The following is a 72,089-nucleotide window of genomic DNA, read 5'->3' as shown; positions in this document are numbered from 1 at the left end:
CCTTGAAAAGTTAAATGAAATTAAAGTTGCAAAATTATCAAAGATTGCAACCTTATTTGGCCATAATTATATGAAGGGCGTTTCGGAGGGGTAACTTCGTTAAAACATGGTCTATGCTATGCTTACTGTGGTTAGCTGTCAACACCTCTCTGCAAAAAGGATATGGTTGTGCATGAGAGGTATATTTAGTAGTATAAATGTTTATCTCAAGGTATATTATGGTGATTTGTCTGCAAAAGCTGCATGATATTGTACATATAGATGTTGTATTTTATCCCATTAATTCGATCTTAAGGCTAAGTAAACTCAAAAATCACAGCACTTGTGATTCCACTCGTTTGTAGACTTGTCTAGAATCCATGATACGATAAATCATTTGATTGGAAATGTAAATGTAGTCATGAAATGCACCTGTTTAGTCAAGATTCCCCTGATAAATATTCAAGTGTATTACAAAATTATACATCTATGAATAATATTCTTTCGTGGGGTATGTTTTAAAGAGAAGCAATAATGAATCTCATAAAGTCATTAACATCAGCAGGAGATGACGTGAGATTTGTTATAAATGACTAAAGGGAAAATTAATCAGGAGGGTAACCAACTGTTGTATTTATTCTCATTTGGTCCCTTTCCTTTTTTTTTTGTAGTCCATATATCATCGAACTTATTGTTTGTGTTCACCATAACCCTTTGACCGGCTATCACATGTCAAAAGTCGGTCAAACGGGCTATGGTGAACACAAACAACAAGTTCGATGGTATATTAAGTACAAAAAAAAGGACCAAATGAAAACAAACGCAACAGTTAGTTACCCTCAAGAGTCATTTTTCCTTAAAATTAAATAAACATTAGTAATTTACCGTTATCGAAGAAAAATACTATTATTATGGTTAATAAATAACATATTTTATAAGGTTAATGCTCCATGTTGATATTTTTGATAAGGTTAATGCTCCAGTCAGGCCGAAGGCCCGGAGAATGGTCCAGACAGGCTGAAGGCCCGATGAGGCGGTCCAGACATGTTGAAGGTTTTGTGAGTGTCCAAACATGCTAAAGGCTCTGTATGCATGTTGTTATTTGTATATGTTATCTAGTTGGGTGTTGGTAATTTGGGGGAACTCACTACGCTTCGTGCTTACAGTTTTAGTTTATGGTTTCAGGTACTTCAGTGGATCGTGGCAAGGTGAAGGCATGACCGTATACATCCTTGTGTTTTTAGGACTTATGAATTCTAGGAAACTCTGATAATGTGAATGTTTTGAAAACTATGTTTAAAGAGATTCTGATTTTTAAATAACATTTTGGAAATAACGTTTTTTTGTAAACACTTCTATAGAAAAAGGGTTATTCTGAAAAGTTTAAATGTTATTAAATTTTTGAGATGTTACAAGTTGGTATTAGAACCTTTGTTTAAGTGAATTGGAGGAACACTTGTGTGAATCCAGTCTCAAACTAAGGAAAAAGATTTTCAAATTGATTTTCAAATTGTTTTCAAAATAACTAAGAAGGATGCGATGTGTACGATCATTCGGAGCCAGTAAGTAGACCCCAAATACCATACTATTATTCGATATTGTGATATGTTAGTACACCATGCTAGTGATAGGCTAAGGATCTTCAGGAATTGCATGATTATATGTTACCTTATACCCTAGGGCATTTCTTTTATGAAATTCACATCGTTACTATAGTTTCTTAGTGTATGCATCATGGTTATATATAAATAAGATATTATAGCCCGAGAATGTTTGGTTTGGCCTTATTTACTATTCTTGTTTGATGAAGGGATTAGGGTAGGATCATATATTCGTATGTCTATAGGGTCTAGTGTTATGTATGGCTAGCATACACGAGTGTTGCAGGGTTGGTGGAAGTTTCATGGATGAGTCGTATGGGGTCAGCAAACCAGTCGCGTTATTGGATGAGGTAGCAGTGTTTTCCCTAGTTTGGGCATAGTTCATAGTGGGTTGACACGAGGAAGGATTAGCCACTCTTGAAAGAGCAAGGGCAGGGAGAAGATGCGCGCGAGATGTTGGGAGTTTGAGACCGAGGATTTCATAGGAGAATCTGTCTGATAACATTGCATTTTAGTGTCAGTCGTCTCCTCTGCACGAATGCTACTTGCTTTGTTCTTTGTGGAACTCATGAGTGATCTGAGTTAGCCATTAAGTGAATATGTCAAGTCACATGTGGAAAAGGTTGGATAATCTCATAGTGATGGATTTAACCCTGCTGTGTAGCTCTTGTCTGAGTCCAACTGTTGTAGAGATGAGTCTGTTACTCGAAGGATTATCTGAGCTTTGTCACATGTGATCATGGAATGGCTAATTGACATTATGAGGAGTTCTTCAGCAGTTGATGACAGAGAAGTGTGGAATCCTATGGAGCCCTTTAGTGCAGTTGTTTTGTTGTTGAGCAAGATTCAGGAATATTGTGATTAGGTCGTAGAGGAATCGATTCAAGGAAGATTTCATGGAATCAAAGGGCTGGCCAGGGAAGATAGCATGGTTGGATACCATGGTTCGAGGTAGTGGTTCAGTATATGTTGATCTTTTGGCTTCGGCTGCTCAGGCGAGGATGGGTTTTGTGTTGTTCAGGCCCCTATGGCGATATTGATGTGGGTTGAATGGTTCAGACCTGGATGAGTATGTTGATTGGAAGTCTCGAGGAGTTAGAGGTCGTGCCTCAAGCCTCGATACAAAGGGAGTGGGCAGGTTTTGACCTCCCAAGTTAGGTATGATTCTCATCTTGAGTTATGTTGTTCACGGTGATTGGTGACGGCTGGTGTGCGCATGTGATTTGATGTGGCATGAGTATCTTAGAGATGTGAGCAAGGTTCGTATCCTTGGGAGATGGGAAGGCCTAGTGTCGGATTGTCGTGTGGGTTACATGCAGGGACATATGTTTGGATCGTAAATTGGTAGTTGCATATGCTTTGTAAGTGGTTATTATGGGAAGATCTAAGGTCTTCAGTTGTGTTGCAGGTTCCTCGTGGGTTTCATTTGATGTGTACCTGGAGGTCCATTCTACATGTGATATTCATTTCATGATCAGGTATGGTTGTGCCTTGTTGGGTTATGTTTTGATGTAACCACCAGTGAGTGGTGGTTCAAGTTCTAATTGGGGGAGATTTAGGAATTCTCAAGTTGAGTGTCAGTCCTTGAGGGTCTTGGCAGTTCGTGGTTTTGGATCGTTGTCTTCGGATTAGTTGGGCAGTTGTTGATCGATGGATCTTTTCCAGAAGCAGGTGTGCTCAGTTTCATGGGGGTCTTGATTTCCTATTTTGAGTGTTAGTGTATCCTTTACCATTGGTCGTAGGGGTTCATCGTTCAGCAAGGTTTCGTTGGAAGGTTTAGAAGTGTACCGAGATTTAGTGATTAGGCCAATCAGTCTTCAAGTTCAGTATATTTTATGATTCATTCGGTCTTCAGGTATGTTTACCCTAAATGGTGGAGTGGAAGCCTGTTTCATAGTAGACTCAGTTTTTGGTAGCCTTCAGGATCATCTTGCAGGTTTTCTCGAGCTAGTGGGGTAGTGATGGAATCCATTCAGTCCAGTACGGGGTCTTGTTTTGTCCGATTGTGAGGATGTTTTTTTGTTTTGATTAAAGTGGCATGTTAATTATCTCTGGTATTTCTTTTCTCTTTGGATGAGATTTTGGGTCTCTTAAGTATATGTATGGGGGTGTTGTGTGTGAGCTGGGCAAGACGGATTTAGGGATATTGGTTCGAGTTATGTGCATGGTTCTCTTGGGTTTCATCTTCCGATTCGGATCAGGAGTGCAACTGTTATCCTTTCTGCAGATCGTGTGCTACTTTGTTTTCTAAGGATTGCTTGGGTAGCAACTATGTGGTGCTCGGTGGCGCTGTGAGAGTGTTGCCAAGGTCTGTGTGTTATCAGAAGCATTCTAGTTATAGGTTGTGGGCCTAGTGGTCATAATGGTTCATTTCTTATGCTTGTAGTGTTTTTGAAGTTGACATGCTGATGGAAATCAGACAAGCCACAAATCTGTTGGTTAAGTAAAGGGAGAAGTAAGGGTTGGGTGAAGTATCAGGCACATATCAGAAAGTCTCGATAGGTTGTATGAAATAGTTCCAGTTGTTCGCAAGCGGTTGTTAGAGTTGTGATTCTCAGGTTGGAAATTCCTTATGCGTAAGTAATAAAATCCTTGGTGATTGTATTGAGTAGGTGCCCAGGTGGGAGTATACCGGAGTCGGTAAGGGTTGGATGCATCGTAGAAGTTCATGGTTTGATCATCATTGCTCGTCGAAGTAGTGGTTAGTGTTGGCATAGAAAAGAGTCAATGATTATAGAGATTTTGGTTCATCATATGGTTAGGTTTGATTTAAGTTCGCAGTTAGTGTGTTTCGAGGATCATTCTGCATGGTTCTGGTAGTGCCCCAGTCAGGGACCGGGGGTGGAATCAAATGGATATTCATCAGTATTAGGGAAGGTTCCATAAGTATATATCATGGATAGCTATTTTCGAGCAGGTTTGTAGTGGGAACTTGTGTTAGGAATCACAAATGGGTCTGTGTCAGGTCTGTATTCAGATCAATGTGAGTTAAGAAATCTGTATGTCTAAGATATCAGCTGGAAGGTGTAGTATTTAGCTTATGTGTATGTACTCCGAGATGGTTCTACCATTATGAAAGTTTGGTAAGTGAGGAGATTTCAGGCTCCAGGTATCAGTGTTTTTGGAGTATCAACGATTCAGGCAGTGTTAGCGTTTTGGGCAGTATCAGTGTTTTGGGCAGTGTAAGTGTTTCGAGCAGTATTAGTGGCATGGGATTTCACGTTTGTGTGTAGTATCTGGGTGATTTGGAATTGATAAGTCACTTGCAGTGGGATTAAATAATCTCAAAGTAATTGGTTGGACCCTGATGCGCAGCTCTCGTCTGAGTATAATCGTTGCGGGGATGAATCTTCTACTCGAAGGATTATCTGATCCCTTTGTTGAGAATAAGTGTTCTGTCGCAGTATATGGTCGGTGACTTTGTTTCCTTTTCGAAGAAGTAATGTGATTAGTGGACTGGGAGCATTTTGTTTGGTACAAGACTCTATGAGGTTGGCTTGGTGACAGTTCGGTGGGGGAGGTCTGACAGGGAGTCAGACCATTGAGACTTTAGGTCTCGGATTTCAAGTAAGGTAAGGTTGGATTTTATGCAAAAGATTGAGGATTCATTCTTCATCCTGCTTGAAGACTATTCTAAGAATGGTTTCAGTAGATCTCGATAGACCATGGTATGATCAAAACTGGAAATGTTATGCTTGGTCTGTTATTTGTTGAGAGTTTGCATGGATTTGTTTCAGTGTGGGAGGTCTGTTGGGAAGTCCGATCAGTATAGATTTTCAAGTCTCAGAAAGGTAGAAGTGGTTTGTATAGGCTGAAGGTTGGGATGTTATCCATGATATAAAAGTTTCGGTTTGGGTTTTGGTTACCTTAGGAAGATTATTTTGTGCGCAACATTTTCCATTATTGTCGTCAAGTCGATTGTTTTGATATGAGTGTTATCAAGGAGTGATTTCGAGGACAAAATCTAATTTAAGTGGGGGAGAGTTGTAATACCCGAAATCTAGAAGGTCCTTTATGGAAATAAATTCCTTTTTTGGGACCAACTCGTCAAGCTTATGGCATAAACTTGACGTGTTGGAAGCTTTTGGGGCGTGTGTTTTTAAGGACCAACTTGTCGAGTTAGTGAAGGGGAACTTGACAAGTTTGACGCTGTTTGAGAAACCTTAATTTTTGGGGTGTTGGGCCCTATTTAAAGGCCTTATACCCTTTGGGTGGCCTCCTTATCAGTCTTCTCTGTCCAGAAAAACCTAGTTCATGCATCCTCTCCCATATTTGTATGTGTATGAGCTTGAAGAGTGATTTCTTGGTGCTCTCTTGAAGAAGCTTGAAGTTTGAGGTGGCTTGATCGAAAAGAAGGCTATAAATGTGGAACCTACTCTTTGTTGTAGTCATTTTGAGGTATAAAGTCGACACCTTGCTTATCTATAGCTTAGATCTCTTTCATGGAAGTTTATGTCATATGTGGCTCATTTTCGATATTGTTCATAGGTTGAGTATTTCATGAATTTATCACTTTATATTTGGACGTTTTATGGCCTCATTGCACTTAAAGTTGCAAGCTTTATCAAGTTCTAGGCATCCTTCATGCTTTAGTCACTTATTAAGCCTTCGTTGAGTTTAGAGCTTCATTTAGTCATGCATGAACGTAAAGCTGGCAAATTTACATGGTTTTCCTGCTCAAGAAAGTCAAATCTGTGTTTTGCAACCATTGATTAAGTGCTTACTGTGTTTAGAGGTTGTTTCTGGCGAACTCGGTGAGTTTGTTGGATAAACTTGATGAGTTGGCTCGGTTTTCCCTAACATTTCAGTTTGATAAGGGAACTCGGCGAGTTGGTGAGTAAACTTGACGAGTTGACTTGGCTTTCCCGATCTGTGCAGATTGATGGAAAAACTCGACGAGTTGGGTCAACTTGGACCGTGGACTTTGACTTTCGATTTATGTCTTTGACCAAGTTTGTCCCAATAGGTGTTTGTGATAATCTGATTTGGATTTAAGGAAAATATGGGCTTAGGATAAGACCCATATGGGGTTGGGCACAATTTGGAAAATGTGGTTATTAGTTGGCCTTTGTGGATATTTTGGTTTTGGGCCTCGGTTTTGGTTCATGTTGGGTTAGGGGTAAAATGGTCATTTTACCCCAAGTATGGATCATGGGTTATGGCATGGAACCCAATTTCTAATTAAGTGTGTTGTTGGTATTGATGGCTCGGAAGCCGGCAAGGCAGCAACTAAGTATTTCTTTCAGGGAGCTTTTGCATTAGAGGTGAGTTTTCCTCACTGTACTTATGGGTCAAAGGCACTAAGGCCGACCCTTTGGATTGTTATCCTGGTTTATCATATGCTTGTATGTTGTAGTGATCCGTGAGATCAGTATCCTAGTAAATAGGATGTTGTAGTGATCTGTTAGATCGGTATCGTGGTAGATAGGATGATGTCATGCTTAGTGATCTATTAGATCTACCTATTATCTGTTCTGACTATATGTTTTCTATTAGCATGTGTTAATGTAGTGTGGTTGGGTTGTGTCACACCCCCAAACCAAGGATGGCGGAAACGTCCGGGGGTGGAGGACTTCATGTAGAGTATCACAACAATGAGTATAATGGTGCTCAAAGTAAATACAACCATCACAAATATAATTGAAAAAGTTACATAAACGTATATGTTTACATGATTCACATCAATTACATTATGATACAAAATGAACTGTTTGACGAATTATCGTCCTATCCTCAAAACGTTGTTGATTTCCTGTTTCACTGAATTCCTGAGAATACAAGTAGTTTTGAAAAAGTGTCAACACAAAGGTTGGTAGTTCATAAGAGATTTCGCTAGAGAAGTAAACCGTTTTCCTTGTAAAAGCGTTAGAATATGTATCCAGAAAATCCGATATTTTCTTTAAAATCTGTGTAGTGTAGTCTTATAACCGAAGACCAAAATGTATAAGTAACCTCTCTTACTAATAGAAAATGATATGTGTTTAAATTGACATAAACACGCTTGAATTAAATGAAATTCTCGTAAATTCTTATGTTTGTTAATACTTTATGTATATGTAGTCCTAAATCCCAGGACCGAGAAACAACAAGTATTGGCCATACTTAAAGATATAAATGTGGTTTCAAATGACGTGTAGTCATAATTACCAAAACCGAAAGTGTACAGTAATATCTGTACTTATTGGCATATGATTTTAAATTGACATAAAACCCATTTAGGTTTTATAAAAATCCCGTAAGCTTTATGTATTGTTATATCCCTATGTGAGTCGCTATAATCATACTATGACTGAATGAACCTGCCACGACGTTTCTTAGGCGTCACAAAACTGAAATGACATTTGTCACCCGTAGACCTGCAGGTCCGACTGTAGCTAGCAGCAAGGTGTGGGGTGTCAAACCCAATATAGATCTATACACAACTATCACGTTCTCCCTCCAGGAGACTCTGATTATCACTACCAGGAATTAGATCCCGCACTCGAATGTACGGAAAGAGATTGTCTCACAAGTTAGGTTAACAAGTTTACGTGTAGTGTGCGTGAGTGTAAAACCTTTCTGTATGAATGTACCCTTTTTGTACGAGTGTGTTATGTGATGTATCATAAACTATACCTATTATAGTTTATCCAAAATGTTTGTAATATATAAGAACTCTTTTATGAAAATGCATTAGTGTTATGAATCCATTAAACTATGCTTATTATTATAGCTTAATATACGTGTTCTAAATGAATGAATAATCTTATCATGAATGACTAGGTTTCAATTTATGATGATAAACTAACAAGGAAACAAATTCAATAATTAGAACTTATGGTTATACGCTTTGCTCAACATCATACAAAGTGTTATGAAATTTATATGATGTTAACTAAATTTAACCTTTCTGCGTTGTTTTAGAAAAGTCATAGAAAAATCAAACGAAGCCAAAAACTAAATCTGTAAATTCTGAGAGTTCCCAAAATGTGTCTAGTTTACTCATAATTTTTATCATGATTTTTAATGACCTCCAACTTGGGTGAAAAAGTCCATAATCACAGACTGGTCCGGATTGGTGTTTGAAATGATAGGCAGTTTTGTAAAAATCACCATAAATTGTAGAAACATCGTATGGAGATTTGCAAGTAGTCATTTTAAAGATAAGAACTTGAACTACTTGGACCTTGTACAGTTTTGAAAACAAAAATGTTTAAGTTTCCTAAACAGTCCGTGAATGGAGTTGAACTTTTCTGATGAAGGCTGTTAGAAAAGTTTAGTTATGTTCTTGGTGTTTTAACTTGTATTCCCCCCCCCCCCCCCCTTGAAAACTTGAGAAAACATGAAAATGTAGGGGCATGAACTCACCTTGAGTGATTTCAGAAGATGGATGATGGAGACGAGAAGTGTTCAACTCAAGAACACTTAGGAGGTGATTTAAGATTTGAGGAGCTAACAACAAATATGACGATATTTGTGTAAGAAATCAACGATTTTAGTAGAATGATGGGTAAAAATCATAAGGAGGATGTTAATACTAACCAAAAGTAGAAGAAAAGTTTGGAGTATAGCCTTGAATCTCGTATTTTTAGAGAGAGAAAGCATGAGAGAGTTTGGAGTGTGGTTCTTGGTGGAAAAGTGAGAGAATGAATGAAGTCTGAGGAGAGAGGAGACTTTTCTAGCCTTTGACCAATTGTGAGGTTGTAAAAAGGTGGGAAAAGTTCAATGAAGTAACTAGGTAAGGGCTGATGGTGAATAGTGACATGGAATGGGTATGGGAGTGGTTGCTTGTGTTATAAGATAAAACAAAGTCAATACTCCACCTCAGATATTCACCCACTTGATTTTATTATTTAAATAAGGATTTTCATGAAAATATGATTAAATTATGAATATTTAGGGTTTATTATGTTAAAATACGAGTTTGAGTGAAAATCCCGCTTTAAAATCTCGAGAAACGGGCTCAAAATGTGAAAAATACTGAAAATGGGCCAAAAATGTCAAAAATCCGAAGTTCTGGCAAGAGGTTCGGTCCTCTGGTGCTTGGAAGCGAGAGAAGGAAAGAAGGACCGAGATAGGGAAAAGAACCAAGAGGAGAGAAAGAAGACCGAGAGGAGAAGGGAAGGACCGAGAGGAGAAGGGGACCGAGAGGAGAGAAGGAAGGACCGAGAGGAGAAGCAGGGATCGAGAGTGAGGTTCGGCCCGAGAGACCTCGCCCCATTCCAGTTTCGGCCCGAGAGGCTTCGCCTCTTCCTAGATTCGGTCCGAGAGGCTTCCAGGTCTCGGTTTCGGTCTCGGTTACATAGGGTTTCGGCTGCTCAGGGCTTCGGCTCCTTAGGGTTTCGGCTCCATGAGAGGTTTCGGTTCCATGAGAGGTTTCGGTTCCTTGAGAGGGGTTTCGGCTCCTCAAGTCCGTTTTTCTCATTTTTACCTCGTTTTAAGCCGTTTTTGACCCGGTTAAGGGTCGGGATGGCCCGAAAGACTATAAAAGTTTAAGGAACTTTTGAGAGAGATTTGGGAGAGATTTCACATTCTTGGAGAGATTTCTCATACAAAGAGAGATTTGGGAGAGATTTCACATTCTTGGAGAGATTTCTCATACAAAGAGAGATTTGGGAGAGATTTCACATTCTTGGAGAGATTTCTCATACAAGGAGAGTTTTAGGAGAGATTTCTCATACAAAAAGAGATTTGGGAGAGATTTCACATTCTTGGAGAGATTTCTCATACAAAGAGAGTTTTGGGAGAGATTTCACATTCTTGGAGAGATTTCTCATACAAAGAGAGTTTTGGGAGAGATTTCACATTCTTGGAGAGATTTATCATACAAAGAGAGATTTGGGAGAGATTTCACATTCTTGGAGAGATTTCTCATACAAAGAGAGTTTTGGGAGAGATTTCAAATAGAGAGGGATAGAGTGAAAACGATTGAGAGAGGTTTTGTGTGTGGCATTTGTGAGTGTCCGGCTTCGCCACGCAAAGTCCGTAACCCTGTTAAGCCTTGTTTAAGGATCTTACACACTCTCGATGAGTATGCAACATTGTTTTATCAGTTTGGCTCGCCACGTACCACAGTTTTAGGTTAAGGAGATCTAGAAGTTCACACTTTTTGATTTATGATCTCTCATTAGAATAGTGAGTTGTTTAGTATTTACCTAACATAAAATCTAGTACCCACGTGCAAAATGTGTCGAACGGTTTGACTTGTTGACTTCGGTTGACTTTGACTTGACCAGAAATTGACGGTTGTCACAGGTTGAGACCATACTGCTTTGTGCTTCCAGTCAACAAGCCCTATAATATTTATATCGATATGTTATATGTGTTGGATTTGGTGTCTAAGCCCATAACTATAACTGGTATGTACTTGACCCGATAGTAGCATGGTCCTTTTGGGTTGCCTTCACCAATGCAATTTGATAAGATAGTTTTATGAGAATAAGGTTATTTATGATTTATTAATATATTATAAGTATAATATATTAATATGGTTATTTAATTAGTATTATCCAAGAATTAATTTTGTGGTCAAAAGAGACTAATTAAATATGGAGGGATTGATTATGTAAATCAATGATATTTATAGTATGGGCTAAGAGATCCATGATTATGTAAAAGGGCTAAACCAATAATATAGCCCATGGATAGTCCATGGAGGTTAAACCCATGGATCATAGGAATGTGGAAAGTCATGGATCATTAGGTTTTGCAAATTGCAACCCAAGCACTTGCCACAACTATAAATAGCCCCCTCCATGTACCAAAATCAGTTACACCAACCATAGAGACAAGTATATTATTCTCTTAGAACCTCCTCTTGCATATTGGTGTTTGTGAACCATTAGAGGCATTACACTTGAGGTGCTCAAGTTTCCAAAGGTCAAGAACTCTACCCTACTCAAGAGGTAAGCATCCTAACTATGTTTTGATTATATATAGCTTCAATTGTATGCTAGCTAGAGTGAATGCTTTGGAAAAAGAAAATGCATGTATAATTAGAGAAAAAATAGATCCAAATCATTTAGGGTTGCATGTGCACTTAAGAAGTGTTGAAGTGCTCCAAACCGAACAGTGGTATCAGAGACTAGGATTGTTTTCAATTATACTTGATGCTACTTGTTGTTAAATGCTTTAAAAATCAATTTTTTGGTTGTCTGGAAAGTGGACTCACCGAGTCCAAGCACAAATGCAACCAACTCGCCGAGTTTGTTCTTGCACTCGATGAGTTGGTGCTCCAGAGTGCAGTTTTTCGACTTTTAAGGTTGGAATTGGACTAGGATCATTACCCTAAACTTTTTTTGGACTTATAAACATGTTTTTGATGTAGTAATGATGATGCTTATCCAATTTAGAAGATAATTGTCAAAGTTTCATGTTTTATATTTGTTTATATGATTGTGCTAATTACATGAAATTTGTTTGATATGAATTATCTTGTTAATTTGAGTTTAATCTAGATCATGGACATTATTTGACATGCTTGTTAGTTTATTTGATGATCTTTATGGCCTTTAATATACTCTATAACTTGTCCTCAAGTTATGGAATATGAAAAGTTTTTCTTTTAAAAAGATCATTAAAGTCATAGGTTATGTATTTGAAGAGTCTTTTTCCCATAAATAGTTTTATGAACTTGATAACTTATCCTCAAGTTATGGATTTTCAAGAGTCTTTTCATTAAAGCCTATATTAAACTCATACGTTATGGATTCCAAAAGTTTGTTGAATAATTGAAAATTTGCCCTCAAGTTTTGGAATTTGTAAAGTTTCACATTTAAATACTTTAATTCAAATAAAACCCAAGAGTTTTAAAAGTTAAAATTCTACCCTTATACTATTATAATATTAAAGTTTAATACTTATATATATATATATATATATATATATATATATATATATATAAAAGACAAGCCAGTCTTAGCGTTAGTAGACCTCATTCACGAAGCCAGTCTATAAGGGGGTATAAGGTTACTGACAATAAAATGGCAGTTTAATGGGTCTCCACTCTCACCCACCGCTTCCTTAACTGGTGGAGGGTCGTTAGCTGAACGGATAGGATAGGACATTAATTCTCCCTCATTAAAAGTTTAAGATAAAAAATAAAGTAACTAAACTTTTATTAAATTCCCAATCTTAGTTACTTTAGGAAAATGTGAAAATGGTGGTAACCCATGAAATTGCACTTTGCACCTTGTTAAGTCGTTAGTGGAGCGTGTGTGATTAACCGACACACTAATCTGGGATTGACATTGTGTGGAAAAGGGTAGCTTGATGTTAATCATAGATCAATGGAGCGTGTGTGGTTAACCGACACATTGATTAAGTGATATATAACATTGGGTGTACCAAGCTAATTTGCATGGTTATCCATACCTTGTTTGTGATCCTCGGCATCCCAGTCACAAACTTGGAGGACACACTCAATATTTAAACATGTCATTGATAAGTTCAATGAATCTCAAAGATCTAGGAGTTTCAAACCAAGTAGAACTTAATAATTTATTTCATTTTTCATGGTGGAAATTGGTAAATCGTCATTTACCTACCTTCAAATATTTTACTATTGGATTACGACATCCCTCTTCACAATTGTAGAATATTGTGTTGGTTCCTAGCCTTAATATTTCGGTTTGGGTGTTATATTAAGGACTTAAATCAACAAACTTGAATTTCTCCTTTGTAGATGTATAGTTCAAACAACTATGGTCTTCACGAATCTGTTGGAAAAAGCTTTCCAAATGAAGACAATATTCTGCAATATCATGCTTCACTTCCTCTACCTCCTCCAATCATTCTCCCTAACCCACAAGTTCAAAGACTTGAAAAGTTCAAGGTCACTCAAGCCCTACTTTCAATGAAACATCAAGATGGAAGGTTTGTGTGTACTCACGTCTTGGAGATGAAGTCACATATTAACAGGCTGAGAGTATTGGGTTTCGTTGTCTCGAGGAAGTTGGTTGTTGACTGGGTTCTTTAATCACTTCATGAGTCATATAGTGAGTTCATTAAAGATTACTATATGACAGATCGCGATATGACCCTTATCAATCTTACCTATTTGCTAATTGCGGCTGAATCGGCAATGATTTGGCGTAATGGTAAAGCAAACTTGATTGGAAGATCTACTCCCCAAACTTCCATGGGCACTAACAATGGAAACATTGAAAGTCCAGAAAAGTCTTCTCATCCCAATGGAAAGGGATCGGCCATTGTCAACCCAGTTGACCAAATGGTAAAGAGAAAGGCTAAGTCTGAGATTGTTTCGTGTACCAATTCAAAAGAATCTGTTTGCTTTTATTTACAAGAGAAGGGACATTGGTTGCGAAGCTTCCCAGACTACCTGAAAGATCTAAGAGAAGGTAAAATCAAAAAGTTTGACTCTGATTCAGCTAACCCACTTTCTAACTATATTAAGTTCCTATTTGGAGATTCTTAATACATGATGTGATAGGGTCGCATTTTGATGTTTTGTAGGATCAAAGAAAAGAAATGAAGCTTAAAGGAAGAGCATGTTGAATCTGATCGCGAGGATGGATTACAATCGCATGGTTCGATGATTGGATTTTTAAGCTGCTGCTTAGGAGTTATGATAGATTTCTTAGAATTTTGTAATAGCATGGTTTTCATTTTTGATTGCATTGTAAGGAAAAAGTTTTTCTGTAATTTATAAATAAATAATTTTTTTTATCTTATTCTATATATCCTTGCAATGACATTTATGAAAATTGATGTTTGAGTATTTCTATCATTAGCAATATGGATTTGATTCTTTCGTATGTGGTAGTGTCAAAATTTACCAAATAAGGAAAGATTCTCATCACTTAGGTTTCAGTGCATAGAAATTGGGAATTATGCAACTTGTATTGTGTGATATATGAGAACCTTCATCTTTGGGAAATTAGGACTAATTCGTTATTCACATGTAAATGTGAGTCAAGTGAAGGACTAAGGGATCGAGTACACATTCTAGTGCACTAATAAGATCCACCACAAAGAACGATAAGACTATTCGTCATGATTTACTAAAGTTTAGGAAATATGGTTATTCTTACAAGATTAAGTATAATTCTGAATCATTGGAAAGTTCAATGAATAGCAAGACGAATCTAAAGAATCAAATTTGGCAGAAAGATAAAAGTTTCCCCAATCTGAAAGGATGGGAGAGTACTTGAGTATCGTGTTTTGTGATCATCTTAATGATTATGAAATCCACATCACAATTTATCCTCTATGGACATCTTAGTGCACTCGTATGACTAAGAAGAGGAATCGGGAAATTGTTGAAATGGCCAAATCAATTAAGGTGAATCATACTTCTTTCTGAAACAAGTCTTAGAGTCACACTCCAGGATTGTAACTTGAGTGACATATCTTAAGAAGGTTTATAACACTCATCAAATGAAGAGTAAAATGTTTCTTACTCGTGTACATTTGAAATTGGTAAGTTGTGATGTCTTGGTAAGGACAAAGACCAAATAATACCAATTGAGTGAAGTATTGTTCTTGATAAGAGCCACACTAACCGTTGAATATTCGATTGTCAAGGAATGTTTCTTGACAAAGAGAATCTTATATGTCAAGAGGTCAGTGGGAGTCTTAAAGATCTTGACAAGTTTCAAGAACTAATCAAGAATAAACCTATTGTTAATCACTAACACACGACTTGAGGTTTGTAACCTATCGTGTTGACATATTCTTGTTTCTATGCCCCTTCTAGTTAAAGTTGACTATGCATGTGAGTTCTATGAGTTCTTAATTATTTGAATAGGGTAAAGCACCTTGGTCAGTGAATGTTCATTGATTAGTAAGAGTGATCTGCTGATCAACTAGGAAGACATGGTAGGCCCTTGAGCTGCCAAGAGGCAAGAAATTAAGATTGAGTAAGTTCAATCAATATGAGGTAGATTTTGTCAATAACATTGTCTTGTGATTATGGTTATGACAAATCCACATGGATGGGAACACATACACCATAAGATCTAAGTGTCATAAGGTTTCTCTCAAATTCATGAAAATGATTGTGAGGAAATGCTTTCACTAAGTAGATTTTAAGAGTTAGAAATTGTAATATTTGCATTCTCAAATTTATTTATGATTACGGCATCCCTCTTCATTGTTCGAATTGTGAGAATGGCAAATAAAGTTTGGACATTCAGAACTTATTGTTGTAAGTTCTTAAATAGTTTAGACACACATATGAGCTTTCTAATAAAAGGTGTGCGAGCTAAGATAAAGGCTTATCGAAGCATATCGTAGTAGAAATCTGAACTTTAGTAAGAAAGTCAATAAGTATTGATTTATAGAAGTCCAGCTCATTTCTGAGTACATGTCGAAGCTAGTGAGAGCATAAATGTTATAATTGTCATGATAGTGGTAGCATAATTATTATGTTAAATGTTGCAAGTTAGCAATGTTAATTACAGAAAAACAAGTTTTCATTTCACAAAGTTGCAGGGTTGAAAAGTCATTTTGCTATGATTAAGGGAGAGGAGCTTATACTTCATTTCAAATATAAAATCTTAGATTGAGAATTTTAATCAAATTTAGTCAAAGTGATATATGAATGTTATGTAGAAAAGATTCGACATAAGTTAATTCTATATATGGAAATGTTAATTGCATTCTAAAAATTCGATTATAATTACGACATCCCTCTTCATAGTTCGAATTGTGAGAATATGGCAAATAGAAATATTATAGCAATGACTGGTCAAGTATCACGCCTTTATGTAAGACATTATGAATCGTGTCTCATATGTTTCGGATATAGGATCGATTGCATATGTTATGATATTCACGTTTTCTAATTTTCCAAATGCCTATGGCATTAAGATGGAAAAAGGACTAGAACTAGATATGATTAAAGTGGTTAAAAAACTATCAAGGACAATCTAAGGTTCGCTAAGGATTGGTTGCTTATGAATAGTTGGAAGTATAGTAATGAATGGGCCATATTGATATAATTCTGAATAGATAGGATTCTATTAAGAATGGATAGTCATATGGCAGTTATAGAAAAGTTTCCATAATGGGAGTTGGATATTGAGAAACTTAGAAACTTTATAAAAGAAGGATGTTCAAAGGAATGTACTTTGAATTTGAGAGTTCACTTCCTTGGAATTGTCTTGTAACAATTTCCAGTGGAAAGTTTTGTAATATCGTTGTCAAGTCTCTATGACTTTTTGTACCTAGACATTACAAAAGGAATCTTTTCATAATAGTTTATAACTAACACAATCTAATAATGGCAAGAATTTATCATTATTACGCTTAAAGATTTGGAATTGTGAAATGAGTTTAATTGGAAATGTTATCAAATTGATTAATTTCACAAAGTAAGGACCATAGGTAAACATAGTGTGCAAGCTTGGAGCATGGGATAACTATTGTTTTAATTCAAGTATCAAGTTGATCATTCGAAACATTATACAATGAATAATGAGTAAGCAATATGGTGATTAAATAAAAGGTGTTTTATTTACGTCCACAAGTTTTGGGGCCATATAGGATTAGTATTATTCTTGTGTTTCACTTTGCATGTTTTGACTTCCAGAATAATAGGATTTATTCAAACTATCCATAGTCGTTCAGACTTTGAAAGTAGGTATGCAAGAAGACTGTCATGAGTTGGCTTGTATGATTGTTTAAGGAGTTAGGCATAGCAACAGGTTTGCTACACCATTCATGAGTACTTCTGAAATAAGATTTGAGTATTGGATTCAACACGCACTCACTTGAATCACTTAATGGAATTTATCACGAGTGATCGTGAGACGATAATATCATATAAATATTCAAACCTAGATATATGAGTTGTTGACTATGAATTGGTTGTACATTGATGGTACAAAAACGCATCGGTAACTCGATGTTATAAAACGTGTTGTTGTGTATAATTCAATGAATAGTTAGTACAAGCATATGAGTCGAAGTTTATCTATTCGCTTTTATCCTAAGAGGATTAAAAATGATATCTTGGGCCCCTCATTGAATTTGTTTTGACTTATGTGTCGGGCCCGGTCAGAACTAAAGTGATGTGTTCTATGTCATACAAATCAGAAATCGGGAAACAAATTGTTAGACAATAAGTATAACACTATTCATTGTATTTGTCCATATGATATCTTGGGTACAGAGGAGTATATGATCCCTTATCTAAAGGATGCGTCACTGATTGGGTCATAGTTGACAGTGGCTTTTGGAACCGTACGTTTGCTAAGTCGGATCCTAAAGTACATAGGCAGCTATAGTTATTAGACTTATCCAAGTAGGAGACTGTTGGATTTGGTGTCTAAGCCCATAAATATAATTGGTATGTACTTGACCTGATAGTAGCATGGTCCTTTTGGGTTGCCTTCACCAGTGCCATTTGATAGGATGGTTTTATGAGAATAAGGTTATTTACGATTTACTAATATATTATAAGTATAATATATTAATATGGTTATTTAATTAGTATTGTCCAAGAATTAATTTGGAATTAATTTTGTGTCAAAAGAGACTAATTAAATATGGAGGGATTGATTATGTAAATCAATGATATTTATAGTGTGAGCTAAGAGATCCATGATTATGTAAGTGGGCTAAACCAATAATATAACCCACGGATAGTCCATGGAGGTTAAACCCATGGATCATAGGAATGTGGAAAGTCATGGATCATTAAGGTTTGCAAAGTGCAACCCTAGCACTTGCCACAACTATAAATAGCCCCCTCCATGTACCAAAATCGGTTACACCAACCATAGAGACAAGTAGCTTATTCTCTTAGAACCTCCTCTTGCATATTGGTATTTGTGAACCACTAAAGGCATCACACTTAACGTGCTCAAGTTTCCAAAGGTTAAGAACTCTACCTTACTCAAGAGGTAAGCATCCTAACTATGTTTTGATTATATATAGCTTCAGTTGTATGCTAGCTAGGATGAATGCTTTGGAAAAATAAAATGCATGTATAATTATAGAAAACATAGATCCAAAGCATTTAGGGTTGTATGTGCACTTAGGAAGTGTAATATTGCTCAAAACCCAACAATATGCATGTTTATTTGTTATGTATATGTCGACATGGTTTGTATGTGGGTTGGGTTGTGGAAGACCTGCTTAGTACTGAAGGCCAGCATACCTAGGGCGTCTCGGATAGACTAAAGCAGTAGGGCGTACCAATCAGGCCGAAGGCCCGAAGAAAGGTCCAGATAGACCGAAGGCCCTGTGAGGTGGTCCAGATGTAACATCCCGGAATCGCAAGAGTAGGGTTGAAGGGCTAAAAGTGTAAGTTTCGGAGGGTGACTCGGCGAGTCCATGGATAGACTCGGCGAGTCATGTCGCGACTATGGTAGCGTATCAAGTGGCCTACTCGGCGAGTCCAAAGATGGACTCGGCGAGTAGGTGTTGTATGGAGAAAACCCTAATTTTCGGGATTGAGCCCTATATAAAGAGCATTATGCCCCTCCACAGCCTCCCTTATTCCCCCCTTGAGTCCCAAAAACCCTAAATTCGTGGAGAGTCCCATTGTTGAGCAAATTAGAGCTTGGAGAGGTGTGGGTTGAAGAAATCTTGAAGGAGAAGTGGCTTGGATCAAAGGGCTTTGCTTGGATTCGAGTTTCATTGTTGTTGAGGCATCCTTTGGAGGTAATACTTTCGTTCTTGGGCTGTGTTTTCCTAGTTTCTCATTTTGGGGTTGTGTGGGGAGCTTGGTGGTGTGGCATCTTGATGATTGGAGGATGGATCTGAGGTTGCTACCTCAGATCTGGAGTGGAGAAGATCTTAAGAGCATTAAAGCCCCTGTTGATGTGTTGTTAATGGAGCTATCATGTACCAAACCTTGGTTCTAAGGTGAATAAGGCCTAGATCTCTTTAGATTCACGTAAAGTTTGCCACTTTACGTGATGGATGGATTGTAGGAGGTTGGATCTATGTTTTGGATCAATTGCATGGCCTGAGATGCTTCTGTATGGATTCAGACCAGTGGTACTCGACGAGTCACATGGGTGGACTCGACGAGTTGCTTGAAGATGGCCTGGAACTCGACGAGTTGGAAGAACAACTCGGCAAGTAGGTTAAAGATAGCCTTGGACTCGGCGAGTTTGTTCTTGGACTCGGCGAGTCTTGTCGAGGAGTCCCAATATTTCTGGTTGAGTCGAGGAATCGGTGAGTCAAGGGATGACTCGGTGAGTTGGGTGTGAGTGGACTCAGAGTTGTTGGACTCGACGAGTCTTGGGGCGACTCGGCGAGTTGGGTCGCTGATTGAAGGAAGTTCTGAGCATAAGGACTCGGCGAGTAGGGTCAGTCAGGGGTTGACTTTGACTTGTCCAAGGTTGACCAGTCGTCTTCCAGGGGTATTTTGGTAATTAAGGGTATTTATTGAGTTGTATGTTTTGATGTTCAGTGGAGGAGTTCGTGTCAGAGTTCGGAGCAGCGGGATCTTATCCTTTCAGTCGGCAGTTTCGAGGTGAGTTATCCTCACTATATCAACAGGGTCTAAGGCACCAAGGCCGGCCCTTTATTGGATTGAGATTCGGATATGGTTATTATGTTATTGTTTGATGTGTCTACATCCTGGTAGCTAGGATGGTACATGCTAGGAGACCTTGTTAAGGTCAGTTTCGCGATATATAGAGTGATGCTATGCTAGTGACCGGTTAGGTCGGTAACCTGGTTAGGGTAATGATATGCTATGTGATCTGCTTGCTCGGTTTGTTGACTATGACTGTTATATGATTGTATGTTTTGTGCGCATGGTTGTTGGACTGGAGATGGGTTGAGGCGGGTCCTGCTTTGTACTGTAGGCCAAGATACCCAGGGCGGACCGGTTATTCCGAAGGCCCAGCGAGCGGTCCGGACTGGCTGTAGGCCCCACGAGGGTGGACCAGACGTACCGAGGCTCGAAGAGTGGACCAGGCCGACTGAAGGCCCGATGCGGGCGGACCAGTCACACTGTAGACTCAGAGAGTGGACCAGGTGGGTTGAAGGCCCGATGCGGGTGGACCAACCCCACTGTAGACTCGAAGGACATGACTAGACCTGGAGGATGGATCCGGTGGACTGAAGGCCCGATACGGCGGACCAGTCACACAGTAGACCCGATATGCATGGTTGTTCTATGTTCTGTTATGTTATGTATGTTTTATATGTTATGGGCCGGAAGGCAATATGTCTTGGACCGGAAGGTCGCAGCCTGGAAGGGCGTATACGTGGTTGGTATTTTGGGGGTATCTCACTAAGCTTTCGGGCTTACAGTTGTGGTTTAATGTTTTTCAGGTTCATCAGGAGACCGTGGCAAGGCGAAGGCGCGATCGTACCGCTCCTCATGATTTTGTAGCAATGTGATTCTGGGGATACTCTAAATGATTTGTATTGAAAACCTTTTTGTAAACAATTTAATGAAAATCGGGTGGTTTTTGAAAAAAAATTAAATTGGTTGTATTTTTCGGATGTTACACCAGACATGTTGAAGGTTATGTGAGCGTCAAGACATGTTGAAGGCTCTGTGTGCATATTGTTATTTGTATATGTTATATGGTTGGGTGTTGGTACTTTGGGGGAACTTACTAAGCTTCGTGCTTATAGTTTGGTTTATGGTTTCAGGTACTTCAGTGGATCATGGCACGGTGAAGGCGTGACCATACACATCCTCGCATTTTGGACTTATGAATTCTGGGAAACTTTAATAATGTGAATGTTTTGAAAACTATGTTGAAAGAGATTCTGATTTTTAAATAATGTTTTAGAAATAATGATTTTTTGTAAACACTTCTATAGAAAAATGGTTGTTTTGAAATGTTTAAATTTTATGAAATTTTTTGGGATGCTACATGATTTTTGATGCAAAAATTCTAAAATCTAATTTCTCATGCAGAAAACTAATGGATAAATTATGATATCATAAAATATGATGTTTTCTTTCAAATAAAAACTATTTAAAATGTGATGTTCTTAAGTAAAACCAACTTGTTTTCTGATTTCGAAAGTTTTTTTTACATAAAAGTGAAGTCGTTTTTTACTAAACAAAAGCTTTTTGTTTTTCATAAAACAATGCAGTCTGTTAAAGACCACTTTAGCCCCACTTAAACCTATCAAAGATGAAATATAAGTTCATAATCCAGTAGCCCTTGTCTCTTAGCTTTCTAGGGACTCTTTACACAATTCCATACTATTTTTCTATAATTTATTATGAAATTTACAAAACTATGTATCATAGCTGCTAAAAATTTAACCAGTCAGTGAAAATCATATTTTCATATAGTTAGAGTTGTTTTCAGCTTTTAGCCAGAATTAATGAAAAGAAGTAGACTCATATACAAAACTTTGAGAGTTGGTTTCAAAAATAATTGAGCATCCACGAAAAAGTTATGACTTTTCAAAAACTGGGACAGATTAGAGCATGTCACAACAACTCGTAAATTGTGTTTTTGAGTTAAGCTAGCTTCTCAACCCGTTAGGTACTTAATGAAATCAGTATCAAAGCTGGAAAATTCGATAATTAATAAAAAAATATATATATTAATGAATTAATGATCAAAGGTGCTTCAAAATCAAAAAACAATCCATTTTTTCTTTTGAAAATCGTACAATATTAAAATAATGTAAGTAAAATTGTTTCCAGTTTCTAGTTCAATTCATACAAACGAATTTTGTTTTAATATTGTAGAAATAATATTCCGGTAATGTACGAAAACAAACAAGAAAAAAAAACAAAAAACAAAAAAAAAGAAACAAAAAAAAAAAAACAAAAAAAACAACTGAGGCATGTGTTTAACACATTGTCCTTAAAACAAATTTATCCACTACCGGGTGTTGGTTTTCCATATTACAACAGTTTGAAGTGGTTCTTCTAGACCACCCGAACCCTCAAATAGACCTGAATTATATCCTTAATATAGCTAGAAAAAAAAAAGATAATATTGGAAAGAAAAGAGTTTTCTTTCATTCTTTTAATTGTCTGCAAATGGTTGTAGAGTAGTGGTATTTATACTACACATTCTATAACCTACCAATTAAACTCCTCTATTAATCATAAAGATTAATCTATGTTAATATGTAATTAAATTGTAATCTTAATTACAATTTCAGTTACGAAAGAAAGAAATATTAGCAAGAAAGGTCCCTGAACTTTTCTTTTCTTTCTCCTACTCATTAAACTCTTTTATTTATGTCTTCAGACCCTTACTTGAATGATTAATTTCTCATTCATATTAAATCAATTTTGGACACATTAAAAATGGGGAAAACCCATTTTTATAAATTGGTTAACACGGAATTTCCAAATATATATATATATATATATATATATATATATATATATATATATATATATATATATATATATATATATATATATATATATATAAGTTACAAAAAACAACAAATCGAAGAAAATACGTGTGTTAGACAAATGATATCATCTATCAGTTCAATAAATAATTATTTACAAAAAAACTCGATTAGAAAGTTTTAAAACATGTAGTATATATTGGATAGAAGCTGTTCTATGTCAGACATATAGAGATAATGCAATAAGATTAAAGGACGATAATATTGTATGTTAGAAACTAAGTGTGAGACCATTATATTACACAAGTTTACTAAAATTAAAAGTTTTATATCAAGGTGTAAGCATTAAATATTTTTAATGCCTACTTCATCTCAAAGTTTGAAAAAATATATTTTATTATATTTAAATTTTGATAATATTGTTTTATAATATTTCATTATTTTAATTTATTTAACAAAAAAATCATAAAAAAATTTTTTAGTGGTAAAAAAACAAACTATTTATTATTATATTCATTTATGGAGAAAAATATATATTACTGTAAGTAATAAATGTTTCATTAATTATAGTGTTGATCTACACATTTAGTATAATAAATATTTTACATAAATAATAATCAATGTTCTAAATAACGTACGACGTGACTTGACGGCAATGTCAAGCCTCAAGTTTTTCCAAGTCTTGACGAGTCACATCGTTTGTAAGACGTGTTTTAAATCGGAAATTTTGTATATAATTAATATTTTTATTTGTATTTCAACTATTATTCATTTTTATACACATTTATGAGTTAAGCACTACAAGAAAAATGTCATTTTACGACACGCAAACCACGACACTCATTGATTTATGTTACACAAAAGAGAGTGACATTAAAAAGTGGTCATCTCTTCAAAAAAATTTAAGGATTTAGATCACGCATTATTGCATGCCCTTAAATTAGTGTCTCATGTAAAAAAATTAAAAACATGGAGGGCACTTTATCTAAAATGTGCATCCTCAATAACCGTCGCCTTATAATTTTAATGAAAGGTGTACATCTCTTGTTACAAAACCGTGGTACTACTAAAGTATCCTAACACTCACTGATCATCAGTCACTTCACTCTCTATAATCGATCGAATCTGCGACCACGCCTCGCCTCGCCTTGCAGATAACGTCTCCTCCGAAGACGTTAGGTTACTTCTCCTCCGACTAATTTTGCCTCGCCGACGACCTTGGGCTCACCTGACATCGTTGGAGACTGCTCAAATTTATGTGCCCTAGGTCCGATTAAGGTGTTCCTATTGAAACTATTCAGGCAAAGTAAACTTCCCCAGTTGGCCAGAGAACCAAGTAAGAGAAGAGAAAGAGCAGAAGAAAGTCAATGCAAGGGGAAAAAAGCGCCTGCTAGCCATGAATTTGATGCTAAATTGAACACATTCAAGGGTTTCTCACCTACTGAAGCTTCTCAAGTTCAACACAAGGTAAAATCTCAAGCTTCTAAAGTTGTATGTAATGTTTTTATCCCCTTCTTTCATCTTGCGAACATTTGGTATGCTTTTTCTTCATCATTTCTACCTTATCTACATGTCCATCCACCATTATGATATGAAGAACATTAGGTGAAAAGATTTTTAAATGGATTTTCTTTTCAGAGATGCCCTTGTTTCCTCCTGCTTCTCTATCTTTCTTAGGCTAGAATGTCCGGAGATAAAAAGAAGTTGTGATTTAGTCTTGCTTAATTGGGAATTGTTTTTTTTTTTTATAAAAGATGATAAAAGAGAAGTGTCATTAAGTAAGAGATCAAAAATCAATCCATCGGGACTTAAGAACAAAAAAAAGCACTTGATAAAGTAACAATGGCAGTTATAGACCAGATACTCAATGTGAGGACTTTTTAAGTAAAAAATTGAGTTTAAAATAGATGCAATTCTTGTCCACGTGATAAGAAATGATGTACAATTTAATCTTCTGGTGTTACAAAAAAAATTTCTACCAATAGCCAGAGTCTGTTATCCAAAATGTCCTATAAAATATCAATTGATCATTACAATTAACACGAAAATCATGGTCAAAATATACAACTATGAACTCAACCAAATAAGTTACTATACTTATTTGGTCAAAATAAACAAATATCCATATTAGTCTCATGATGTTGTGTCATATACAGCAAGAGCTTTTGCTGAATATAACTATGGCCTTGTAGGATACCAATCTTGTCAAGATGACCATTGTTATTAATGAAAAACAGAAATTATGATTGTAGTGGAAGTAACTAAATATAGAAGAATGATAAGGAAAAATATGATATAATACTTAGAAGATAAACACAATCAATTGATTGTTCCAGGGGTAACCCCTCTCTCATAGCGACAACGCTTAGAGCCAATAGAAACTATATCTAGATATCAAAAGTCTAGACAACTAACAAATGAAATCATATTCCCTATTTATTACTCTCTCTCTCTCTCTCTATCGCTCTCTCTCTCTCTCTCTCCCTCCCTTCCCCCCCCTCTATCTCTAATAGATTTTATCCATATTCCTGATTTACCCTTTTACTTATTCTAGATTATCCCTGTAGCAGCTCTTGTTCATTTTCCATTTTAATTACCATAGTATGATCTGCATTTGTTATCATCATAAAATAGGCTCCACCTATTTTCCCATTCTCTCCCTCGACTCCTGAACCATGGTTCCAATCTGTTTATGCAACACACTACAATACAAAACTATAAAAATCATGAATAGTCAGCCCAAGCTTTCTAGAGCTATTTTCAGTAACTGAGGGCATTCACGTCTTTTGCATACAAAGTAGTGAAAAACACTAATGATGACATCATAGCAAATATGAATAGCACATTTCTTGATTCTCACATATTAATATTGATAATATAAAATATTTCTAGGTTTCCGGGTTGTCCATAAACAATCTGTTTGTTCTAAGTAATCATTTTTGTATACCAAGTGGTGAATGCAGTCTCATAGAAACATACTCATGCTACAAAATTTTCATAACAAAAAGTGTCAATGAATATCGGTATGAAATATAAAGTTAGTAACAATCAGATAAAAAATATAAGGCGGTTAAGGCATCTTGTGGATAACATTTAGGGGTCACCACATATTTAGTGCAAATTGTCAAGCTTGACATATTAACAAAAAAAGTATCAAACAACCCTGAAAGAGAAGTTAGATTGCCATCAGAACTAATCCAAGACACTATATGCTTATAAAATACACAATGCAGAATTGGAGATGATATAACTTACATATTTCTTCAAAATCATAGTGTAACACTCTAAATTTTCAATAAAATTTTCATTTTTAATTCCACACAAAACACAGTTTAACATCTCTCATACTCAATTCATAAATTTTTCAATACACAAACATAAAAATTGTTTATCACATATCCCAAAATCCTCAATACATAAATCAACAAGTTGGTGTGTATAATCATGTCGGCGCCTTCTCGTAATCCTGAGATGTACCTGAAACACATTTCACACAAAACTATAAGCACAAAGCTTAGTGAGTTCCCCAAAATACCACACACAAATAATTTGTCTCTCATGGCTATATCTCAATAAGGAACCTCCGATCATGTGTCTCAGTGAAGACCCTCTGGTCTCACGGCGCGGGTTGGACCCTCCGGTCTTGTATCTCAGTAAAGACCCTCCAGTCTCACGGTTCTGGTTGGACCCTTTGGTCCTATCTCAATAATGCACAGAATAATATACAGCATAAATCCCAAATTCAAAATGCATAATATCACATATCTCAATATAAGTACATAAGACCTTCCGGTCAGTAACACAGATAAGACCCTCTAGTCGCATAGTAATTACAAATCAGGTAAGTATAGTGAGAAGAATCACCTAATAAGTAAATCAAGTATGTCCCGCACTCAAATTGTCGGTCTAGACTCCGCCTACATATATCACAATAATCTCTAATTAACAATTTATATTAACAACTCCAAAGATGTTAAGCGAACTCCTCTACTAAATCTCATAAACAGTGAAAGACAATTTTACCCCTCCATGGTCTCCAAAGTCCACAACTTGAACAAACCCTAAAAATTCAACGAAATTCAACACTTAAGTCAACGGTCCCTGTTGACTCAACTTGTCGAGTGCATCTATGCGACTCGTCGAGTTCCTTCTGTTCTCATAAATCGGGAAAATTCGAGTTAACTCTCTGAGTTATCTCACCAACTCATCGAGTTTGTATAGTGTCCAGAATATCATGGAAAACCCTAACCAACTCGTCGAGTTCCTTCAGCCCTTTCTCTCATTTAGATGCTTTTAAGCGAGACTAAGGCCCCAAACTCTAGATGTAACATTGTAGGGTTGAGATACCACATAAAGCTGCAAGATTTATGTCCATGCATGGCATTTAGGGGCTAAATTTTCCAAAACAAGGCTCAACAAGGGGTTTAAGGCATGAAGATTGGCCAAAGCATGATAAAGCTTGAGTCCTTAGGCCTAAAGGGCCTAGTAGTGTCCAGATATGAAGTCTTACCTTCAAAGCATGCTCAAAAACCAATAATGACTCAAGAAGAAGCTAGAAATGGCCATAAACTCTCTAAGAAAGAGATCTAACAAACAAGTGATCAAGATAATGACTTTTTACCTTCAAATGGCTGCTACAATTGAATGGATGCTAGATCTATAGACTCCTTCTTATTCCAAGCTCTTCACTCTTTAAGGAATGCACAAACACACACACTCTTAGCCTTACACACTCTCAAAATGGAAGGTAAATCGATTAGGGTTTGTCTTTGGGTGATAAAGTGATAAGGGAGGCGAGGTAAAGGACTTAAGGTCATTAAAATAAGGTGCAAACCCAAAAATTTTGGGATTTCACACTCAGCTCCAACTCATCGAGTTGGTTCTAAAATCACTCGGCAAACCTTAGTCTCTACTCGACGAGTTAGGGCCTCCAACTCGTCATGTTTCCCTATCAATATGAATATAAATTAATTTAAATTTATACCTAGGGGCCGAGATGTTACACATAGGGAGTACATGAATCTGATAGCATTTATCATTACACTTTCTAGGAACATGCATATTATATGGAATCCAAATATTGCCTCCCTTCTTTGGAAGTTCTTTTATAACTTTCACATTTCTTGATAGATGTGATATAAACCACTCAACATCAAAGATATCTAAAAAAGTACTATAAAAGAAAAGTGTATTATGTATCAAACTTTCAAGCCAAACTTCATTATGAACCCTTAAATAAATACCAAAACTCCAAAGGCTTAAAGAGAATAATATTATGATGAAAGGAAAATACCACAAACCCTTAAATTTGGTACATTTAGAAAACCAACTGAAAAGCCAAATTGAAAATTTATGATACACAAACTAAAACACGCCATTTATATCACACAAACACATTCTATAATGTCCACACCACACAAACGTTGATTTATTTTGACCCACTGGATAACTCTTCTTCATTGGTGCTATAATCATAATAATATTCATCGTCATCTTCTTCCATTTCATTTTCACACAAACACATTCTATACGTGAGTTGTGACATCCCCAAAATCACGGCCAGAAAAGACCGGTTTTGTTTATACTTTATTTCAAAATCAGAGTTATCTTTTAATAAAAGGGTTGCGGAATTTGTCCCAAAACAATAATATGATAAAGATTTATCAAAAGCATTTCCATAGAAATGTATTTCATTAAAAGACTCGGGATGTCATGTTCGTACAGATCAAAAGTATAAACAGTACAATATAAGCCTTACTACATTATTTCATATCTACAGGCCTATATCCGTAATCCCTCATCCACAACATCACACCTATGCTCATGCGCCACTACCTGTAATACATAAAACTGAGTGGGTCAGGCTTGGGAGCCTGGTGAGCACATAGGGTTTTCAACCCACAATAAATAAGTTTATTAATTTCATCAATCAACAATAACCCGATTACCCGTTCCCGTTATCCTCACTTTACGTCCCTAAACACCTATCATAAGTGACCTAGTCTAAGGATCATCATTGGGATGGACACTACTACTAAGGGGATTCCTCAGCAATAAATGTCATAATAGGCAACCATGTGGGGGATGGAGTACACCGGTGAACACATCGTTCACAACACCTACAGGTTGCGAGCCTGCTAGTGTTCCACTGGACTGTCTAGAAGAGTCCGTGGTCGTCATCTATACTCCGCTAGATGACTGGATCAACAACAACAACATCGAGGCCTCTCATCATTTTATCACACATCACTTATTACATCTACCCATGTTTTACCCCAACATTTTCGTAGATATAAAATACATATACAGTTTAAATCATTGAAAACATGTATAACAACGTTCATCTAGCATAGATAGCAAGTATTCAGATAATATGCACACATAGCACGTAATTTATATAAAATACTTCATATCTATGTGTAAGTTGAAAGTAACTATGCACTCACCTGATTAGGTGGTGACTCAGCACTCGGACAGCGCTTCGATACTCTCAAAATGATATTCCTTCGATAAAACCTAGTATCGATACCACTAGGGTTTAGTTTAATGATAACCGCGACAAATTAATTAGTCTGAGTATTATTAAGCATTAATAATACTTGATATATCCCATAATAATAGCCCAAATAATTATTTTAAGGACCTAATAACATTCCTATAAATATTTGAAAGCTATATTAAAAATTGCGTAAGCGTAGCATACTTACAACGAATTTTATCGAAAACCGGGACTTAATTGGAGCAGCGTTTTGAAACCGAAAAACTCCTTTTTCTCGGGACTCCGGGAGCCTCGGGGCTTCCTTAGGGTGCTAGGGGTTCACCTAGACTTTAGGGAGGGTTCAAAACCCTAGAGAGAGAAAGTAGTGAGAGAAAGAAGGTGGAAAGGTGTGAAAAATCCGGAAGAATTTGCATGGTATTTATAGGAGCCGAAGCTCGCATTTACGCGGGGCGTACCGAGGCTACGCTGGGCGTAGTCTCGGATATGGATGCCAGCTTGCAGCCAGCTGTTTCGCACACTGGTCGGATGGGAAGCGAAGGTACGCGGGGCGTACCGGACCTCGTACGCGGGGCGTAATACGAAGGGGGCGTGTCACTCATCCGAAGCGAGACCGTGGGCCTCAAGCGACGACTGGGATTGTGCCACGTCATCAACTTCGCAACAGGTTTCGCATTTTCGAGTCCTAACTTCAAAAATTCGTAACTTTCGCATACGAGCTCCATTTTTGACGTTCTTTATATCCACGCGAAGGTGGGAACGTACTCTACAACTTTCATTTAGAATTCGTCGGCTAATTTTGGCTCGATTTTAAATTTTATATTATCAACAGGTCGGGATAGGATTGGTCTGTTAAATCCTCATAACTTCTTCATCCGACATCCATTTTCGCCCATCTTTTTCTCATTACGCTACTCTTAACGAGATTTTCGATTCTCGTTTAGGTCGTGTTAGCTAAAAATCACTCGATCTAATATTCGAATTTCGGGTTGTACATTGCAAGTCCGAAACTTCGAAAAATCATAACTTCTTCATACGAAGTCAGATTTGGGCGTTCTTTTTATCGATGTTCTTAGTTTAACATATTCTACGACTTTTGTTTAGATTGCTAAGGCTAAATAGTCTTCTATCGTAAATTCACTATTTACGTCTTCCGGTGCCGTGTTGGTTTTGCCGTAAAACTTCGGCGAGTCATAACTTCTTCGTTATAGCTCGGATTTCGGCATTCTTTATATGTACAGAAACCTTGAGACATATTCTACAACTTTATGTAGAGATATCGGGATTATCTCACACTTTAATTTTGACGCTCATTTTTATTCTTTATTAATTATACATTTATAATTAAATAATAAACACACATAATTCACATAATACTCAAATATTTCATATTTATTACTTCAAAAAGAGTTACAATAGTTGACCTAGACTATTACATTGAAAAAAATGCTTACTCCTGAAGCCCGGGCGTTACAATTCTCTCCCCCTTAGGATGATTCCGTCCCGGAATCATGCATCAGCAAACAGATGTGGATAGCGACTCATCATGTCATCCTCTGTTTCCTAAGTGAGATTCGGCCCATTCGAATGTTTCCATCGGACTAGCACTAAGTCGACCATCTTGCGTCGTAACTTCTTAGTCTTATGGTCAACAATTGCCTCGGGCTCTTCGATCATCCGTTTATTCTCATCCATCCTTAACTCTGAAATTGGAATTATGTCGGGAACATCTCCCATGAATTTCCTCAAATAACACACATGGAAGGTGTTATGAATACCATTGAGTTCTTCGGGCAATTCCAGCTTGTAAGCTTGGTTTCCAATCTTCTGAAGAACTTTGAACGGTCCAATAAACCTTGGACTCAACTTTCCTCGTTTCCCAAATCGTATAAGTCCCTTCCACGGTGAGACTTTAAGCAAAACGGAATCCCCAACTTCGAAGGTTATCGGTCGTCTTTTCTTGTCAGCATAGCTCTTCTGACGATCCTGAGCTGCTAACATTCTTTCCCTAATCACCTTCAATTTCTCAGCAGTCTCATGGACCATATCGGGGCCCATAAACTGCTTCTCTCCGGCTTCAAGCCAACAAGACGGCGTACGACACTTCTGTCCATACAAGGCTTGATAAGGTGCCATCTTGATGCTCGAGTGAAAACTATTGTTGTAGGAAAATTCTACTAGAGGTAAGTGTTCGTCCCAATTCCCTTGGAATTCGAGGGTACATGCTCTCAGCATATCTTCCAACGTCTGAATCGTTCTTTCACTCTGACCATCAGTTTGCGGATGGTAAGCAGTACTCAAACACAACTTTGTACCCAACTCCTCTTGTAGACTCCTCCAAAACCTCGACGTGAAACGACTATCACGATCTGACACAATCGTAAGAGGGACACCGTGAAGTCTTACAATTTCCTTCACGTAAGCATTTGCGAGCTTATCCATAGACCACTTCTCGTTGGCTGCTATGAAGTGTGCACTCTTGGTGAAACGATCCACGACTACCCAAATCATGTCATGTCCGTTCTTTATTTTGGGCAGTTTAGTCACAAAATCCATGGTGATGTCTTCCCATTTACCCATGGGTATAGGTAAAGGTTCTAAACTCCCATACGGTTTCTGATGTTGTGCCTTAACCCTTGCACATGTTACGCACTCAGCCACATACTTCGCAACATCGAGCTTCATCGTCGGCCACCAGTAGTAGGGTTTTAGGTCCCTATACATTTTAGTGCTACCGGGATGAATCGAGTACATGGTCTTGTGTGCTTCTTCCATTAGAAGATCTCTTATCCCTCCCGTCTTAGGTACCCAAATTCGATCTTGGAATACCTTCAGTCCTCGACTATTCGTACCGAACACTAACGTTTTTCCCAAACGTTCTTCCTTTCGGTCATTCTTTTCTAAGGCTTCTTCTTGAGCTTTCCTGATACTTTCCACAATCGTCGAGACGACTTCAATTCTTAACGCTCTTGGCCTTTTTCTTTCAAGATTGACTTTCCGACTGAGAGCATTAGCAACAATATTTGCTTTACCTGGGTGGTAAAGTATCTCACAGTCGTAGTCCTTGAGAAGTTCTAGCCAGCGTCGTTGCCTCATGTTCAACTCCTTCTGATTAAAGAGATATTGGAGGCTCTTATGATCAGTGAAGAGCTTGCACTTCGTGCCGTAGAGGTAATGCCTCCATATCTTTAAGGCAAATACTACCGCTGCCAACTCCAGATCATGAGTGGGGTAGTTCTTTTCGTGCTCTTTCAATTGTCGAGATGCGTATGCTATCACCTTTTCTCTTTGGGTCAGAACACAACCCAACCCGCCTCTAGATGCATCACTATAAACTGCAAAGTCTTCGACTCCATCAGGTAGAGAAAGTATCGGTGCTTCATATAACTTCTTCTTTACCTTCTCGAACGCCTCATCGTGTTTCTCACTCCATGTATACGTAGCTCCTTTATGGGTCAAAGCTGTTAATGGAGCAGCTATCAAAGAAAAACCTTGGATAAATCGTCGGTAATATCCGGCTAATCCTAGAAAGCTTCGAATCTCCGTGGGACTCTTCGGACGTTCCCACTTCATTACAGCCTCGATCTTGGCAGGGTCAACCATTATTCCCTCCTGGTTAACAACATGGCCCAAGAATTGGACTTCCCGTATCCAAAAGTCGCATTTGGAGAACTTTGCAAAAAGCTTCTCCTTCTTTAACACCTCCAACACTTCTCGTAGATGCTTGCCATGCTCTTCCTGGCTTTTCGAGTAGATGAGAATGTCGTCGATGAACACTATCACAGATTTATCGAGGAATGGTTTACAAACCCTATTCATCAAATCCATGAATGCTGCGGGAGCATTGGTTAGTCCGAATGACATAACCAATAACTCGTAGTGTCCATATCTTGTTCTGAATGCAGTCTTCTCAATATCCTACTCTCTCACCTTCAGCTGATGATATTCTGACCTAAGATCGATCTTTGAGAAGTAGCTTGAACCTTGCAGTTGATCGAATAGGTCATCAATCCTTGGCAATGGATACTTGTTCTTCACCGTTGCCTTATTCAACTCTCGGTAGTCTATGCACATCCTCATGCTTCCGTCCTTCTTCTTCACGAATAACACCGGAGCTCCCCAGGGTGATGAACTAGGTCGAATGAAACCGCTGTCCAACAGCTCCTGAAGTTGCGTCATGAGCTCCTTCATCTCCGTCGGTGCTAATCGGTAAGGTGCCTTTTCTATCGGTGTTGTTCCTGGTAATAAGTCTATACGAAACTCCACTTGCCTATCAGGTGGTAATCCGGGAAGATCTTCGGGAAAGACTTCTGGATAATCGCACACAACCGGTATATTCTGCACCTCTTTCTTTTCCTTCTTAGCATCGATTACGAATGCCAAGTATGATGCACATCCTTTGGATAAACATTTCCTGGCTTTCATCAGGGAGATGATTCCAGAACTCACTCTGCGTTTGTCCCCGTACACCATAAATGATTCCTTTCCGGGTGGGTTTATCCTAACTATCTTCTTTCGGCATAATATCTCGGCATCGTTGGCACTAAGCCAATCCATACCCAAAACGATGTCAAAACCGTTTAACTCTATGGGTAATAGTTCCTCATGGAATTCGTTTCCGTTTAGGTCAATGACGATGTTCCTAATACGATTACTAACAGGTACGAATTTGCCACTGGCAACTTCTACAATCAGGGCATTATCTAGTTTTTCTATAGGTAATGCTAATTTCGCACTAAATTTATGCGACACAAAGGAGTAGTTGGCTCCGGAATCAAACAGTATATTTGCAGGCAAACCATTTACAAGAAAGGTACCTGAAGCGACGTCTGCTGCCTCCTTTGCAGCCTAGAGCGTCATCTGGAAGGCTGTCGCCTTCGGCTTCGGTGGTATGTTGGGTCTTCCTGCCTCCTTCTTCTTTGGGAAGTCCTTCAAAATGTGCCCTTCTTCATTACACCCATAACAGGCCTTCTGGTTAAGGGTGCATTCATTGGCATAGTGCCCAGGCTTTCCGCATTTGTAACAAGTGACCCCTCCATCACACTTCCCAAAGTGCTTCTTCTTGCACTTGTCACACCACTTTGCTTCTGATCCTCCTCCTCTTGAACCAGGTTTCGAGAATCTACTCATCTTGTTGGACTTCGAGGATCCCTCGAACTTCCGTTTCTCACCGACCTCAGCCCTTTCCAGACCTCTTTCCTTTTGTTGGGTCTCCACATTCTTAGCTGCTCAAACAGCTGATTTCAGAGTGGTTGCCATCTTGACTGTTGGGCCAAAGTCAGCCGGCAGTCCGTTTGCGAATTTCTCAATTTTAGAAAGTTCGGTTGGCACTAGGTATGGAAACAACTTCATCTTTTCCGTAAATGCAGCAGCATAGTCATCGATGCTCATTCTCCCCTTCTTCAAATTTTGGAACTCATTGTTCAGATCAATCAGGTCTATCTCTGAACAGTACTGCGCCTTTAGTTGTTCCAAGAACTCATCCCATGACATTTTCAGGGCTTCTCCTCGTGGCATCGTATCTGCCAATAGCTTCCACCAACTCAAGACTCCAGTTTTCAATTGTCTCACAGCAAAGACAGTCTTCTGCTTTTCGTTGCAGTCGCAGCTCTCAAACACCATCTCCATCTCGGAGATCCAGTCCATAATCTCAACAGGCTTTGGGCTTCCTGAGAGACTTGGTGGTTTTGCACCCAAGAAATTTTTGTACATCCGCCCATCCTTGTTGTTTCTACCTTCTGGGTCATCCCTTTGTTCATCTTGAGTCCCTATTTGACTCACTTGACAGCTATAGTTCCCTTCCTCAGATGGCTCGGTAACTGGCTCCGTCGGTTCAACATGTATGGTAGGTTCATCCCTATTCTCGCGGAGCATCCGTCTCATTTCTTCCCTTTGTTCAGCTAGCATAGCCTGAATCATGGCTTGAACTCCAGCCATGGTAACTGGCTCAGGTGCAACTTCTTCAACAATAGGTATTTGCTGAACTACTGGGGGTTGGTTCCTACCTCCATTTGCGTTCACGTTTCCGCTACGGGTCCTTGCCATCTTGATCTATACACCGAATAAGGTGAATTTAGATCTTCATTTAGGAGAGATTTTTTAAATCGTCCTTATCACTCCGAAACGTTTACATGCTAGTTCTAATATCGTAGTCGTACGTTTACATGCTAGTTCTAATATGTGTTTAGAATCCTAAACACATAAGGTTTCCAGATCCGGTCGGCAACAGACCATAGATCCGAACAAAATAACAGCATATCATGCATAAAGCATTTAGCACATAAAAGCATTTTAGGCACAATTCCTAAAATAAGCTAGTGCTCACACCTCACAATCATCGCTTAGCATTCTAAGTTTAAGTCTAGAAACCCTACAAATTCCTAGTTCGCTTAAACTAATGCTCTGATACCAACTGTGACATCCCCAAAATCATGGCCAGAAAAGACCGGTTTTGTTTATACTTTATTTCAAAATCAGAGTTATCTTTTAATAAAAGGGTTGCGGAATTTGTCCCAAAACAATAATATGATAAAGATTTATCAAAAGCATTTCCATAGAAATGTATTTCATTAAAAGACTCGGGATGTCATGTTCGTACAGATCAAAAGTATAAACAGTACAATATAAGCCTTACTACATTATTTCATATCTACAGGCCTATATCCGTAATCCCTCATCCACAACATCACACCTATGCTCATGCGCCACTACCTGTAATACATAAAACTGAGTGGGTCAGGCTTGGGAGCCTGGTGAGCACATAGGGTTTTCAACCCACAATAAATAAGTTTATTAATTTCATCAATCAACAATAACCCGATTACCCGTTCTCGTTATCCTCACTTTACGTCCCTAAACACCTATCATAAGGGACCTAGTCTAAGGATCATCATCGGGACGGACACTACTACTAAGGGGATTCCTCAGCAATAAATGTCATAATAGGCAACCATGTGGGGGATGGAGTACACTGGTGAACACATCATTCACAACACCTACAGGTTGCGAGCCTGCTAGTGTTCCACTGGACTGTCTAGAAGAGTCCGTGGTCGTCATCTATACTCCGCTAGATGACTGGATCAACAACAACAACATCGAGGCCTCTCATCATTTTATCACACATCACTTATTACATCTACCCATGTTTTACCCCAACATTTTCGTAGATATAAAATACATATACAGTTTAAATCATTGAAAACATGTATAACAACGTTCATCTAGCATAGATAGCAAGTATTCAGATAATATGCACACATAGCACGTAATTTATATAAAATACTTCATATCTATGTGTAAGTTGAAAGTAACTATGCACTCACCTGATTAGGTGGTGACTCAGCACTCGGACAGCGCTTCGATACTCTCAAAATGATATTCCTTCGATAAAACCTAGTATCGATACCACTAGGGTTTAGTTTAATGATAACCGCGACAAATTAATTAGTCTGAGTATTATTAAGCATTAATAATACTCGATATATCTCATAATAATAGCCCAAATAATTATTTTAAGGACCTAATAACATTCCTATAAATATTTGAAAGCTATATTAAAAATTACGTAAGCGTAGCATACTTACAGCGAATTTTATCGAAAACTGGGACTTAATTGGAGCAGCGTTTCGAAACCGAAAAACTCCTTTTTCTAGGGACTCCGGGAGCCTCGGGGCTTACTTAGGGTGCTAGGGGTTCACCTAGACTTTAGGGAGGTTTCAAAACCCTAGAGAGAGAAAGTAGTGAGAGATAGAAGGTGGAAAGGTGTGAAAAATCCGGAAGAATTCGCATGGTATTTATAGGAGCCGAAGCTCGCATTTACGCGGGGCGTACCGAGGCTACGTTGGGCGTAGTCTCGGATATGGATGCCAACTCGCAGCCAGCTGTTTCGCACACTGGTCGGATGAGAAGCGAAGGTACGCGGGGCGTACCGGACCTCGTACACGGGGCGTAATACGAAGGGGGCGTGTCACTCATCCGAAGCGAGACCGTCGGCCGCAAGCGACGGCTGGGATTGTGCCACGTCATCAACTTCGCAACAGGTTTCGTATTTTCGAGTCCTAACTTCAAAAATTCGTAACTTTCGCATACGAGCTCCGTTTTTGACGTTCTCTATATCCACGCGAAGGTGGGAACGTACTCTACAACTTTCGTTTAGACTTCGTCAGCTAATTTTGGCTCGATTTTAAATTTTCTATTATCAACAGGTCGGGATAAGATTGGTCTGTTAAATCCTCATAACTTCTTCATCCGACATCCGTTTTCGCCCATCTTTTTCTCGTTATGCTACTCTTAACGAGATCTTAGATTCTCATTTAGGTCGTGTCGGCTAAAATCACTCGATCTAATATTCGAATTTCGGGTTGTACATTGAAAGTCCGAAACTTCGAAAAATCATAACTTCTTCATACGAAGTCAAATTTGGGCGTTCTTTTTATTGATGTTCTTAGTTTAACATATTATATGACTTTTGTTTAGATTGCTAAGGCTAAATAGTCTTCTATCATAAATTCACTATTTACGTCTTCCGGTGCCGTGCCGGTTTTGCCGTAAAACTTCGGGGGGTCATAACTTCTTCGTTATAGCTCGGATTTCGGCATTCTTTATATGTACAGAAACCTTGAGACATATTCTACAACTTTATGTAGAGATATTGGGATTATCTCACACTTTAATTTTGATGCTCATTTTTATTCTTTATTAATTATACATTTATAATTAAATAATAAACACACATAATTCACATAATACTCAAATATTTCAGATTTATTACTTCAAAAAGAGTTACAATAGTTGACCTAGACTATTACATTGACAAAAATGCTTAGTCTTGAAACTCGGGCGTTACATGAGTCCCTTCCTGTTTCCATTTGTCTTTACCTGTTCTTGCATTTTGTCTCTGATGGTTGTTCCCTGATAGATTTAATAAATATATTTAGATTAGAATAGAAAACAAAGGGTTATCACTGGATCTCAACCCTAAATATATAAGAAAGTATGGAAGAAAAAGTGAAGAAAAGAAACCATTTTGTAGCAACCCTCTTAAAATATTTCAAGGGTAAAACCATAAAAAGGTTATTCTTGAAAGATTAGAAGAGTTACCTCGTCTAAGTAAGAAAACAATCTCGTGACCTTGTTTTGAAGATCTTGTTTCTTAGAAGCCAAAAGATTACCGGAGGAAGTAGTAGCGGATTCATGAGGGGTAAATTTGGAATATTTGTTATCGTCTACACGAAGTGTATGTAGATTGCTAAGTTTGTTAATCTTTAGCTGTCTCAGGTAAAACCTACATCACATATATAAATTATAAAGAATAAATACCAAGTTTTGGCCCCTGTATCAGTTTTGTTTGCATATTTTGGCCCCTACATCACATATATTAATTAATGCAAGAGCACAAGTATCAATACCAGAATGACCATAATGCCACATACCTACTCACTCAATCTGTTTGCATATTTTGGCCTCTATACAGTTTTGGTCCATGCATCAGTTTTGATCCCTCTGTTTTTTTCTCCCTGTACAATTTTGTTTCATCACAGTTTTTATCCCCGAATCAGTTTTGGTCCCTACATCAGTTTTGGTCCCTATATGGTTTCTTGTCCCTGTACAGTTTTGGCTCATGTACAATTTTGTTTTTGCATAAATTTTGTCCCTATACATATGTAATCATTATTGCTTTAAATGGTAAATAATTATGTTGGTTGGAAACAAATGTTTAATGTACAAGTCATGGATTTCCTCTAGTAGATTATCAAATACATATGTGTAACATCCCATAATAGCAAGAGTAGAGTTGAAGGGGCTAAAAGTGTAAATCTTGAAGGGCGACTCGGCGAGTCCATGGATGGACTCGGCGAGTAGAGTCGCGACTTTGGTCGTGTGTCAAGCTACTTACTCGGCGAGTCCAAAGATGGACTCGGCGAGTAGGTGCTCGGTGAAGAAAACCCTAAATTCGGGGAATGAGCCCTATATAAAGATCATTATGTTTCCTCCACAGCCTCCTTGATCCCCCTTGAGTCCTAGAAACCCTAATTTCATGGAGGAAACCCATTGTTGAGCAAATTGGAGCTTGGAGAGGTGTTTGTTGAAGAAATCTTGAAGGAGAAGAGGCTTGGATCAAAGGGGTTTGCTTGGATTCGAGTTTCATTACTGTTAGGGCATTCTTTGGAGGTAATATTTCATTCTTGGGCTGTGTTCTCTTAGATTCTCATTTTGGGGTTGTGTGGGAAGCTTGGTTGTGTGACATCTTGAGTTTGAAGGATAGATCTAAGGTTACTACCTCAGATCTGGAGTGGAGAAGATCTTAAGAGCATTAAAGCCCCTGTTCTTGTGTTGTTAATGGAGCTATCATGTCCCAAACCTTAGTTCTAAGGTGAATAAGGCCTAGATCTCTTTGGATTCACGTAAAGTTTGCCACTTTATGTGATGGATGGATTGTAGGAGGTTGGATCTATGTTTTGGATCAATTGCATGGCCTGGAGTGCTTCTGAATTGATTCAGACCGGTGATACTCGGCGAGTCACATGGGTAGACTCGACGAGTTGCTTGAAGATGGCCTGGAACTCGGCGAGTTGGAAGAACAACTCGGCGAGTAGGTTGAAGATAGCCTCAGACTTGGCGAGTCTGTTCTTGGACTCGGCGAGTCTTGTCGAAGAGTCCTAATATTTTCTGGTTGAGTCGAGAATCAGTGAGTCAAGGAATGACTCGGTGAGTTGGGTGCGAGTGGACTCAGAGTTGTTGGACTCGGCGAGTCTTGGGGTGACTCGGCGAGTTGGTCGCTGATTGAGGGAAGTTCTGAGCATAGGGACTCGGCGAGTCATCGGGTTGACTCGGCGAGTAGGGTCAGTCGGGGGTTGACTTTGACTTTGTCCAAGGTTGACCAGTTGTATTTATTGAATTGAATGTTTTGGTGTTCAGTGGAGGAGTTCGTGTCAGAGTTGGAGCAGCGGGACCTTATCCTTTCAGCCGGCAGTTTCGAGGTGAGTTATCCTCACTATATCAACAGGGTCTAAGGCACCAAGGCCGGCCCTTATCGGATTGAGATCCGGGTAGTTGTTGTATTTTGTTGTTGTGATATGCTTGCATCCTGAGAGATAGGACGGTATATGTTAGAGACCTGATTGAGATCGGTATCCTGAGAGATAGGGAGATGCTATGCTAATGACCTGTTAGGTCGGTATCCTGCTTAGAGTATGTTATGCTATGTGATCTGCTAGATCGGCTTGTTTGAACGTGAACTGTTATATGATTATATGTTTATGTGTACATGGTTGTTTGGACTGGAGATGGGTTGAGGCGGTCCTGCTTTGTGCTGTAGGCCAAGATACTCAGGGCAGACCGGTTGTTCCGAAGGCCCAGTGAGTGGTCCAGATATGCTGCAGGCCCCACGCGGGCGGACCAGAGATGCCGAGGCTCGGAGAGTGGACCAGGCCGACTGAAGGCCTGATGCGGGCAGACCAGTCATACTGTAGACTCAGAGAGTGGACCAGGTGAGTTGAAGGCCAGTGCGGGTGGACCAACCACACTGTAGACTCGAGGAACTTGATTGGACTCGGAGGGTGGACCAGGTGGACTAAAGGCCCGTCATGGCGGGCCAGTCCCACAGTAGACCCGTTATGCATGACTGTTCTGTGATTCGTTATGAGATAGTGCGATATGTGTATGGTATATGAGGTTGGTATTTTGGGGGTATCTCACTAAGCTTTCGGGCTTACAGTTGTGGTTTAATGTTCTTTAGGTTCTTCAGGGAGCAGTGGCAAGGCAAAGGCGTGATCGTACCGTTCATCGCGTTTATGTTTATAAAATGAACCTGGGAATACTCTGATGAATAATGTATTGAAAACCTTTTGTAACAGTGTTATTAAGTGGATTGTTTTTTTTTAAAAAAAAAATAATAAATTGGCTGGATTTTTCGGTTGTTACAATATGATGAAGGTGTGAACGATTTTCTTGAGTTTACACAAAGTAATAATCTAAAGTTAGATGTTATTTCATGCCCTTGTGTAAATAGTATCAACTTTTGTCACCACTCAATTGACAATGTCTGTTATCATTTGTTTGCCCACGACTTCGACGAAAATTATAAGATTTGGTCTTTCCATGGAGAAAAACAACCCAAGATTAATTCTAGATGCCCTAACAATTCCATTCATCCCGATGCCATTTATACAAAGGATATGCTACATGATGCCTTCAAATATGTAGACAAAGAACCTGATTCATTGAAATCACTTCTTGAATAATGTGATAAGCCACTTTGTGTAGGGTCAAAGTATAATACACTTAGTGCATTATTGAAATTCCAACATTTGAAGGGTCAGTTTGGATGGTCTGATGCTAGTTTTGATGCTTCGTTGTGTGTCCTAAAAGATATATTACCATCAAAGAATACCATCCCTAGCTCGATATATAAATCCAAGAAGTTGCTAAACGGTGTAGGTATACAATATGAGGGATTCATGCATGTGAAAATGATTGTGTTCTATTCTGGAAAAAACATAAGGATGCTACTCAATATCCAACTTGTGGCACATCTCATTGGAAGAAAGATATCAAAAATGTACCTTGAAAAGTTTTATGGTATTTTCCTATCATCCCTAGATTTAGAAGAATGTTTTCAATACCGCAACTTGCACATGATTTAACTTGGCATGCACAAGGTCGGGTCAATAATGGGAAGCTTACTCATCCTCACGATACCCCTTCTTGGAAGCTTGTTGATAACACATGGAAAGAATTCGGACAAGAAAAACGAAATCTTAGATTAGCCTTGTCTTCTAATGTTATCAATCCTCATAAGTAATGAAGTTCCAAGCATAGTTGCTGAATGGTTATCCTAATAACATATAATCTACCCCTTATTTGTGTATGTCAAGAAAATTCATGATGTTGAATCTGTTGATATCAGGGCCAAACCAACCTGGTCACAATATTGATGTCTACTTGGCACCATTGATAGAAGATCTAAAGAGTTACAATTTTAATGTTTCTAATGCAGGAAAAAAGTATGAAAGCTAAAAATGTTTGTGCACATCATAAATACATTCATCATTTGAGCAAAAAAGGATATGTCGGACTCATTAATGACATTGTATGAATCCCACTAAGTATTGATTATTTGACTTGTATATATTTGTGTTAGTTGACTTTGTTATTCTTGATAATTTAGATGCAAGAAACCGGCAAGACGGAAGAGGAGATTGATAGGACAATGTTGTGGAAAAAAGCAAGAGAATTGAAGACAGGAGGATATGAATCAAATGTCAAGATCATTGTTGATAGAATTGTAAGTTTCATTGGATGTCAAATAACATGAATCTGTCCACAGATTCACACACAATCTGTCCCATTTTTTTTTTAACATTTGATCCATTTTTTTAAAGGATGAGTTGCAGAATTCGGAAAGTTTTGGACAGCTTACATGTGGAACACATGATGTGCTTACAGAGGTCTTGGGCACTGAGGAACAACGTGGGAGTGTATAAGGGATGGGTAAAATTTTAACGCCACAACAATACTTTTATTTACCCAAGAATATTAATCATTACATGGAGATTGAGAATGAGAGGGTGGCTAAACGAATCAACAAACTTGAAGATGACTTGGAGAAACTAAAAAGAGGTGTATTTAATGTTTTTGAAGCTGCAAGATGCCAGTTAAGGGGTGTCATTGAAGATGTTGAAAAAGAACCACTGGAAGAATCACTTGTAAGTCCACTTATGAAAAATATTTTTAAAGTATTTTCTTTTTCTACAAACTGACATACTATATTTTGGTAGGATAATTCATGTCTTCTTACGGTTTACTTTGCCGCAAATATAGTCACTAAAGGAACCATAATCAAGTATAGTGCCTCGGGTATTATGAAAAATATTTGCATTATTACTATTTATATATTTTCATTTTTTTAGAGAATTGGATCTTAATTATTTTTAACGTTTATGTAATAGATGAAAACATTCAAGTTATGATGGAAACAAGCTTTACTACCCATTCCACTCGAAGTGGAGTTCATTATGAAGGTCAAATATGCATTTGGACACATACTAAGTCAGCCAAGACACTTAGTTATTCGATACCCTGACCTGGTAATACACCTTGACCATTTAATTAAAGTTCAACTTGATTGATATTTGTTAAAGGTGTTTATCATAGTCAAACAACTGAATCCTGTTTCGGATTCCATTTCGGATTCCATTCTTATTTCAGCTTTAGTAAATGATCCACCAGACCTGTTTCTTGTTTCATTTCACACAACATGCAACAAACCTGTGAAAAAACTTTGTTTCTTGTTTCTTGTTTCATGTTTCATGTTTTAGCCTATGTTTATGTTCTATTGATCTGCATCTGTTCTGTTAATCCTGAGTTATCATCCTAAGTCAACATGTTTTGGGTATTAAATTTAAACTTGAATGATAATATGGCTTCATTTTGTGTGTGGAACCCATATAATTTTCATACGGTTATTTTAAGTATTAATAGAAGACGAAACTTGTTTAGTTACCTTACCTTTTATATCATCATCATCTAATACATATCCACCTTTAAAATATACAAAGTTTACACATAATTAATGTTATTTGCACTCTCAACATAGTCAACTGAAATTATATACCGAAAATACCCTTGGTTTTCTCAATTTTTCTTATATTTGAGTGTTCGTTTTCAGCTTCTAAAATGATTCACCAGACATGCTCTTATTTTCTATTTCACTTCACACCATATGCAACAAACATGCTTATGTTTCATGCTTCCTATTTCATTATGTTTTCTTTATAATCTTTGTAGGGAAAAGTGGTGGGGAAACCTATGAAAAAACATGGAACACCAGTGAAAAAAGATGCAACACCTTTAAAAGAAGAAATAGAAAGTAGTAAGAAAGAAAATGGGACAGGAAACATGGTTGATAAGGAAGAAGGGAATGGAACATGAAATAAGAGTAAAAAAAAGGAAGAAGGGAATTTGACCATGCAAAGAAGGTAGATTAGAGCACAGATGAAGAAAAGGATTAGAATTGATAAGAGTAGTATTTTGAAAATGATTGCAATGATGGCTGGTGGACGAGTTACAAAGGTTGATTCTATAAAAGTGCAGAGTGAGAACGATCTTTTTGGGTACGATAGTTACACGTACTTAAATTGGGATGATTTTGAAGCAGTTCTTACAATGGGTGAGCTGACTGGTGCTATCATTGTGTCTTATGTGATGTAAGTGCAAGAAATTTAATTTAAATAATTGTTCTGGGTCCAAAATTTGTTTAATTAATTTAGTGTTTGTATGATAATATGGTGTTGTTTAACAAAATCAAGTATGGCCTGCCAAAGGAGATCATGGAATTTGCTTTGTAAACCCAACTGTAATTATGTTATCCTGTTGTGTATAATCTTAGGTTTGATTTTACCATTTTATTTTGAAAATGACTACAATTATGTTATTTGACTTAATTTCGTTTGTGGTTTTTGTAGAAGACATTGGGTGTTAGGTGTACTAGACATGAAATCGGATACTTGCTAGTATCTTGATTCCTTGAGTTTTGGAAATTTCAATATGCAATTGAAGTGAGTTATTGATTTGTAAGTAATATAAATTATCAAAACATTTGATGTGAATACAATAAATACCTATGTGTTAATGTTTTTTTTATAGGTCAATGGTTGTGTATGCTACACAAAATGGATCCAACAATAGGGTTAAGCTAAACTGAGTCAATGTTATGGTCAACACTTAATTCCTTATTGAAATTGCAGCTTTAACTTTATTTTTTGGACCAACTGCAATGATCATTTATATGTAATTATGTAGTGTCCAGTTCGTCTCAGATCTACTGAATGTGGGTACTACATGTTAAGGTTCATGCAGGAGATAGTTGAGGAAGGAATTGAAGTGTTGGTCAAAGACAATGCAAGGATATAAGATTCTACTTTCACTAATATAATAATTTAATAGGAAAGGAACTGAAAAAAGATCCTTTTATGGCATCCTAATCTCACATTATAATTGAAATATTAGGTTACATGCAAAAATAACAATGTGCTTTCATTTATTTGAAAGTACAATGTTGTATTAAGTAAGAAGAATTTACATTTTATGTTTATTTGTTAAATATAGCAACTCACTGTTAAAGAATATATTAATATGCAATTTTTTTATAATAGAAACAATATGCAAATTTTTTTCCAGGTCGGGGGTGACAAAGTTGAGTACATTGATGATGATATCAATGAAATACTTGAAGAATGGTCGGAGTTTGTTACAGGCTTCGTTTACCGGTGATATTTTGTATCTGCAAAACAATATTTTTGTTAACATTGAAATGGTCTTTTGACATGTGGTGTACATGTTTTTTGTTAACTTTGTGAAATGTTACTTAGCATCCTCATTTGACATGTAGTGTTGTTTGACATTTAATGTTAGGTAAACTGACATGTAATGTTAGGTAACTTATTTCGCAATTAGATGAAATTGAATGTTTTAGTATATATTTGTTTTTTTATTATATGTATTCACATTGTAAATGCGTATCGTAAACACATGTCGGAAATGTGTATCGTCACTCACAGCTGAAGTTTATGACATGCAAATGTGTGTCATCTTCATTTATGATTGTGGATTTAACGATACACATTGCACATCGTAAGGTTACGACACACAAGGGCGTGTCGTCTTTGTTTATGACATTGGCTTCCTTGATATGCATTGTGTGTCATAAAGGTGCGTCGTAAGGTTACGAAACGCACATATGTGTCGTCTTTCTTTATGACAGAGGCTTCCTTGATATGCATTGCATGTCATAAAGGAGCATCGTAAATGCGAGTCAAAAATGTGTGTCGTAAATAAACGACGCGCAAATTCGTGTCGTCTTTCGTTATGATAGGACCTTCGTTGACGCGTATTTGCGTGTCGTCTGAGCGTTTTACGACATGGATTGTGCGTCGTAAAAGGGTCTTTTGTAGTAGTGAAGGTGAAATTTTGGTAAAACTTGACGGTATGTACAAACCTTGGAGCTATGTCGCGTCATGACGAACTTTTTAGAACCTTGATAATAATAAAGATATTAATTAGTAGAATTGATTAATTTTATATTAACAAAAAATGAAATATGTTGAATTTAAATAATTTAAAATTCTTACATAATGACGTATGAATTTTTTTTTAAAGAAATAACAAGTGTTAAAAACATTTTCATTTATTATAGTAATAAATAATATCATAGGATTACAATTTGAAAATATCATATGTAACCGGATAGAATGTAGTAAAAGGATAGTAACATAATGCATTTGGTTACACTAAGAAAAATATAGTAAAATTATAGTAACACAGTAAAATATGATTAAAATAACTTTTTTAAAACGACGATTTAAAAAAAATAAACATCTTAAATTTTGATCATATTATTTTAAAAATCACATTATTTTGTTTTACCGGTTGGTGACTTATTTACTTCCTAAAATCCAAAATACGGAGACATTTATTTTATTTTATTTTATTTTATTCATTTTTTGTTTAAAAAATAAAGCCATTTACTAATTATTAATAATCACAAGATATCGACTTTTCTAATAAAAAAAACGATATTTTTTTATATAATAATGTTAACACAAAAACTATATTGATATACTCATGTTAAAAACAACAATGTAACATACATTTAATTCATTTTTCTTTTTATTAGTTTTTCAAAGATCAGCATTTAAAGGTGTATGATGTGAGTTTGTAAGTAATAAGGACTTGCTTACCAAACAAGGACTCACTAAATGGTTATTGGCTTAGAGTATCGATTTTAAAAATGTATTTTTTATGTAGAAGTATTTTTAACCCCATTTCAAACTATATATATATATATATATATATATATATATATATATATATATATATATATATATATATATATATATATATATATATATATATATATATATATATATATATATATATAGAGGAATGAGTTCTATGGAAAACAAATAACTAGGACAACATCTACCAGAACCAATAATCAAATGACACGTGTCCATTTCTTTCTTCACAAGTAATGTATTGTGGAAGTGATGTGTTGTCATGTTTTCATTGGTTCAAATATGTGTTGCCTTAATCATTCATTTTCCATATAACTCTTCCATATATATATATATATATATATATATATATATATATATATATATATATATATATATATATATATATATATATATATATAGATATATATATATTTGGGTTGTATAAGCAATGGGCCCATTAATCTAAATTAATACATTAAACAAGGCAGGGAGAAGTCACTAAAGCCGCAATTTGCAGCCCTTCATGATCAATCGGCAAAGAAAAAAGGCAATCGACAATTTGCAGCACTGCATTATTCGTTCGTTAAAAAAAAGCAATCGGCAAAAAAAAAAAGCAATTGGCAAAGATAGCAACTTAGCGGCTCAGCGTCATTCACTCATTCAGCAAGGGTAGACAATCTTTTATGAGAAATTGAGGATTATCAAGGGTCAATTATCTGATTTTATCTAGTGCTAATCAACCAGTCAGGTAAGATTTATGAGAATTGAAGATTATCAAGTTTATAGTTGTCAATCGCATACTTGAATGATTCATACTTTCATAGATTATGATTTTAATAGAATATTGAATCATTGAATGAATTTAATATTATTGAATGAATTTAATATTTGATTATCAGTTTATCTACTATAGAAATCAGTTTAATAGTCAATAGAATAGTGAATGAATGAATTAGATTCTAAGATTCATAGAAACCAGTTTAGTAGTTTAAATTATGAGTTTATGTTTATTGTAAAATTGTTTATCAAATTATGTTTATTGTAATTGCTTGAATGTTGAAAGTTGAAATTTATGAACTTGTATCAATGAAGTCTAAAGAACCAGCCGATTATCAAAAACGTAAAAAGAGAAAACTAGATGAAGAAAAGAGAAAGGTTGATATCGGTGTTTTAGATAAGTTTATCCACCGACAACATGTTGAAGAGCAAGTTGAAGAGCATGTAGAAGTAGAAGAGACAGAAGAGCATGAGCCTATTAAAGACCTTGTTGATATATATGATCCAAGAAGGTGGGAAAAACTTAATTTGGATGAGATTAAAATTTTGGTTGAGAAAGGTCCTAAAAGAGATTATAGTATTATGTATGGTCCCTACGATAAATTTGGTAGACGATTTTTTGCAGCTTTGTATACAAGAACTTTATCAAATTTGGAGAAGCGTGATAGAGAATGGCTAGTATATTCGAAAGAGCTAGACAGGGTATTTTGTTTCTGTTGTAAAGTGTTTAGAAAAGGGATTTCAAAAGGTAAACTGGATGGTGAAGGTTATGCAGATTGGCACCATGTTACCACTAGGGTTAAAGAACACGAAATTTCATTGGATCATCTTACAAATAGGAATAAGTGGTTTGACATGCGTAAAAGATTGAACTTGAACGAAATAATTGATAAAGTTCAACATGAGCAATTCAAGAAAGAAAGAGATTACTGGAAACAAGCGCTTTTAAGAATTATTGCAGTAGTGAAGTTTCTTGCTAAACATAATTTAGCATTCCGTGGATCCAATGAAAAGTTGTATAAAAAAGGTAACTATAAATTGTATTTTTTGTTCCAGTTCCACCAATTTTTTTTTTTTTTTTGTTAATTATGATGACTGATTCCACTTCTTATTTGTTAATTTTATTTAACAGGTAATGGAAATTTTTTGGGTGTCATTGAAATGTTGGAAGAGTTTGACCCGGTTATCAAAGAGCATGTGCGACGGATCACAAATGAAGGGCTTCATGTGCATTATCTTGGCCACCTAATCCAAAACGAACTAATATCTTTGCTAGCTGAAGAAATTAAAAAAGAACTTATCAAGAAGATAAAGGAAGCAAAGTACTACTCAATCATACTTGATTGTACTCCCGATTCAAGTCACCAAGAACAAATGACTATAATAGTGAGGTATTTAAAGTTATCATATAATTCTGTTACTATCGAGGAGTCCTTTTTAGGTTTGATACCTTCGGAAAAGGATTATTTGACATTACACTTGAGGAGTTAAAGTCTCTTGGTCTTCAAATTGATGATATGCGTGGTCAAGGCTATGATAATGGGGCAAACATGAAAGGAAAACACCAAGGAGTGCAAAAGAGATTTTTAGATATAAATCCTATAGCGTTTTACACTCCTTGTGGTTGCCATTCTATTAATCTAACATTATGTGATATGGCTAACAAGTGTATTAAATGAAAGAACTTTTTTTGGATTCATCCAGCGTATTTATGCTATCTTTGCAAATTCTACTAAGAGGTGGGAAATTTTGAAAGATAATGTTAAAGCTTGGAGTCTTAAGTCATTGTGTCAAACTCGTTGGGAAAGTCGGGTTGAGAGTGTAAAGGCTATTAAACTGCAACTTGTGGATGTACGGGAAGCTTTACTTCAAGTTGGAGAAAAAGATAATGATGCTGTAGTTGCAAGTGAAGCAACTTCACTAGCAGAAAAAGAACTTAGTGACTTTGAATTTTTGGTATCAAATGTTGTTTGGTATGAAGTACTAAACCATGTGAATATTGTGAGTAAGAAGTTACAATCAAAGGATATGCATCTTGATAATGTTATTACAGAAATAAACAAATTGATTGGGTACTTCAAGGATTATAGAGAAACTGGTTTTTCAAAAGCGATTGTTGAAGCTAAGGAGTTTGCTATTGAAATGTGTATTGATCGAATATTTCCACAAAAGCGTTTTATTGAAAGGAAAAAAAGGTTTGATGAGAGTTCAAGTAGCGAAGAAGTTTCATTTACACCTGAAGAGAATTTCAGAGTCAATTATTTCTTATACATTGTTGATCAAGCTATTTATTCTCTTGAGACAAGATTTGAACAATTCAAAGAGTATGATAAAGTATTTGGCTTTTTATTTCCACAAAATTTGAGGGGAATTGAAGATAAAGATCTTAAGTTATATTGTCATCGTCTTGAAAAAGCACTTAAGTTTGAAGAAAGATCGGATATTGATGCTGAGGAACTTTATACGGAGTTGAAATTATTTGAGACATTGGAAACCAATGAATTTAGCAACCCTATAGATGTTTTGAAGTTTTTGAAAGAACTTGATTATTTCCCAAATGCAAGCATTGCATATAGAATATTGTTGACTATTCCAGTAACGGTCGCATCTGCAGAAATGAGTTTTTCCAAATTGAAATTTGTGAAATATTACCTACGCTCCACAATGACCCAAGAAAGACTTAGCGGTTTGGCGATGATATCTATCGAGAACGAAATATTAGAGAGTATAGACTACGAAGAGTTGATCAACCAATTTGCAATCAAGAATGCTAGGAGAGCTTCAAGGATCGTCGGTTAGCTGTTAGGATATTTTATTAGTCATTAAAATACTTTGATTTTACTATGTTTATTGCTATAAGGTTTATCGTCATTTTAATAAAAAATTAGTTTATGTAATTTAATTCGTTAAAATGTTACACATTAAGGCCTAAGGGCATTTTTTCTCCATTTCGTCCTGCCATTTGATTCCTCATAACCGGCCCTATATATATATATATATATATATATATATATATATATATATATATATATATATATATATATAAAATAAAAAACACCTCCAACCCAACTATATTTTTAAATTCGTCTTTTATTAACTATATTTTTAAATTCTTTTTTTATTTTGGAGCAAAGAAGTGTAATACTCCATATTTGAATTATCAATATCTCTTTGTTCCCAAAACTAGGATAATCTATTACTTGTAAATTTTAGTCTTTTATATTTTTGGTTTAATTTCTATTGTGTTTTAATTAACTAACTATATTTAAATAATATAAAATAATCATAAACTATAAAATTTAATATTTATGTATCGAATTTATATAAAATTAATAAATATATAAAAAGGTAATAAGTTAAAAAGATTTTTTTTGCCAATATTTATAAGTTCAAAAAAAATAAAATATACTAGTAATATTTTTTGAAATAAAAGATAGTGTAGTCTAAATGGTTATGGTTCAAATATTATAGTAGATTTAAGAATAAGATTTAAAAGATGTAAGATAGCTTGGACAATTATGATCAAAGTTGGTCGTTCGTGTGATCTTGACCTCTCGCATATTGTGTCCATTGTAAATTAAGCGACGAATGTTTTAGGTGCTGTTTGATTTTCTGAAGTCAAAATTCATTAAGTCTGCGGATCACCTCTGCAACCCTTTGTAGTAGAAGAGGTGGACCAAACGGCTGCAGACTGTAATAAGAAGCGTGTTTGTTTTTTTAACATCTGCATACTGGTGCAGATATTAAAAATTTAAAATAAACTAATGTTATAAATCAAAAATAATTTTTTAATACGGAAAATTTAATAATGTATAACATTTCGGTAAGAATTAATGATAATTCAGTAAAAAACAATGATATTTCAACAAAAAAAAATAAAGATATTTAGTAAAAAATAATGATATTTCATAAAAAATTATCATTATTCAATATAAAAAAACAAAAAAAATCAACAAGAATAAACAAAAAAATAAAATAAAATAAAAAGTGAAATAAAATTTCAACAACATATAATAAAAAATTCAGCAAGAAAAAAAAAGGCTGGAAGAGGTTGGAAGAGGCAGTACAAGTGTTGCGCCAAACAGAGCACGCACAAAGGTTTTTGACTCTGAAGACTTCTAAAAAACAAACAACTGCGAGATGAAAAGTGTTACGCGTGTGTTGCGCCGCGCAACAATAAGAGGTCTGAAGAAGTTTTTTCCAAAAAACAAACAGCACCGTAGATTCTTCAAAACCTTAAACTTTGGTCATATTTATGGAAAAACTCATTATATTCTATTAAAAAATGATATGTTGATTACGTGTTTGTTGGCTAAAACCACAAATGGGTATAAAATTTCATTTGTTTTTATTAAAAAATAATAATAAATAAAGTCCCTATGTGTAAAATTCCTTTCATTATTGGTCCCTAGCCAGTACGTTGGGCGTACTGGCTCGAAGAATGGACACTGAGGCACCCATGTACGCTAGACGTACGTGGGAGCAGGCAGGCGTACGCTAAGCAGGGGAAAACCCTAACACATAATACCATTCTATTTACCAAGATACCGATCTAACAGATCACACCACATATTGCATAATATTATCCTACCCTCTAGGATACCGATCTAGCAGATCATACTAGCATAACATACCAGATAACAATCCAGAGGGCCAACCTTGGTGCCTTAGACCCTTAAGTATAGTGTGCGGATAACTCACCTTGCAACTGTTGACTGGAAATAGAAAGTTCAACTCTCGAATCACCGCCACAAACTTCACCACCTATATCGACCACATCACAAGGTTCATAAATTCCAAGATACCCCCCAGAAGTCAACTGGTCAACCCTTGGTCAAAGTCAAAGTTAACTACAAGGTCAACAGTCCATGTTGACCTAAACTCGTCAAGTGCAACCGGCCACTCGCTGAGTTCTTGCATAACTCGCCCGCTCACCGAGTCACCAGAGTGACTCATCGAGTTCCTAATGTTCGCGGTCGAGACTCCTTGGCCACTCGTCGGGTTTTCCCCTTATAACTCGACAAGTTCTCACGCATCCAACGGTTAGGAAAAACCCTAACCGACTCGCCGAGTCACTCCACTGACTCGCCGAATCTAGGACGATCTTCATCGGACTCGCCGAGTTGTCTATCCAACTTGTCGAGTCCAGGACAATCTTCATATGACTCGCCCAGTCAACCATGCGACTCGCCGAGTCCCTTCAATCCTTCATCCATACAGATGCTTTTTAAGCCATGCAAAGGCTCTAGATTGTAGATCCAACCTTCCAAGGCCTACTTATCACGTAAAGTTGCAAAATTTACATGTATACAAAGCTTTAAGGCCCTAAAATGACAAAACTAAGCTTAACATGAAGTCCAACACTTGAGGGAAGGCTCATACTTGCCAAAATTGTTACCTTTATGGATCTAGAGACCAAAAGGAGTCCAGATCTGAAGTTTCAGCTTCAGATCTTGGCTCAAACACAAAATCCTTTCCTAAAACCCACCCAAAAAGAGATTAAAGGTAAGATGTGCCAAAGAGACAGATTAATACCTTCTAGAGAGTGTCAACTGATGTATATCCTTGCTTCCCACGAGTTCCAAGCTTCAATTACGTGTTTCCCCAAGTGTTCCTCACCAAGATCTCTCTTCAAATCTCTATCACACCAAAGAAACACACACACACACGATTTAGGGTTTAAGGGTGCCAAGAAGTTGTAAAGGGGAGATTGGGGAAGGCCAATGATCTTTTAAATTGGTTGCAAAACCTTAGGATTTAGGATTACATCTGCCAGCTCCTACTCGTCGAGTCCCTTCTTGGACTCGGAGAGTAGATCACTAAAACACGCGGACCAACCCGCTGCTACTCGATGAGTAGGGCAGCCAACTCGTCGAGTAGACCTTGAAATCAATAAAATTCTCACATAAATCAATACCTGGAAATCGGGCCGTTACATTTTTATTGTTGTGTTTGCTTTTATGAATTACAAGTTTTAGCCTCCATATGCTATTTTGTTGTATATCTTGTACTTATATTGTTTGTATAGGTTAATTTACATAATTGACATGGCATGTATAAAATAACAAGTTTTAATACTCAAGAAGCCGGGTACCCGGAACCGGAACCGGTTCCGGTGGTTTCGAAAGCAGTACCAATTTCGTAGGAACCGGTGTAGGCGATTATGGTTCCAATTCCAAAAACTTGAGAATTGCCGGTTCCGGGAGCGGTTCTGGTTCCAACTAAAATAGGCGGGTACACGGTTATGCTCCTTCCGAGTTTGTATATTATATGTTATGTGTTCTGGGATTCGGTCCGATGCCAGGGCAAGCCCGATGTATATTATGTTATTATGTTATGTGTTTATGATGTATGTTATGTAGTGTATGTGTCGCGGAAAGCCCGGTGTCCGATGCGGTCGGATGCCGGGGTAAGCCCGATGCTGGGTAAGCAGATATCGGGTTCGTCCCGATGCAGCTGGGTGGTGTCCCAAAGTTGTTTTATGTGCGTTATGTTATATGTATGGTATGTGGTAGTTTGGTGGATCTCACTAAGCTTCGTGCTTACAGTTTCAGTTTTGGTTTCAGGTACTTCAGCTGGCAAAGAGAAGGGATTGGGGTTGATCGCATGGCACACATCACAGTTTTCTTAGCCTGGGAGTTTACTCTGATAATTTATATGAGCTTGTGATATGATATTACATTATTTTAAGATACATGGTTTATGATTTTATATGATGATGATATTTATGGTTTTATTAATGATCTAAAAATGAAATTTTTGGACCGTGTTTTTGGGATGTTTCAAGTTGGTATCAGAGCATTGGTTTGAGGGATTTAGGCACACTTTCGGGTGTGTCTGAACTCAAACTAAGGAATTGGTATAGAATTTTCAAAAGAAAAACCATTTTTATAAAAGGATTTTTGAGAAAAGAAAACAATTTTAGAAAAAGTATAAAGAAAAGAACTTTGAAAAGAGGAAAGGGTGTGGTGCATGCAATCAGTCGAGCCCAAGTAAGTACTTCCAAATTACCCATACAGGTTTATGTTATGTTATGATATGAGTATGAGAACTGCATGCTAGATTAGAGCTGGGGATCTAGGAAGAGATGCCTTTGTATGCTTTTATGAGCTAATAGACTTTCATGCTAGAATTGATCAGCCAGTGGTAGGATAGCCTGTTTAGGTTATGCTTGATATATGTGTATGAACTTTATGAATTGCATGCTAGTATAGATTCCTGATAAGAGGATAGAATTGTTTGATTGGAGTATATTGGTTAGATTTTCCGTTTGTCTGAATGCTTCTTGCTTTGTGCTTTGTGGGACTTCGAGTGATGGGAGTTAATTACTAGATGAATACGTTAAGTCACTTGTGACCAGGGTTGAATAATATCAGAGTGTTGGATTTGACCCTATTGAGCAGCGCTTGTCTGAGTCTAACCATTGTAAGGATGAGTCCTTTACTCGAAGGATTATCCAAGCCTCCCCACATGAGATGGTATTCATGTAGTGGTTAGTTGGCATCATCAAGAGCCTTTCAGTAGCTGAGGACTGGGTAGGTTCAAGAACCTAGGAAAGCCTAGGATGAGAGTAGCAGAGAGCAGTACCGGTTTGAGGAAGTGACTTGGAGGATTCGGGAGGATTGCTGAGGAAAGTATGGATAGGTGTGGAAGGTAGTATTAGGGCCGTACTACTAAAAGCACAAGATCCATACTCGAATCGGTAAGAGTCTTGGAGAATCAAAGAAGCTTTGGAGAGGAGGATCTTTAGGTATATCTGACCAGAGGTTTTGTGGTTTTTAGTTTAGAGATAAGCACTCAGAGAGATGGTTCTAGTTCAGGATTTAGTCTCGGCTCAGGTGGTGAGCCAGTCGGGGGAAGGTGTTTTCCGCATTGGATTGAGGATATGGAAGGTGTTTTCCTCACTATTCCCTACCCCATAGGAGCCAAGGTTCGGTTCGCCTTGGGTCTCCTGTATCAGACAACAAGGAGCTGTTGGGAATTGATTGCTCAGTCTATTGAGCTTTTTGAAGTGGAGACTATGTCTTCGGAGGAGTTTGTGACACAGTTTGGGGCAGATGATATTCCAGTTGTTACAGCTCAGTCATTGGAGAGTGGGCAAGCACGTGTGATAGGGTGTCGGACCCAAAAGGATATGACTTCTGGGGTTCGGGGATACGACACTGTTTTAGAGCACATTAAGAATAGGAGGTCAGATCAGGAACATGCTTTGAAGCATCCATGTAGGAGGCCTAAGACATCAAATTCTAGTTCTGGAGGACATCAGGATCATAGCCGCTATGGCAAGTGCGGCAGGACACACATGGGGGCATGTAGGAGCGGTAGTAGTGATAATTTTGGATGTTTCAAGTGCGGCCAGTTCGGTCATTATGGTAGGGATTGTACTGCTACCACCACCCAGGAATCAAACTTGATCTGCTTCCATTACAGTCAAAGGGGCTACAAGAAGTCCCAATGCCCGAGTTTGGTTACATATGATAGCACCTGCCCCTACGACTTTGAGGATTACCAATGGCCGTCAAGGTCGAGCGGAGATGCCCACGGCGAGGATCAGGGATTTCCAGTTGACTTCAAAGGAGATGCGAGCAACCCCTGATGTGGCAGGTGCATATCTTTCACTTTCCTGTCATCTTTTATTTATGATTTATTTGCTATGGTACTGCATCGATGTTAGTAAGTGTATTTCATAATATTATGTTTCCTGCTTATGATTAAGTTATATGTCATCTTCATACCATGGAATATAGAGTAGTAGTTCGAAGACGACCTCTGATAGAGCAGGTTCTCAGGATGTAGAAACTATAGCAAGCGTGATTGGAACTCGGGATGTGTCTCGCTAGTTTCGAGAAAGGTATTGTTTGTTGTTGGTCAGTTAGATCCCTATACCCTAGTGGTGGTGAGTGTCGGATTGCCAGTCGATCGATCATTGGATGATAAGAAGGATTGGGAATACTTTCCTCAAGCAATGAGCTGTAAGAAGTTAGCTGGATCAAAGTGGGGGGGGGGGGGGGGAACCACCCGAGTAGTCAGAATCAGAAGTAAGTGCGAAACTATGATAAGTTCGCAATCTTGTTGAGAAGGAAAGCAGCCCAAGTGGCTGTTTGGATAAACGATCGTGTGAGTAGGGAGTTTGGGAAACTTCCCGATGTTGAGTTCATGTATTCACGATTAGCTGATGACTGGATTGGGAAACCAGGTTGGAGAGTTTCTCAGCAGGACACGAGTTCAGTCAGGATGTAAGACTACGGGTGTAGTCGTAGCATTCACTAGCAGTTAGATAGTGTTAGGGTGTTGTAAGTTTGCAGGTGTAGCCATAGCATTCACTAGCACCCAGATAGTGTGAGAAAGTGTTGTAAGTCTGCAGGTGTAGCCGTACCATTCACTAGTAGCCAGATAGTGTTGGAAGTGTTGTAAGTCTGCAGGTGTAGCTGTAACATTCACTAGCAGCCAGATAGTGTGAGAAAGTTTTGTAAGTCTGCAGGTGTAGCCGTAGCATTCACTAGCATCCAGATAGTGTCTGAGTGTTGTAAGTCTACGAGTGTAGCCATAGCATTCACCAAGTTGTCAGATAACATTAGAGTGTTGTAAGCCTGTGATGGTTGGCATAGATTTCACTAGGTTGACAGGTAGTATGGGAGTGATGGTAGATCGCGAGGAGAACAGTAGTACCCCCTGGTTCGGGTGCAACAGAGGGGATATGGAAACCCACGTAAAGGATTTCGGGATTACCCAGATGAATTAGATATGGTTGAGCCAGTGATAAGATTGTATGGACGCCACTACAATTAAGAGATCAGGGAAGCAAAGGACTGCTTGAGGTCGTTGTGATATCAGGCTACCATCGGTCAGGTAGCCAACACTCTTAGCCTTGGATTTGGTGACGTCAGGACTTGATGTATGAACCCGATCAGTTAGATCTGATGGTCGTTAGAGCCACAGTGGCAAAATAATTAGTGGCAACTATTAATAAGACAAGGATTTTGTACGGAAGTCGCATGGGGCAACTGTGAAATTGCTATTGGCTCAACAATCAGTAAGGACGTCAGCATTCCAGATAAGCTGGAACCAGGTAGGTCCCACTAGACTTTTGGAAAACAACTATGTGGCAGCGTGTTGTTTCAGACAGCTCAGTGTTTCAGGCAGTTCAATGATTCAGGCAGTTCAGTGATTCAGGCAGCTCAGTGTTTCAGGCAGCTCAGTGTTTCAGGTAGTTCAGTGTTTCAGGCAGTTCAATGTTTCAGGCAGTTCAGTGTTTCAGGCAGCTCAATGTTTCAGGTAGCTTAGTGTTTCAGGCAGTTTAGTGTTTCAGGCAGTTCAGTGTTTCAGGCAGTTCAGTGCTTCGGGTAAATATATTTCAAGCAATTCTATATTATGGGTAGTTTAAGAGTATCGAAATGCCGTGAGAGGTTGCGGGGTAGTTGGCCATAGCGGACTTTAAGGACGAAGTCCAATTTAAGTGGGGGAAACTTGTAATACTCGTTTCGAAAAGTACTTCGGTTGTGGTTTTGGAGGCCTAAGGTATAAGTAATTCGGTCTTTTACAGGTCTCGAGATTTATTCGGAAGGTTTAAGGCTTGGGTGTGTAGCTAAGAGCGTAAGGTTTATCGCCACCTTATCGCGGATATAAATTTCATCGGAAACAGACTTATAACGAAGAAGTTATAGCACTTTGAAGTTATTGGCATAAATGGTCCCTAATGGAAATGTTTTGCAAGCAAGTCCCATGCATGCAAGGGAAGCATGCACGTGTCTGGCTGGGTACGCCCATCATAAGATGGGAGTACGCCCAACGTAGTAGAGTAAATGATCGCGGTGTCGGAGTACGCCCAACGTACTCTCAAAGACCCTAAACCCTAATTTTTAGGGCATGTTACTATATACAGAACATAACACCCAAGTTATCAGCCTCCATCTCATCTTTAGACAGCCTCCACGAAACCCTAACCCTCCCTTGAGTGTTCTTGGAGCTTTGGAGGTTACTAGAGAGCATTTTGGTGATTGTGAAGCCATTTTCAAGCAAGTGAAGAGTACAACAAGGTGGTGGATCAAAGGGGAAGCAGTAGATCCGATTCTAGGGTTCCATTTCAGATCATTTGGAGGTATAAAGTTCATAACTTTACCTAAGAGCGATTAGATCTAGTGTGGTTTAGTTTTAAAGTCATTTTGGTCCAAAGGTTGAAGCTTTATAGTCCAAATCCGATTTCTAGGCTAAGGGTTGCCACTCTCAGTGCTAAATGAGTCCTTGAGGCAGAAAGTAGCCATCTTGAATGTCTTATTGAGTTCATGCATGAGTTAAGATCATTTTATGGGAATGGAATGGTATTTTGGAGTTTGGGATTATTAAGGTCATGTAAAGTCACCAAGTCAATAACTTTATGGATTAGGACGTTGAAAAGGACTTGGATCTGTGATTGTAGCTTCTGGATTAGAGTATTAAGCACTTAATAGGAAAGTGACTTAACAAGGGGGTACGATGAGCGTACATGAAGGTACGCCCATCTTACAAACCATTTGGCTAGTACGTTTAGCGTACTCATCAAATTTGGGTCTTGCGAGTTTTGGGCCCCGGTTTGGGCCATGCAGTGGAATTCCGTTCTTTGGGCCTTAGTGGACCATCAGAAGTCATATAATGTAGTCCAAGAAGATGTTTGGGCTTAGGGTAAGGCCCATTAGAGGGCTTGGGCCTAATTTATCAAATTGGGCCATTAGTGGGTTTAGGAAGCCCATCTAGTGTAGGACCTTTTATAAAATGATTTTAATCCTTAGATATGGACCAAGTTGGACTAGAGGGTAAAATGGTTATTTTACCCTAAGGAGGATTATTGTTTTGTACTAAGTGATTTTTTGGTATTGATAGCTCAGGGAGTCAAGATATCAGCAGTTCGGGGATCTGCCAGCTACCAGCAAGGGATTATTCGCAAGATTCCAAAGTCAGCTTTGTGAGGTGAGTTTTCCTCCAATAGGAATGAGTATAAGACACCAATATCGGCCCGTTTATGTAGTTACAGTATGCCGAACTCCGGTCCAACACTGGGGTTAGCCCGATGCAGCTTATGTGTTCTAGACTCTGGTCCGATGTCGGGGTTATCCCGATGCAGCTTATGTGTTACGAACTTCGGTCCGATGTCGAGGCGGTCCCGAGAAGTAGTTATGTATGCGTGATGTCTTCGTGATTCATGCATGTTATATGTTATGTGTTATGTGTTCCGGGCTTCGGTCTGATGTCGGGGCAAGCCTGATGTATGTTACTTTATATGTTATGTGTTTATGTGTTCCGGGGCAAGCCCGACGTATGTTAGTTTATATGTTATGTGTTATGTGTTCCGGGGCAAGCCCGATGTATGTTAGTTTATATGTTATGTGTTTTGAGTTCCATGGAAAGCCTGATGTCTGCTAGTTTGTATGTTATATGTTATATGTTCCAGACTTCAGTCCAATGTTGGGGCAAGCTCGATGCAAATTATGTGATTATGTTATCTGTTTATGATGTATGTTATGTTGTGTATGTGTCGGGGTAAGCCCAATGTTGGGGTGAGCTCGATGCCCGATGCGGTCGGATGCTGAGGTAAGCCCGAAGCCGGACAGGAGTCTGATGTCGGGTTAGTCCTGATGTAGTTGGGCGATGTCCCATAATTGTTTTATGTGTGTTATGTTATATGTATGGTATGTGGTAGTTTGGGGGAGCTCACTAAGCTTCGTGGTTACATTTTTCAGTTTTGGTTTTAGGTACTTCAGCTGGCAAAGAGAATGACTCGGGATGATCGCATGGCACACATCAGAGTTTTCTTAGCCTGGGAGTTTACTCTGATAATTTATAAGAGCTTGTGATATGATGACAGATATTACGTTATTTTAAGATACATGGTTTATGATTTTATATGATGATGATATTTATGGTTTTATTAATGATTTAAAAACGAAAATTTTAGACCGTGTTTTTGGGATGTTTCAGCGTTGTTCGTGTTGTAGGAAGTTGTAAGGGTAGCTTAGTGACTATTAGTATTTAACGCTTGGCGACTATTAGTGTTTAACGATTAGTGGCTATTAGTGTTTAATTCTTAGTGGGTTGGAGTGTTTAACGTTTTCATTAACCTATAAGATGGTTTATATAGGTTCAACAAAAGATTGTGCATGTAGACAAGGTTGGTGATAAGGTAGATACAGAATGTGGGGTTGTGGTGATTTTATGGTGACAGAGGTTGGTGGCAGTATGATGACAGATGACAATGGCATTCTGGTGGTGGTTGTTGAGTAGAGTGAAGAGGATGAAGTGCTATATGGTATGGGTCAGTGGGGTTATTTTATTATTTTTATTATTATTAATAAAATCTGACAACTTCAAGAATGGTCACCGAGGTATGGAAGAGATGCTTTTACCCTCACATATTAGGATTTAATTGAAAAAAAAATTTATCACAGTTAGCCAAAATGACCAACCATTAAAAGTTTTAAAACCACATGAACCAACGTTGATGACCTAAAAAGTTAAGGACTGAACTCGATTTTTTAGAAACCACATGGGCCATTTATTAAAATTTTCCTAATAATAATAATAATAATAATCCTTAATAAATGAAAGTAATTTTGCTACTTGTCAATCTATTATGAATTTTGATACTTGTCTTTTTGTGATATTTATTAAATAAATTTATGGGTTTTTTTTTAAAAAATTTTTAAAATTAAAAAGTTACATAATACTTTTACTTATATATGTAAAGTATTGAACGTAATAAATATGATAATAAATTGTAATTAATATGTTTCTTTATTTATTATTTCAAAATTTTATTTTAAACAATATTTATTATTTAAATTTTAATTTTAATATTTTATTTTTTTAACTAACCCATATATTCTACGGGTCTTACGCATAATAATAATAATAATAATAATAATAATAATAATAATAATAATAATAATCTAGATCAACAAATACTTTTAAAACTTACCTTTCACATCAACTATTTATATATGTTGGCTGCTATATAAGTAGACATTTTTGTATAAGGTGGAAGCCGCGCGAGACAACAAAAACGAGGAGTTAATTAGTTGAACTCGAAGTCAACAAAGAAAATTATGAAAATCAAAATGAATGTCCTAAGATAGTTTATTGTCAAAATAATAACACTAAACCAAAAAACTTGTCAAAAAACACCCATTAACTTCCTCATTGTGGATTTGTTCAAGTGGTCATTTTCTATAGTATCTGTCCAGTTTAACCTTGCGTGACGATAGAATCGAAATCCATTGACCTCATCAGTCTAATGATCTTGTTCATAACAAAAAGAAAACACCCATCAGTATTAATGTTTCTTATTTTAAAAGCAAGTTGGGTCATATGTTTAGCCTTTTCATTGGGGTATGTTGGCTTTCTTTTACAACCTAACATACTTCTTTTAAAATTACATCAACCATGATTAGCAATGAACATGAAAGAGCTATGAGATAAAGATTATTATAACAAAATGTATATATATATATATATATATATATATATATATATATATATATATATATATATATATATATATATATATATATATATATATATATATATATATATATATATATATATATATATATGTGTGTGTGTGTGAAAATGACCATAAAAACCATTAAAACATTTTACCACAAAATAGCAATAAAAATGAAAAATAACCCATATAGACACCATTTCTTAGATGGCTCATCTCCAAAAAATTTCTTACCAAAACAACGTCGTTTTCGGTAGCTGACATCAAAATACTCAACTAAACTACAACTTTATTTTATTTATTTTTGTTGAAAACCTGTATTAGATTGTGATTTTTTTTTTGTTGAAAAGTATGTGTAGTCTAAGTAGATTTTTGTAGATTAATTTTACGAAAATCCTTGTTTGGATGACATGAAGGCATCGGTTTTTCTTTTGTTCAAAGAAATCTCTGTAGTGAAAAATATGAAAAACGACTCAACATTGAACCTTCATATTTCTTTCGTACAAACTCTGTTTGGATGAATTTATTTTCATTGTGTAGTGAAAAATAATAGTACTCGACTTTCCAGCTCTCTTCGCATTCACGCGTATGACGTAAACCCCTTCTAAAATAGAAAAAAAAATCAAACATTGTTATTAAAAAGCTAGTTAATATTTTTAATAAAAAAATAATAATAAGGAACAAACCATTGTATGGTCTAAAAAATCACAAACTTGATACCCCTCCTTACGCTTAATGCATATCGAGTCACACATACAGAGCACTTGTCTACTCAGGAAGTGCATAGTAAATCCCTGCAAAAATGGAATATTTCTCATAACCAAACCTTACGAAAGTAGGGTTGGCAATTCTCAACCATACCCGTAACTCAAAAATGACCAAACTCGAAAATAGATGAGTTTGGGTTGAGATTTTTGACCCGCCAATCTGATTATTTCATTGATTGGGTTGGGTTACTTGTTTTGGTTCGCAGGTCAACTCGCTAACCCTATATATATATATATATATATATATATATATATATATATATATATATATATATATATAAAATAAGAAATAGATATACTTAAATATTAGTGAAATCTAATTTCCTTCTATATTCGTAATATTTTGTATCATTGTATTCTTTCTGTATTTGTATGTGGTTAGCCTGTATTTGCAGTGGCCTAATCAAAAAGGAAAAAACACATGCCATGTTTAGATATTTACAGGTCACGGTTACGAACGAAGAACACATCCACTTTTTATGAGCATTTTTATTTTTCAATTTTATTTGGATGTTAATGACTTTATGAACTAATTTTGAAAACCTCTTTTTATATGTTAATTATTTTAATCACTTTAATACTTTATGTTGAAAAAATCTCATTTTAAAAAATATGTTGCTTATTTATTAAATGGTTTATATGGGTTGAGTTTGACCCACTAAGTTGTGAACATGCGAACCCATATACTTAAACGGGTATATGTGTTGGGTTGGGTTTAAGTTTCCTAACAACCAACTGGTCACCTGTCAACCCGCCAACACATATATTATATGAGTTGTGTTGAGTTTATGTTTTCTAACATGCCAACCATCAACCTGAACCCAACTCGATTGTCAAGTCTAAACGAAAGTAATATATAAATAAATTATTTTTTATGTTTTTTTAAATCGTTAACTATTTTGAAAGTTTTAACTTATATATATATATATTGCATTACAAAAAATAGATATATTTAAATATTAGTGAAATCTAATTTCCTTCCGTATTCGTAATATTTCGTATAATTGGATTCATTCCGTATTTGTATATGGTTAGTCTGCGTTTGCGGTGGCCTAATCAAAATAGAAAAAACACATATCACTTTTAGATACTCACGACTCACGAACGAAGAACGCATCCACTTTGTATGGGCATTTTCATTTTTCAATTTTGTTTGGATGTTAATGACGTTATAAACTAATCTTGAAAACCTTTTTTTATATGTGAATTATTTAATCACTTTATGACTTTATGTTGAAAAAAACCTCATTTTTAAAAATACATTGATTATTTATTAAACGGTTCATATGGGTTGGGTTCGACTCACTAACTTGTAAACACGCGAACTTATATACATAAATGGGTTATATGGGTTGGGTTGGGTTGAAGTTTCTGAACAACCACCCCGTGACCTGCCAACCCACCAACCCATATAATATATGAGTTGTGTTGAGTTTATATTTTTCGACTCGCCAACCCGAATCCAAGCCGATTGCCATGCCTAAACGAAAGTGATATATGTAAATAAATTAATTTTATGTTTTTTTAAATCATTATGTAACATCCATAAAAATCATGCCAAATTTAAACTTTTTAAAAATTTCAAAACGATTGATTATTGCAAAGCTTGTTTTCAAAATAGTATAATGTTAGAGTATCCTAGAATCAAATCATAAAATCATGAAATATGAGGAGTTGTATGATCACGCCTTCGACTTCCCGCGATCATCAGAAGTACCTGAAACAATAATCGATAAATGTAAGCTCGAAGGCTTAGTGAGTTACCCCCAAAATACCAATGCCATACAGATATAAGCATATCATATAAACCAATACAACTTGCATGATGAGCCATCAGTCTGACTGGACCACCTTGCAGGCTATTAGTCTATCTGGACCACTCTCCGAGCCTTCGAAATATCTGGACCGCCTCTTAGGGCCTTCAGCCTATCCAGACCACTCACCGGGCCTTCAACCTGACTATATGCCCACCCGGGTCTTTAGTTTATCCGGTCTACCCAAGGTATCTTGGCCTACAGCACAAAGCAAGACCTGCCTCAACCCAATCCCCTAATCCAACTAACATGTGCACATAAATATCATACGCTAGCTAGTATGTATAGATAATTATACATATCTAACAGATCACTAATCATGGCAACCATCATATAACCAGGATACCGATCTAACCGATCATTAACATAACAACCATCTTATAACCAAGATATTGATCTAACCGATCTCTAACATAAAAACCATCATATAACCATGATACAAATCATAAAGCATATCGTGCAATAAACCCGGATATATATCCGAAAAGGGCCGACATTGGTGCCTTCGACCCTGTTAGTATAGTGAGGACAACTCACCTCACGAGTAACTCGAAATGCTAAAGTAAAACTCCACCAAATGCAGCTCCAAGTCCAACACCTACATCGACCTTGTTAGTACAGTGAGGACAACTCACCTCACGAGTAGCTCGAAATGATAAAGTCAAACTCCACCAAATGCAGCTCCAAGTCCAACACCTACATCCACCGATGATCCACTTCCATAAATTCCCAAAATACCCCCCAGAAGTCAAACTGATCAAGCCTGGGTCATAGTCAAAGTCAATGGTCAAAGTCAACAGTCCAGGTTGACCTAACTTGTCGAGTGCAGCTAAAAACTTGTCGAGTTCCTTAAGAACTCAGAAAGTCATAAAACCCTAACCGACTCGGCAAGTTTCCAACTAATTCATTGAGTCCATGCGTGTCCAGCAGTTGGGGGAAAACCCTAACTGACTCGTGGAGTCCTCTTACTGACTCGCCGAATTCATGCGGGATCAAATACGAGCAACCTTCATCTTACTCGCCTAGTTGGCTAAGCGACTCGTCGAGTTCATGCAGTCCATTACTTATACAGATGTTTTTAAGCGACCCTAAAGCTCGATATTGCAGATCCAACCTCCTAGGGCATGGTTTCCATGTAAAGTTGCAAACTTTACATACATGCATTGTAAGTCACAAAACTATGGATCTAATACGATATCAATTAATCTATTTAGTGAATGCGAAATGTAAACCAAATAGAGATTCAAGAACACACGAAAATATCAATTGCACACGATTATGTGGATTAAATTGTCTGGTACGATTGAGAACACTTTCACAACCAAATATTACAATGAATGAACTCGTCAACCTAAAACTCTAAACGAAAACTACTATATATACAACCAAAATACAAGGCCTAATAAGAGCCCAAGCCAAGCCTAGTAAACCTACTCAGACCGAAATCAAGATGGATTTCGGTCTAGTTAACCGAAAACACTACAAACCCATTTAAATAATATAAAACTAACATAAACCACATAAATATATCCCAACAATCACCCCTTGGTTTATTGGTAGTTTTCTTCAACGTTTCTTTGCAATATGAACATCTGATCAAACCATTGTAGCAGCCCACAGCTTCATCTAAAAAAATTAGGCTATGAACATCTTCTGTAACTTGGGTTGGTCTAGCAGTTGTAGTTGCCGTTTGTATAAGGTCATAAATCAGCACTCCCCCTTAATATCTACGTTTGTGCTTCCTTGACAATTGGGTGGAATATGATTCTTATTTCTCACTCTCAGATGGTGGTTCTGTGGTTACATAAACTTTTGGGGACGAATCCTCGCAACTTGATATAGTTCTTCTATGTGAGCATCCATCCGGTCGGGTGTTGGTACATTTGACTGCTTGAATGAATCACTTTCTCTAACAGTCTTAGTCGGTGAAATCATCACTTCATTGAATATCTCCGTCATTGATTGAAATACAACAATGTCTTCATCAACGTCATATGAAGTATCTTTAGTCTTTGTAGATTTTCCAAATTTTGACTGCTCCTCTGTTCCATCGAATGAATATCCTCATCCAACATAGGTACACCTTGAAAGGTAATCATGACTAAAAAAAGTCCCTGTGGATCACAGAATCATGAAGACCCTTCTCACCATAATTGTTCAAGGTCCCAACCTTGGCTCAGAAGGAGACTACTCGCAGTATCTGTGTGAAAACAGAGGAACACACAACTATTTGTTGAGTATATGAGAACTACTCATGGTTATTTTGATGTTAGCCCCTGCATATCCTAGATTATAGACCTTAATGCAGTTTTAAAGTTAAAGAAGTTAACTTGGCCCTTGGCGATACGTTCAACGATAATCGTGCCTTGTGAGGTGCATCACCCTGGTGCCATGACATTTGTACAGTTTCAGACTTTTAATTCCTTAAATACGACTGTTTTTTAAAAGATACTACCTAACTGACAATTCGTATAGTTACAATCCTTCAATTCCTTGTGAAAATAGAGTGAAGTGTAATAATCATCAACTCCTTTCCAAGTTTCTTCTCATTGCTCAGAAAATTCTAATACAGTCTCCTTGAGTCTCTTCTTCTTTTTGAATTTGTTTTTTAAGACAAACAAAATTTGAGATAAAAACAAAATAAAAAAATAAAACTTATCACACAATAAAACTAACTAAGAAGTAAAAGTAAAAACAAAATATGCTCATCTCATAAACAATATTTTTGGATTTTTTTTTTAAATTTTCTGAAAAAATAAATAAAAACAGAAATAAACATATTTTTGGATTTTTTTAATTCCCCCCCCCCCCCCTAAATTTGCGCATAGAGGAAAAATATGAACAAATTTAACAAAAAATAAAAAATAATAATTAAATTTAAAACATTTTTGGGATCAAAGTTGTCAAGCAACTCAATATCATTTATCAGCACACACCTGTATGTTTAGCTCTGGTAATCAATGAATTCCAAAGAGCTCTTTACTTTAAGTGAGTGCTCAATTATTTGAGGGAGAAGTTAGATATAGAAATGCATATGTTATTGATGGGTTTTGGTCATAAGACATCCTATGTGCTCATACAAACCCTAATGCTTGGATCTAGGTTTCTCTATTGTACATGCTTTGAATCCAAGACTATAAACCCTAATTCTAGCATACAAGTAATCATATTAATATGTAATTAGGTTTAAGATCATACCTTGATTGTTATGTAGCAATAACAATCCCAATTCCTCCTTGAATTGACTTTGGAAGGCTTAGAGTCACAAGTGTCACTCCTCTAATGGTTCACAAACACCATAAGCAAGAGGATGAAGAGGAGAGAGGATGGAGGCTACCAAAAACGTGTGTAAACCCTTACAAGAAGCTTAGCCACATTTTTGAGCCTTAAGGGATCTTTATATAGTTGGGCTATTAGGGTTATCTAACAAAGAAACCCTAATTTGGATGCTTAAGCCCTAAGCAACCCATAGACTCCTTTAATTAAGCCCATGGACGATTTCCTTATGGGTTTCCCATTAGAATTCGTCCATCCCTTAATATAAGGAAATCCATGGCCCAAATCATAATTATCTTATAATTACAATTCCAGTCCCTTAAGTTTAATTAATCTCTTTTAGTCACAAAACTAATTACCAATTAATTATTGACTAATATTAATTAAACAATATGATTTCTCCTTTAATATATTATTCTCATAATACATTAATAAATCATATTTAATCCTTACTCTCCATAAATCATCCTATCAAGTTGCTTTGGTGAAGGCAACCCAAAAGGACCATGCACCATCGGGTCAAGTACATACCAAAATAGTTATGGACTTAGACACTAATCCAACAGTTATATCCCAGGTCGAATGTCTTCTAATCACGCAGAGGGAATAACATATGACTAACATAGACAAAAGGATAGAGAGACAGGGGTGGAACTTCAACGTTTGATTCGGGGGGAGGGGGGGCAAAAAATATAATATGTATAAAAATTGGTAAACATGGAAGCCACAACAAAAATTTTATACGTTTGGGCCTAAAATGTATAAAGTGAAACTATAATGACTATTTATAAACAAAAAATCAGGGGGGAGGGGGGCACAACCCCCTTGCCCTTATAAAGCTCCGCCAATGTAGAGAGATAGAAGGTGCATATGATGTGTCACAGGTCGGATCTTCCGATCACACAGAGGGGACAACATATGACTGACATAGATAGATAGAGATAAGTTTTAGAAATAGAGTGCATATGTTGCGTCCCAGGTCGGATCTTCCGATCATGCAAATGGGGCAACATATGAATGACATAGAGGATAATAAAGAAAAACAATTTCACACCGACCTACTTTATCAGAAACCCCCAATCACCCTATCAAAACCAGAATTAAGGACATAAGTTCGTACATCGAAGAAATGTTGAGCCACAGTTCTAGATATTAATTAACCTTGATGTATCTTGTAGGTTCCCTGTTTATCTCACTGCTCAATCTATCCAAACGTCGTATGGTTAGTCCAAATGAAACTATCTAAGTCTAGTTGAGTTAATGTTGTCTAGTCCTTTCATTGTACATCCTTCATGTCTACCAGCACATTAAACACAGAGTCTAAACAATTTAGCTTCAGTGCATTACACGAATTTCAGATTGTCCTTTAACCCCAAACTTCATATCACTTTCCAAATACTTACGAAAGAAAACATATTTTTGTATTTTTATTTTTATAATTAATTGTTTTATCTTGATTTCTCCTCTTTAATTTGTTCATGGGGAAGAAAGGAAACAAAATAAATGCATAAATTAAAAAATTGCCTTCAAAACGATCATTTTAAGAAAAACTTAGAAGTATCGAGAAGAAAACTCAAACCGTAATTCACCAATTGAAGTTGCATCCAGATGATCTGAGAACAGCATGCATATGCTGCAACACATTCAACCTTAGTTGTGTTTCAATTCCGGAACAGATATAAAAATTCTTCATGTCGTTAAGTATAATCCCCATTTATGATCCTCTTCTTTCTTCCTTTCCTGCAAAGAATTTATACCCTCAATTTAAGTTATGAATGTTGTATAGTTGAGAGATGCCCCCTATCATGTTCTTGGAACAGCCACAATAAACAAACCAAAGTCTGATGATATTCTTCCATAGCTGGCCCAACATAGAGTGTGTAATTAATTGGTCTTTGGAACCCAGTCCATTTTGAAGTTGGGTTGACCATTATCATCTACCCAAGGTACTCTTTCCCATGACATATCCTGTTTATTAGACACAGAAGATGAAGAAATGTTTGAATCATTAGATGATCTGGGAGTATGAACCATGGTACCTATTTGTAGTTGGGTTTAACCCATTTCTTGTTTGATCAGATGAATGCCTCATCACTTGCTTGTAGAACTTGAAACCGACCGCCGAGATGACTTCGAACTAACTAATCTTCGTTTAACTGAACCATCTCTTTAATATGGCTTCTTGTCGGACACCCCTTGTCTTTCTTGGGAGTTTGATTCTTGGCCTTTTTCGCATTGCAATTGTTGGATTAATGTCTAAGTCCATAACTATAATTGGTAAGACTTGACCCGACCCGGCATGGTCCATTTGGGTTGCATGGCATCATGCACTTGGATAGACTAAAATGAGAGAAATAAGACACTTATGGTTATTAATATATTATAAGTTCTAGTATATTAATAATAAGAATAATAAGATTATTTAATTAGTATTGATCAAGAATTTATCTAGGATTAATTAAGTGATCAAAAGAAGACTAATTAAATATATGGGTTGATTGTACAAATCATCCATACTTATATAGTGGGCTAATGCTCCATGGATTATCTAGTTGGGCCAAAACCCATATGATGCTCCATGGTGTATTTGAACCCATGGATCCAAGGAAATGGAAATTCATGAAAATTAGAGTTTACCCTAATTGTATAACTATATAAGCATCTTATTCTTGAGGAAAATCGGTCACTAGAGAAAGTAAGAGAGGGCTAGCCGATTTTCATGAAGTGTAGAATTCTCTCAAGTTATTCCAAGTGTATTCGGTGTTGTGTGAACCATTTGAGGTGTCACACTTGGGGAACTAGGCACTCAAGCTTCATGAAGACATTCTACATCAAAGAGGTATGTATTCTATCTTGTTATATTGATAGTCTTGTATGCTAGATTAGGATAATACCTTGGATGTTCATATTTGCATGTATAATAGAGAAAACATAGATCCAAGGTATTTAGGGTTGCATGTACACTTAGGAGTGTTAGAATGCTCATAACCCAACAGTGGTATCAGAGCCTAGGCTTGTTTTCTTGTTATACTTGCAATAGAAGCTGAAAAATCAAGTTTTGTTGCTGTCTACCCAGCAGACTCGCCGAGTCCAAGGCAAAAAGCATCCAACTCGCCGAGTTGGTTAGTGCACTCGACGAGTTGGACCCCCGGACTGCATAAATTCGACCTTTTTGGCTGAAATTGGACTAGGAACATTACCTTAAGATGTTTTTGAACTTATAAACTTGTTTTTTAATGTGGTAATGTTCATGCTAATCCATTTTCAAAGATAATTGTCAATAGATTCATGTTTTGTATTAGTTTAAAGGTTAGACTAATTACATGAAAAAGTTTGATTTGAATTATCTTGTTCTTATGAATTGCTTAGATTAATAGAAAAGTTAATTGAAATAGTTGTTTTCAATCTATTTTAATCTAAGAGTTGAGTATAACATGTGTTTGTGTAACTTGTCCTCAAGTTACATGAAGAGTCACATTAAAGACTCATAAAACTCATAAAATTGGCAAAGGTTACAAAAATGAAGAGTCTAGTTCTAATTAGTTGGAGTTATGACTCCATAATTTGTCCTCAAGTTATGGAGGACCAAGAGTCTCTTCATTAAATAAAAAAATAATGTAACCTTAATTAATTCCATAAGTTATAAAATAAAGAAAAGTTAATTCTTTTATTAGTTTAAAGTCTTCCATAACTTGTCCTCAAGTTATGGAACTTGAAGAGTTTTTGGATTAAAACTACTTTAAACACATAAGTTATGGAATTAATTAGTTTTGAATAGTTTCAAAACTTGCCCTCAAGTTTTGGAATTTGTAAAGTTTTCTATTATGAATACTTTAATTCCAAGTTAGCCCTTAGAATTTTAAAAGTTAAAATTCAA

General features: G+C 36.8%; 1 protein-coding gene across 1 annotated transcript; it reads left to right on the top strand.

Moving 5' to 3' along the window:
* Nucleotides 1-48,191: 48,191 nt before the first annotated feature.
* LOC145006917 (uncharacterized) lies at nt 48,192-50,681 on the top strand. Its single transcript, XM_078965938.1, has 4 exons — nt 48,192-48,909; nt 49,015-49,204; nt 49,324-49,426; nt 49,587-50,681. Exons 1-4 carry the CDS (start codon nt 48,192-48,194, stop codon nt 50,679-50,681), a joined length of 2,106 nt encoding a protein of 701 aa, XP_078822064.1.
* The last annotated feature ends 21,408 nt before the right edge of the window (nt 50,682-72,089 follow it).

This window comes from Lactuca saligna, chromosome 7 (genome assembly GCF_052625555.1).
Source record: "Lactuca saligna cultivar CGN05327 chromosome 7, ASM5262555v1, whole genome shotgun sequence".
NCBI classification, from domain to species: domain Eukaryota; kingdom Viridiplantae; phylum Streptophyta; class Magnoliopsida; order Asterales; family Asteraceae; genus Lactuca; species Lactuca saligna.
The sequence above is the reverse complement of the archived record's forward strand: the minus strand, read 5'-3'. Positions and strand labels throughout refer to the sequence as shown.

Coding starts and splice junctions, on each gene's coding strand:
- LOC145006917 (XM_078965938.1), top strand. CDS start 48,192: ATGAAGTCTAAAGAACCAGCCGATTATCAAAAACGTAAAAAGAGAAAA. Junction 48,910..49,014: donor TGAAAAGTTGTATAAAAAAG/GTAACTATAAAT, acceptor TTTATTTAACAG/GTAATGGAAATTTTTTGGGT. Junction 49,427..49,586: donor GTCAAGGCTATGATAATGGG/GCAAACATGAAA, acceptor GGATTCATCCAG/CGTATTTATGCTATCTTTGC.